The sequence below is a fragment of the Delphinapterus leucas genome, chromosome 11 (genome assembly GCF_059928025.1).
Source record: "Delphinapterus leucas isolate spDelLeu-1000000601 "Yukka" chromosome 11, BTC_Dleu_Yukka2, whole genome shotgun sequence".
Lineage (NCBI taxonomy): Eukaryota > Metazoa > Chordata > Mammalia > Artiodactyla > Monodontidae > Delphinapterus > Delphinapterus leucas.
The window spans coordinates 97859358-97929494 of record NC_143139.1 but is presented as its reverse complement, the minus strand read 5'-3'; the positions used below and the strand labels follow the sequence as shown (position 1 = coordinate 97929494).

The 70137-nt window shown below is 56.9% G+C and overlaps 1 protein-coding gene and 1 long non-coding RNA gene across 5 annotated transcripts; both read right to left on the bottom strand.

Moving 5' to 3' along the window:
* Nucleotides 1-8877: 8877 nt before the first annotated feature.
* LOC111186238 (uncharacterized) lies at nt 8878-16565 on the bottom strand. The gene is made up of 3 exons (XR_016395075.1): nt 15344-16565; nt 12943-13041; nt 8878-12847 (listed from the first exon to the last, which is right to left on the bottom strand). It is a non-coding gene; the product is annotated as an uncharacterized LOC111186238 (long non-coding RNA).
* Nucleotides 16566-41312: 24747 nt separating this feature from the next.
* On the bottom strand, nt 41313-67004 carry PRR5 (proline rich 5). 4 transcript variants are annotated; one of them, XM_022596577.2, is made up of 8 exons: nt 66709-67002; nt 56847-56927; nt 54302-54350; nt 52740-52797; nt 47972-48063; nt 47410-47550; nt 43811-43946; nt 41313-42268 (listed from the first exon to the last, which is right to left on the bottom strand). In XM_022596577.2, the coding sequence occupies exons 1-8, from the start codon at nt 66843-66845 to the stop codon at nt 41793-41795; spliced, it is 1170 nt and encodes a 389-aa protein (XP_022452285.2). In that variant the 5' UTR covers nt 66846-67002; the 3' UTR covers nt 41313-41792. The 4 variants fall into 4 exon arrangements, with proteins under 4 accessions (XP_022452285.2, XP_089777557.1, XP_089777558.1 ...); XM_089921431.1 differs by lacking the exon at nt 47410-47550 and having other exon boundaries at nt 66709-67004; XM_089921432.1 differs by lacking the exon at nt 54302-54350 and having other exon boundaries at nt 66709-66765.
* Nucleotides 67005-70137: the final 3133 nt, after the last annotated feature.

Sequence of the window (70137 nt, the reverse complement as noted above, 5' to 3'; positions counted from 1 at the left end):
GAATACGTGTTTAATTCACATATTCATCCAACAAATATATAGTGAGTTCCTACTATGGGTTGTTTTTTTGTTTTGTTAATTTTTTTTTAATAAATAAAGGAAATAATATGTTAAAAAAAAAAAAAGGAAGACTCCCTTTCATAGTTTCTGTGAAACTGTTTACACACTAGCTTTTTTTCCATTCCTGAAATACATAACAGAACGGGCAGTACTACAAATGAAAAGTAGAAACAAATGTCAAAGGAGAGACAGCTCCAAATGACAACCACAGACCCGACAGCCCGACAGCCTTGTCTCAGAGAACTTTTTACGCCCTGAACATACACTTCTTGGGGCACACTGGGAACCACCCCCAGGGACCCCACTTCCTGACTGATGCACCGCCCCCTGCAGCTCCCGCACCTGCACCTGCAGGGGGCCACTCCTCCCTGGCAGCCCATTGCTCCGAGGCAGTCATCTTCTTCCTGTTAGGGTAAAAGCAGCCTCCACGCACCTGCCCTGTGTATCCGAGCTCTGGCCTCAGGAGTCTTGGAGGAGCCACAAGACTCTCACCTCCAAGTCACTGAGTGCACCCACCCCACTGGCAATGGCATCTACAAACCAAGCTTATCTCTCATGCCAAAGGAGTCCCTTTCATGGTGGGCCTTTTGCAGACTAGTGCTGTGAGAAGCAACACACACGCTTCACCTCATTTAGGCCCCACAACAACCCCGTGCACCAGATACTGTTACTAACCCCATTGGACAGATGAGGAAACAGAGGCCCAGAGAAGGTAAGTAACTCACCTGAGGCCACACAGCTAGCACACAGTGGAGCCAGGATTCAAACCCAGACAGTAGGGTCAGAGCCCATGGCTGGAGCCACTGTGCCCGAGCCCTGCCCATCCCGATCACCCTCCCTGCCCAGGTTCCAGCTCCTCCAATTCCCTGGCCTGTGGGGCGCTCAGGATCCCAGAGAGGCCTCCTGGGGTGGTGTACCTGGCAGCCCTCACCTCCCCTGGCTGGAGCCAGCTCTTACTCACCTTTCTGTCTCAGGTATGTCACTGTGTACCTCAGCACAGGGGGGTGAGTTCACCTTGATTTTTGTCTTTGAGGCTGAGGGGAGAGAAAAGAAAGCAACGGTTTTCACCTGGGTATGATGGGAGATCGTGACAAGCACAAGGCTCTGGTCCTCACCACACCTTTGTGAAAACACAGAACCAAGATGCCATACAGGGAGAGAGAGATACAGCCTGGACCCTAAGGAAATAGGTGACCAAAAGAGAGGCAGAAATAATAAAAATGATAGTGCGTCGTCTGAGCGTTCCACCAGAAGGATGCATGTGCTATGGGGGAGATCTGGAGTTGGGAAGGGCTCCACATGGGGCAACTTCAGAGCTGGGTTTTGAGGGATGAGTAGGAGTTGGCAGAGGACAAAAGAGGGAAGGGCATTCCAGACAGAAGGAAACATACAAAGGAAGGCCCAGGAGCCTGAGAAGATCCGGCCATGAGAGCAGAACCAGGAGACCTGATCAATCAAAAAAGATGCTTCGGGAACTCCTGGGGGTCCTGTGGTTAGGACTTGGCACTTTCACTGCTGTGGCCCGGGTTCAGTCCCTGGATGGGGAACTAAGATCTTGCAAGCCGTGTGGTGTGGCCAAAGAAAAAAAGATGCTTCGTGAAAACCCAGTATGTTGCCTCAGACAGGCTGTTAACAGTCTCTTATGTGCTCATTTGATACAGAGATTCACATAAGGAAACTTTCAAACACGGGTACTAATATAAAAGAATGACCCTCCCAGCCACATCCCACCACACCCCTCCCCAGCTGGCAGAGTCAGGATCTGAAGCCAGAGCTGCCCACAGTGATCCATTCTGCGGAGGCCTGGGCTCCCACCAAACACGTCTGTTTCTCTTTCCTCATCTGTTGGGAGTCAGACATACCTGACTGGGATCCTGCTCCGCCACTTCTTTTTTTTTTGCGGTTCGCGGGCCTCTCACTGCTGTGGCCTCTCCCGTTGCGGAGCAGAGGCTCCGGACGCGCAGGCTCAGCGGCCATGGCTCACGGGCCCAGCCGCTCCGCGGCATGTGGGATCTTCCCGGACCGGGGCACGAACCCGCGTCCCCTGCATCGGCAGGCGGACTCTCAACCACTGCGCCACCAGGGAAGCCCTCTGCCACTTTTTAATTGAGCAGAATATGGTTTGCTGTTCTTTTTTTTTTTTTTTTAATAGATTTGAACACAATGAAATATCATTTTCTAGTAGTGCTGAGCCTACAATTTCTTTTTTTTTTAATTTTTAAAATTTATTTTTGGCTACGCTGGGTCTTATTGCTGCGTGCGGGCTTTCTCTAGTCGCGGCGAGCAGGGGCTACTCTTCATTGCGGTGCACGGGCTTCTCATTGTGGTGGCTTCTCTAGTTGTGGAGCACGGGCTCTAGGCGCACGGGCTTCAGTAGTTACGGCACATGGGCTCAGTAGTTACGGCACGTGGGCTCAGTAGTTGTGGCGCACGGGCTCTAGAGCACAGGCTCAGTAGTTGTGGCACACAGGCTTAGTTGCTCCGCGGCATGTGGGATCTTCCCAGACCAGGGCTCGAACCTGTGTCCCCTGAAGTGGCAGGCGGATTCTTAACCAATGCGCCACCAGGGAAGCCCTGTTTCGTTGTTCTTAGGGTGTGTTCTTTAAATGTCAGTTAGGTTAATTTGATTGATTGTGTTTCTAGAGTGTTGGTTTTCTGTCTGCTTGTTCCATCAGCTATACAGAGAAGGGTACTGAGGTTTCCCACTAGGATCGTGTATCTGTTTTTCCTTTGGTTCTACCAGATTTTGCTGCATGTATTCTAAAGCTGTTACTGGTCCATAAATTCTGAGGGTTATTTCATCTTCTTTATTATTACAAAATGTCCCTCTTTATCCCACAGAAATCAGGATACATATCAAAATGGTTGTTGTTCGGGCTTCCCTGGTGGCGCAGTGGTTGGGGGTCCACCTGCCGATGCAGGGGACACGGGTTCATGCCCCAGTCCGGGAGGATCCCACGTGCCGCGGGGCGGCTGGGCCCGTGAGCCATGGCTGCTGGGCCTGCGCGTCCAGAGCCTGGACAAAGCCAGGACTCAGACCCTCGCGTCTGAGTCTAGAACCTTCATTCTTGTATATTATCTATTTAAGTTCCACTGTACTTTTGTTAGCCCAAATCAGGGATCGGAGATGGACACTGGGAAAGTCCAGGCGACCAGCTTGAGGTCCCGCAGCTGGGAGGTGGCAGAGTTGGAGGCAAGGCCGGCCATGACCCAGATCTATGCTCCTTCTGTAGCGATTCATCGGCTGGACGTGATATCAGTCCTGTTTTCCATTTTACTCCGAAATTTACAGAGCGCCCCAAATCTGATCCACATGAATACAATTAAAACTGTATCACCAGTAGTGACAGGCCTTTGCATGTCCCAATCTCCATGGAAAACTGGGTTTCCTGGTGACTTCTCCTATGTTATCTTCTAGAATTTGTATAGTTCTGAATTTTACATTTAGGTTTATGGTTTGTTTTTTGTGTTTGTTTGGACGCGCGGCTTTCGGGATCTTAGTTCCCCGACCAGGGATTGAACCCGAGCCTTCAGCAGAAAGTGGCTTCACCATCTTGGCTTTAGTAGGTATAGAAGACAATGGATTACCATCTTTATTGCTGTAATGTGTGAAGCGTTATATGCTAGTAGTATCTAGTTTAATTGTTTCAGGTGGAAAGAATTCTTGGAGTTTCCATTTTGAATGTGTTTGGACTAAACAAACAATAAACTACTGACGTCTGCAGAAAAAAAAAAAAAAGTCCTAACCACTGGACCGCCAGGGAAGTCCCTCCTGGTGATTTCACTGAGGCTGCCCGTCCAGGACACCAAACTACGGTCCATTTGGCAAAGGGGCCCTGGGGACCGTCACTGCCTTCACGAGGCCATGCTACCACAGGAATGTGACCTGGACCCTCCCTACCCCTGCCCCAACGTGACTTTCTGTGTGTCCCCTCTGAGAGGGAGGAGGTGGCCTGGGGCCCAAGCAGCGTCCAGGCGGTCTCCCTCTGCACCCCTGGGAGGAAGGGACATGGCAGACGGGTCCTCTTCTCCCAGGACGCTCCAAAGCTGCAGTCTCTCCTTCTCCTCCGTTTCCTTGGGAACCACACAGACTGCACAAGTCCTGGCCCTGTCCTAGGAGCTGGGTGACTCTCAGCCTGTCTCTGAGCCTCCCCAGCTTCAGTGTTCCCACATGGAAAGTGGAGATGCTGGCAACCTTCCTCTAGGAAGCTGCAAGTCATAAACAGTGAACGATGGGAAAGGCTTTAAGCTGTAAGTCAAAGGCACTAATAACTAAAATCACTGGAATGCTAAGGGCTGGGCGACGTCCCAGGCCAGACACAGGTGGCCCATTTCATGGATGGGGAATTGGGCCCAGTGTGCTGCAATGACCTACCCAAGGTCACACAGCCAGAGAGCCTGGGTCTATTGATTCTGAAGACCAGGTTAGTTGCTATAACTAACCTGGGGAGGGGGCTCTACTGAGACCTTCCCAAAGGCGGCACACCCATGAGCTACTGAAAGACCTTTTTGCCTATAGCTTAGTCCACGTTTTGTTTTTGAAAGCAGACTTCCAGAGCAGGAAGGGGCCTGGAGGATCAGGGGCAGACTGAGGTCGCAGAAGGGGAGGGATGTGCCCACAGACTCAGGGCTCGCAGCTGAGCACGCTCTCCTCTGCCCAAGCACTTAAGGAGCCGACATCCAGCTCACTGCAGAATGGGGGCCCTGGCATAAAATCACTGCTTTCAATAGAGCAGAAACCCTCAATTTGGGTTTCTCCTCCCCTCCCCAGCCCCTGCTTGCTGGCTGAGAGACAGGCTTGTTCAATGGACTGACAGAGTCAGTGCAGAGAATGGCAATCACCCCAGGAACTCTGGATTAAAAACAGGGTGTGCGTCCTGGCTGTGTGGGGATGCCCAGGGCAGGGGTGAATCCTAACACACCACATCCCTCCTGTGCATCTATCTCCACGTGTGTGGCCCAGGGCCAGACCCTGAACTGAAGTTCCGAAGTACGCAGTGGGCAGGGGTGCTCTCAGAGATGGAGCGCAAGTCACTGTCAGCACAGCTGGCTCTCAGCCAGTCGGCCGCCCCCAGAGGGCACTGGGGATTCTCGGCACATCTTCTTGTTTGTATCCCCCACCTTGCGAGATGCACTTACAGTAATTCACAGCATGAATTCCTTCTCTGGCTGTGCATGCAAAGAATACAAGTAAGGAGGGACTGTGGTTTTTAGAGACAGTAGGGACAGTGAGGGAGGACCAACAACCTGAAATCTCAGTGGTAACAGGGAGAGTGGGCCACGCTTGCCTCACTGGCCACCCCAGCTCTTCCCAGCCCTCTGAGACGGTCATTCGTCTCACATCCCCTCCCAGCAGCTCACATAGACAATCACAGGAAGACCGTGTGCTGAGGACCTACTGTGCGCTGGCCGCGCTCCTAAGCCCGCTGGCTTCATCACTGTGCCCCTGTTTGTATAGAGGACAAAACTGAAACTCAGATGCAAATTATTTTATCTGAAGTCACACAGCCAGGGCTCAAATCAAAATCTGACTCCGAAGCCCTTGTTGTACCTGGAGCAGACCACAGCCCTTCTTTCTGAGTCGGGGGCTTGGTGTGAGATGTGGGTGCTGAGGTCATCTGTGGCGACAAGGCCCAGGAAGTCTGCAATCCCACCTCTGCACAGCTGGCCCTCTCTGGGGGGTGAATGGAGAATAAGAAACTGCTTTGTATCATCAGCTAGACCAGTCCCCAAAACGCTAATGGGATTGGGAGTTCTGGCAAGTCAGGCTGGCTCACATGACCTAGAACCAGAGGCTGGGGAAGCCTGCTCCCTACCTGAGGCCATTCACAAGTGCCAGGAGCTTATGCTCTCTGGACAGACAGACACCCATGCAGGAGACCACAGATGAGTGTATCTCGAGCTGGCAGGGAAAGAGAACAGAAAGTCAGATGCCCACCTTTTCCTTCTTTGCAAAAGTGGGCCCTGGCCCAGCCGAAGACTTCAGCTCTGGGAGAGACACAGAAGCAGAAAAAGCCGTGCAGCACTGCTCGTTAATGAACAGCCCAGAGTATTCCTGAATCGGTCACCATCAGATGTTTCCTCCAAACAGGGAAGAAGCAGGGGAGGTGCGGGGAGGGGGACACACACCCACTTCTCCAAAGTGTTTGAAAATTCCACAGTCCTTCTATTTCTTTCTTCTCCCCCGACCCTCTCACCTCCGCATGAAGAAATAAAAAGCACAGGTAAAGGAAACTCCAGAGGTAAACATAAAAGACAGTGTACATGTATTATTGTTTGCAACTCTATTTCTCCCCTGATATAAAAGGCCACTGCATAGAGCAAGAATTGTATATTGGTGCCAGTGGTCATAAAATAAAGATGTAATTTGTATGACAATAATGGCACAAAGGAGGGGAGAAGGAATGGAGCACAATTTCTTTTGTATCCTACTGAAGTTATTATTCATCAGAACTAGACTGTTATAAATTAAGATGTCAATTCTAATCACTGGGGCAGCACTAAGAATACTAAAAAATATATAGCAAAAGAAACAGGAGAATTAAAATGGCACACTAGAAAGGTAGTAATGGAGGAACTAGAGGAACAAAAAAGACAAGACACAGAGATAAGTAGTAAAATGGCAGATGTAAACCTACCTTACCAGCAAACACATTAGATGTAAACGGGTTAAATACTCTAATCAAAAGGCAAAATGGGGCAAAAACCTGATCCAATTTTATGTTGCCTACAAGCAACACACTTGTCATTAAAAGCCACAGATAGATTGTAAGTAAAAGGATGAAAAAGATACAACATGCCAATAGTAACTAAAAAGAGCTGGAGTGGCTATACTAATATCAGACAAAATAAACTTGAGGTCAAAAATTGTCGTGACAATTTTTAAACGTTAGAAAATGGTATTCTAGTGACAATGAATACCATTTTATAAAGGCAAAAAGGGTCAATCAATCAAGAAAACATAAGAATTATAAAAATTTATGCAACTCACAACAGAGCCCCAAAATATCAATATATGAAACAAAAACTGACAGAAATGAAGGGAGAAATAATTTAACAATAATAGTTGGAGACTTCACTCCCCCACTTCCAATAGTGAATAGAACAATTGGTCAGAATATCAACAAAGAAACAGAGGATTTGAACCACACTGTAAACCAATAAGACCTAATGGACATCTACAGACCACTCCACCCAACAACAGAGTATACATTCTTCTCAAGGCCCATGCAACATTCCCTAGGATAGGCCATATGTTGGATCATACAGATCTCAATACATTTAAAAGGAATTAAATCATACAAAGTAAGTTCTCCAACTACAATGAAATGAAGTGAGAAATCAACAACAAATACGTGAAAATTTAACAACAGACTGCTAAAAGCCAATGGGTCAAAGAAAAAAAATCACAAGGGAAATTAGAAAACACCTTAAGATTAATTAAAATAGAAAGACAACATACTAGCACTGATGGGATGCATCTGAAGCAGGGCTCAGAGAAATTAATAGCTCTAAACACCTATATTGAAAAGAAAAACGATCTCAAATCAATAACCAAAACTTCCACCTTAAGAAACTAGAAACAGAAGATCAAATTAAACCCAAAACAAGCAGAAGGAAGGAAATATTAAAGATGACAGTGGAAATTAATAGGGAATAGAAAAACAATAGAGAAAAATCAATCAAACCAAAAGTTGATTCCTTGAAAAGATCACTGAGGATAAGGCTTCAGCGAGAGTAAGAAAAAAAGGGAGGAGATTCAAATTACGACAATCAGGAATGAAAGGGGGCACATTACCAGTGATGTTACAGAAATGAAGGATTACAAAGCAGTACTAAGAACAACTGCACACCAACCAATTAGATAACCTAGATGAAATGGACAAAGTCCTAGAAAAACACAAACTACCAAAACTGACTCAAGAAGAAATATAAGATCTGAATAGATTGACAAGTAAACAGATTGAATTAGTAGTCAAAAAAACTTCCTGCAAAGAAAAGCTCATGATCAGATGGCTTCACTGGTGACTTTTACCAAATGTCAAAAGAAGGATTAACTGTAACCCTGCACAAACCCTTCCAAAAAATAGGAGAGGAGGGAACATTTTCCAATTCACTCTATGAGGCTAGTATTACCAAAACCAGACAAGGACACCAGAAGACAAGATGACTACAGATCAGTATTTCTTATGAATAGAAACAAAATCCTCAACGAAATATTAGCAAAGCAAATCCAGCAGCATAGAAAAAGATGACATACCATGAACAGGTGTGATTACATACCATGAACATGTGTGATTACATACCATGAACATGTGTGATTACATACCATGAACATATGTGATTTATCCCAAGAATACACGGTTGGTTCAACATATGCAAATCTATCAGCGTAACACCATATTAATAGAATAAGGGACAAAAGTCACGTGATCAGCTCAATAGAGCAAAAAAAGCATTTGACAAAATCTAACACCCTTTCATGAAAGAAAAAAGCCACACTCAACAAAGTAGGAACAGAAGGGATTTTCCTCAACCTGATCAAGGGTGTCTATGAAAAACCCACAGCTAGCATCATACTTAATGTTAGAAGACTGAAGGCTTCCCCCTAAGATCAGGAACAAAACAAGGATGTCCACTCTCATCACTTCTATTCGACATGGTACCAGTCAGTACAGCCAGTGCAACCAGGCAAGAAAAGGAAATAAAAGGCATCCAGGTTGGAAAAGAATAACTACCTCTATTTGCAGATGGCATGCTCTTAGATATAGAAAATACTAAAAAAAAAAATTCACAGAAACCTATTAGAACTAATAAATGAATTCAGCTAGGTTGCAGGATATAAGATCAGTATACAAAAATCAATTGTATTTCTATACACTAGCAATGAACAATCAAAAAATAAATTTAAGAAAACAATTTGATTTACAATACATCACAAAGAATAAAATACTTAATAAATTTAACAAAAAAGTGCAAAACTGGTGCACTGAAAACTATAAAACATTATTGAAAGAAATTTAAAACATTCAAAAAATTGGCAAGCTATCCATGCTCTTGAATTGGAAGGCAATACTGTTAAAATGGCAATACTTCCCAAATTGGCCTACAGAGACAGCACAATCCCTATTGAAATCCCAGCTGCTTTTTGGTTTTTTTTTTTGCAGACATGGACAAGCTGATTCTAAAATACGAAAATTCAAGGGACCCAGAAGAGCTGAAACAATCTTGATAAAGAAGAACAAAGTTGGAAGAATCACACTTCCCAATTGCAAAACTCACCGTAAAGCTGTAGCAATAAAGATCGTGTGACACCAGCATACAAATCAGTGGAATAGAATTGAAAGTCCAGAAATAAACCCTTAGGTGTATGGTCAGTTAGTTCTTTACAAGGGTCCCAGGGCAATTCAATGGGGGAAAGAATAGTCTTTTCAACAGATGATTCCCGTCTGTGTGGAGCCATCAGGGAAGGCTTCCTGGAGGAGGGGATCAGAAGGAGGAACAGAGCAGGAAAAGCACTGGGCAGCAGGAACTGCCTCGCGTTGTCTGCACACCCTATTAAGATCCCGTGGCCCTGGAGGGTGCGGAGGGCGGGGTTATACCTACGGTTACACAGGAAGAGACTGGGGTGAGAAGTTAAGCCACAAGACTGCCTTCCCAGAGCTGGAAAGAGCTAGAGCTGGGATGTGAGCTGCCTCCGCTCCTCTGCCCTAAGGGGGCCCCTCCCTCTTTCCACTTCCCCACAGCTGCCCAGATGAGGCTGCACAAAATGCACATGTCCGTTTCCATTGTCCCACTTCAGGGATGGCAGGCAGGCAAAGACTTCTTGAATCTCTGACTTCCCCTTAATATTTTGCCTTAATTAGCTTGTTCTAAGGTGATGGCTTTCTGTTGTGTGCTTTTGAACTTCAGCGAATTAACACTTGTGAATAGGATTTGCTTATGAATTTTAATGACTTTCATTCATTCATAGTCCAAACAAATTACATATTTGGTGCTTTATTTAATATGTTTATTGCAATTTTATGATAGTCATTTGCAATGAAACAACATAAAATATTAATTTAAAGAGGCAATCGCGGGGACTTCCCTGGTGACACAGTGGTTAAGAATCCACCTGCCAATGCAGGGGACACGGGTTCGAGTCCTGGTCCGGGAAGATTCCACATGCTGCGGAGCAACTAAGCCCGTGCGCCACAACTGCTGAGCCTGTGCTCTAGGGCCCATGTGCTGCAACTACTGAAGCCCATGTGCCTAGAGCCCATGCTCCACAACAAGAGAAGCCTGTGCACCGCAACGAAGAACAGCCCCCGCTCGCCGCAACTAGAGAAAGCCCCCGCATAGCATCAAAGACCCAGTGCAACCCAAAAAAATCCAACATGGGTCTTAAAGATCATCAGATTTTTATGTAGAAACAGATCACATGCAAGTTTCTAACAAGAAACTACTAACAAATGAAATTGAGCATACGCCTCTCCGGGATCCACCACCCTCCAGGCCCTGTACATCGTGTAGCTCAGACCCAAGTGCCCAACGGTGGTTGTACGGTTAAAACAACCCCTTCATCTTCCATCATTTCAGGTGCCCTCAGCACCTGGCCTGGTGCCAGAGGCAGAAAATAGGAGGAGGACAAGGGGCTCGTCGCTGAGCAGGGAAAGCAGCTGGCGGGACTCCCCACAGCAGCCTGCTCAGATCTGGGTTGCGATAGAGGGGGGCCCTTTATGCAGTCTAGAGCATCAGGGAAGGCTTCCTGGAGGAGGTGAGATGAGTCTTAAAAGAGACAAAGTTGGCATGGACAGTTGGCCCAGAATCGTTTCCAAGGAGTGAAGATTAAAGATCACATCATCCAACTTGCTGATTTTAGAAATAAGGAAACAAGCTGAGAGGGGGAGTGAGTTCAAGGTCATGTGGCCTAATAAGGGTAAGATCAGGCAGGAAGGGTAGGACACACCGTGGTAACAAGAGTCTCTAAATACTGGCAGCTGAACCCCACAGAAGTTCACCCCTCACTTGTGCCCTCCCGCAGCGTGGGTGTCAGTGGGAGGCACTCTGTGGTCACTCAGGGACGCAGCCAGCGAGGCACCATCTCCACCCGGCTTCCGTCACCACGAGAGGCGAACTATGAACTGGCCCCTGAAGCTCCCTCCAGGAGGTGACCCGCCCCGTGGCCACTCCTGTCTCCTTGGCCAGAGCAAAGCACGTGGCCACACTTCTCGTGGAAGGTGGTGGGAGGTGTCCCAGCGTGGCCTGTGGGTCGGGGGCCAGAACCGCCCAGTGAGCAGTGGTGACGAAAGCTGGGCCGAGGACCCCAGGCCCCCGGTCCCCTCCCTGCCCACGGCTGGGTCCTCTGCACACAGACACACACAGCAGCGGGCACTCCGGCCTCAGTGTCAAGCTCACACTTCAGTTTTCCTGCGGGGTTAAGCTCGGATGCAGAGGCCAAGGTCTGGAGAGAACTTCCCGGCACACGGAAGCATCCCACCCTCCCAGAAAACAAGGGCAGACCACGTGGAGGCTCACTTACTATCGCAGACTGATGTCAAACCGCTGGGTGGGCAGAGGGCGCCGCGGCAGGGCCGTCTTTGTGGGAGGGGGCAGCCTGCCCGCGTGCAGGTTCCGAAGCTCCTCGTCGTATCTGTGGACACAGAGGAAGCACAGCTGTCACCCTGCAGGCGAGAAGCCTCGGGCCACAAGGGGCTGGCTCCAGGTGCTGTTGGGGGCAGATGCCCCACAAAGGTCTGCAGGACACCTGAGCGTTCCGATCTTCTGGGCCCACGTGCCTTACGGCTGTCTTGCACATGCACACACAGGAACACACACAAGCCAGCAAGGGTCATCCGACCTCTGTCAAATGTCCAGGCTCTCCTACCAGCCCCTGGCCAATACTTCACCCACGTGTCTACACAAGAGCTTCTCTCTGCAGGAAACACCTCTCCCTGGACTCTCGATGTAGCCAACAGTCCCTCTGAAACTCACTTCAGAAGTCACCTCCTCATGGAAGCCTTCCCTGACATCCCCTCTTCACCGGTCCCCTCCCTAGCTGGGTTCAGCCCTTCTTTCGGCTCCTACTGTCACCGACTCGTGGCCCCACTCCCTGCGAGTGTCCTGTGGGCAGACACTCCCTACACGGCTCTAATATCCCCAGCGCCTGTGACTTGGCACCCAGAGGGAGCGCGACATCTCCACTCCCCCTGCGGGGCTGCCGGCCTCACCTGCGTGCAGCTTGGCGAGGACCCTGCACCCTCTCTGGGGGCTCCATTGAGCCCCCAGAGAGGGTGATGCAAAGGGCAGAGGGTGCTCAGGCAGGGCTCAGAGACTGAGCTCCACCCGGAGCTAACGGTGGGTCGGGGACCGACCACACACCTTCCTGGGCTCCCTCCGCCCACCTGACGCCCTGTCCAAGTGGGGGACCACTGCTGTATAAAACAAAGCAGCAGACACGTTAACTAGGCTTCTAGCCGGAAGCACCAGGTGGGCTGTCCTCCAGAACACCTGCAGTGGGCCTGGGAACATTTCATGCTGTCCACGGTGCCATCCACACACCCGAGAAATCGCCCCCGTTCTCTGCTCCAAAGCAAGAACGGCAAACGCCAAGGCAGCGAACAGCAGTTGCCACCGTGGCTGACTTTTTTCGTTAAGCAGTTTTGCAGTGGTGGGTGAGGAGCACATCTCATCCGTGTACACAGCCATCCTCAGCCTCGCTGCTCTGAGTCAGCAGTTAGCATCTTTTACTGTGAATCTTTGTTGAGGCCGCAGATTTCGGAACCAGATCTGGCCGGGCACACGTCTGAAAATTAAGCCTTCAGCGTTACCGGGATGGGACGGAGGCCCAAGGAAGCTCGAGGGCGTAGCCCACGCCTCCCAGGACAGGATCTCACTCACTGCAGAACCTCCGGGGGGACGGTCAGCTGGTCGTATTTGAGGTGTTCACGGAGCTCACTCAGATAGTTGAAATAGGTGACCTTCTCCCCAAACTTGTGACTAGAAACAACAGAAGCAAGAGAATAAAGAAAATGATTAGATGACGGGGCCCGGGGGGAGGGGCTGGCAGCAGGAGCCCTGGAAGAACAGCGCTGGCGTTTCTCATATTAAGGAAACATAAATGCTGACACAACCTAAACCCAGAACATAATGGAAGCAGTGCACGTCTGCAGATGTTCCGCTTTCATAAGAGCTCGGATGCATCAAACACGCTTGAGAATCTCATCTGCATAAAGATAAATATTTGTCTCCAGTCTGAATGGCCGTGAATTCGTACAGATGTAGGAGAGCACAGAGCCAGGAAGCCCTGTGCCCACGGCTCCCGGAGGGCGCGCACAGGGCATCGCGGGGCCCGGTTTCTGGGGTCGGCAGTGGCTTCACTTTTGAACATCTCTCTGCGAGTCACATCTTCCTGACTGTGGGGACCAAGCAAGACACCCTCTGATTTCTCTCCAGGACGGTCACCCTGGGCAAGTCCTGGCCGAATTCACTCACATCCCCTTGAAAGCAGGGGTTCTCCTACACAAGTAGTGAGGCTATTTACATACACTTGTCCACTGCCTGACACCTGGTAGACATCACGACCCGGCACGATGACTAGTAAGGAGCCTCAGGTTACCCAGCTGAAAAGTGGGGAGAAGAACAGGAGGCTCAGCTGGGTGAGAAGTTCGACGCCAGGCCCAGCCTGCGCCTCGTAAACGGCCGCCCCCTGACTGCTCCGCCGTTTACAGCTTCACTGACATGTCACTGACACGCACGCAGCTGGATATATGTCATGTGCACCATTCGATGAGTTTGGACATGTGCGTACACTGCGATACCATCACCACAACCAGGTAACAGGCGCAACCACAGCCTCTAAAGGTTTCCTTGTGCCCCTTCATGTGCAATGCTGTATGTGCATGCGTGTGTGTGTGTGTGTATGTGATAAGAACACGACACGAGATGCACCCTCTCCAGGACACCTCAAGTGTGTGACGCATCGTCAGCCCAGGCTCTCTGCTGTCCTGCAGATTCTCTAGAACCTCCTCACCTTGCATAACCAAAACAGCTGTCTTATCTCAGACCCGCTGGAGCCCAGAGCCCACGGGAGGCCGAACCACGGGCACCGGCTCCCCCTAGTGCAGGAGGGGGAGTCAGACCAGGTGCCCAGGCCCCTAGCCCCCAGCCCTGACAGAGGGGGCCTGGCATGAGCCGGCTGCGGGGACAGAGGTGTCGGCTTTAGAGCTGCAGGGAAGCCCCTCGTGCAAACTCCCGCCCACACAGGAGCCCCCTTCAGCTTTCTCTCTGCGTTTCTGCCTGTTCCCCCTCCGACCCCAAACCGACCAGGCATCTGTTGGACACCAGGTTCTGCAGATGCAGGCGGGGCCGCCTTCCTGCCTCTCACACCCAGAGAAGAGCCTCTTCGCAGCCCATCTAGGCGCTCGGGTGGACGAGCACCCCCAGAACTGCTCGAGGAGAAGACCCCAGCAGCCCCCGCCGCCTGCCAGCATTCGGCCGCCTGCACGGCCGGGACGACACAGTGGGACCTTTTGCTTTGCTCAAAAGGATGTTAGCGTCTCCTTAGCTGGTTTGGTTTCTAAACAACCTCAGAGTACCCTCCACCCAAAGCACTGACTATGTGACCTGCAGGCCCTCGCACGTATTTACCCATTTATTTAATCCTCACAACAAGCCCATGAGACAGGTACTAACATGCCCATTTTACAGAGGAGTCAGCTGAGGCTGGCAGAGGAGAACCAGTAAGGGGCAGAGCCTGGCTCCGGAGTTCACCCTCTGACCCGCACTGTCCTGTCCTCAGAAAGCCACGTACCCCCAGCGATCATCAGCTTCGATGTAAGAATGATGCGAAGCTGACCTCACGCAGTACGTGGTTTGTGTTCAGCAATGTGGAAGCAACTTCAATGCCCAGACTCACCCGGGCACAGGTCCTTGGGACCAAGCCCTCAGGGACAATTCACTGAGCCCATCCTTCCCCAGACGGAACCCAGATGGAGATCTCTGACTTCACACAGAGAGTCCTTGAGCCGTTGAGAATGCCTCCTCGTTCCTGAAAGGATGGCCGCTCTTGCATTTCTCAACTTTTTCAAGAAAGGAGAAACAGGAAGATGTGGTTGCCCGGCTCCCTGATCCACACTGGACACTTGTGGTAAAAGCAGGCACCTCTCTCCTGCCCCCGGGTTCTGCCCACAACGTGCCGAGTTCTTCTTGGGATCTCGACATGTCTGCGTGCGTGCTCAGTGTAGGAAGTCATGAACCAAATCACTGGTTGAGCTTCAAGGACAAGGACTGATTTCTTTACCCATCTCAGAAGTAGGAGCGCACATCTGGCCACAGGACAGCCACCCGCTTGGATGGGGCGAGGGAGGATGATGTCCATGGTGTCGCTTTTTCCCTGAAAAGCCATGAAAAAGACTAAGCATTAGGGCTCATCCTATCATGGCCGAGAAGCCCATAGAGCACCTCTGAGTCAAGTACAAACAGGAGCTCCTTCCTCCAGGCAGACGCCTTCCAGCGCTAGGTGAGAAGAGACCCGCTTGATAGTAGCCCTTCATGTCAATGCCCTTGGGCAGTGAACAACCTACACAACTGTTCACGGCGGCCATGCTTACCACTTCCATCTGGTGGTGAAGGTTTCTGAGGCAGGTGCCTGGAAAGAGCACAATGTATCAGTTGTTGTCAGAGGTACTTTTTTTTGGATTGAGGTGAAATTCTTAGCATTAACCGTCTTAAAGCGAACAATTCAGTGACATTTAGTACATTCACAACATTGTGAGATCATGGCCTCCATCCGGTTCCAAAACCTTCTCACTGCTCCGAAGAAAGCCCATACCCATTAGGCAATCATTCCTCCTTCCCTGCCCCGCCACTGCCAGGAACCCCACCTGCTTTCTGTCTGTCGGGGGTACTTCTGTCTTTACCAGAAAACAAATCCTCAACTCATCCCTGGCCCAGCAGCGGTACCCTCGGTGAGAGTTGACCCACAGGTCATGGATTATTTGATGTCGCAAAAGGAATAATCTGGCAATGGAACGTGCCCAATCTCAGAGGACCGCAGGAGACGAATTCTCCGGGATCGGGCATCCTCTGTCCTGTGTGCTCCGTAAACACACAGTGGGCTGAGAGCAGTGTCAGCTGCTCAGGAGGACGGGGTGGGGAGCGCCTCCTGGGAGGGCAGCTCACCGGCCGGGGTAACGGGCTGCCTGGGATTCTGGCTCGCCTCGCGAATTCCGCGGCCAAGCCCATCACGCGGCAGCAGTGGTAGCTAAAGACCCTCTAGGCATCCGCTACCAGCAAGGCTCTTGCTGTCGCCATTCTATCTTCAGCATCTCTTGGAAGATTCTTTAACGAACTAGGTTGGATGGCTGGGTCAGGGGTATTCTCATGAAACAAGCAGCCCAAAGGCTTCCAGATGCTCCTATGATCCAACTGTGTCTTTGTTCGCTTTGAGCCGCGGGCCCCAGGCCACGGCCGCTGGGCACCACGCTGTGGGTGGACAAACGGGGCTTCCACGGTCGAGGGGGAAGCGGGTCTGGAAGCAGCCCTGGCAGAGCCCCCGGCGCTGTGGCCCCCGAGCCGGCCCAGCAGCAGGCGAGTCTGCCCCCGGCCAGCCTTTCCTCCTCTCTGTCCCCCACAAGGGGACGCAAACATTTCCAGGGATGCCCAGACATGGGCCAGGGTTAGGCTGCTTGAGTGAAATGCAATCGGCACGTTGTCAGGGACCACAGTCCGAGGCCCGGAGCACCCACACGAGCCCCACGGGCGCAAGAATGTCCCAAACGTGGGACGCAAGTCACACGGGCGCCTGGCCTCTGCAGGTAGCCTGAGAGAGGACTCGACCCCCAGCAAGAGCTGCTGGGCAGGAGGGCACTTCGCTTGGTTTCAAGCAGCCTTGGTGGCGCTGGACCAGGAGCTGCCCTCCTTCCCGGGCCAAGCTTGTCACCAGACCTGAGGCTGCCTGCTCACCCGGCTGACTCTGGGCTGCAGTCGGGACTTTGGCAGCTCTCAGGACACCCGAGGGACCCGGCCAGGAAGGAGGCCCCGGGAGCAGCGTGGCCGCACAGAGCGCGCAGCCCCAGCAGAGAGGGGCAGGATGGGGGAGGGTTGAGGGCAGCTGAGGCCACGGCAGGTGAGTGGGGGGCGCTGCCTTCTGAGTGGCAGGAAATGAGGCGAGTGCAGAGGGCGGCCTGCGTGGCTTTAAGAGGGAGGCCGGCAGGGAGGGAGGGGGGAGACCTCAAAGGGCCCTGAGGGAGCTCCCTGGCGGCCTAGTCGTTAAGGTGCCAGGCTTTCACTGCCGTGGCCAGGGATTCAACCCCTCGCTGGGGAACTGAGATCCCGCAAGCCTCATGGCAAGACCAAATAAATAAATTAATCAAAAAATAAAAGGGTCCTGAGTCCAGAGTTCAAGTCTGTGGACCTAAAGCCACCCGAGGCGGGGGGAAGACATCAGTCCTGCGGGTGGGATTGGTGACCTGGCACTGACGTGACATCCACCTGAGGACCTGTCAGTCTGTCCGTTAGCCGTTGACCTGGCACATCCGCTCCGCGCTGAGAGTGACGGAGAGGCACCTGCACAGGGAGGGGGACACACACGGGAGTGGGGTGGGGAGGGCGGCCTACGGAGGGGGGTGTGCAAGGGGGGGCGTGGAGGTGGCACAGGGCAGACTGAGCCCAGCAGCCGCCTGTGGTTGAGCTCGCGAAGCGGGGGCGCATCCGGCAGCCACAGAGCATGATGACTCGGCTTCCGGGGCGGTCCTCCCCTGCGGGGCAGACAGCCTGGCCCCGGCACCGACACCCAAGGCTGCTGTCTCTTGCCACAGCTGGGGGCGATCCCAAAAACAGCAGCCTCTGGACCAGCCCACCTGAGCCAAGAGGCACGGGAGGCCGCGCTGAGGTGGTGGCAGCGCCTGCCGGACGGGCACCGACTACCTGACGCTCTGGGTACCTTAGCCAAGGTCACCTTCACCACCACGGGCATCCCCAGAGCACACGCTTGCTGCCCGTGCCTGTGGCTCGGACGGCGTCCAGCAATCATTTACTGATTGACGGGCGGACTGGTTATAGGAAGAGTGTCAGAACCTGCAGAAAATAGAAGGGTGCCCCTCCAGAAACGTACGCGATTCTGAACTCACTTTGACTCACAGGGGACAAGTATTTACAACTGTTCTCAGACACTCACTTAAAATGAGGAGAGAGACAGCAGAGCATCCTCATCACCGGCCGGCTCTGAAGGGCGAGTCAAGGTCACACACACGCGCACACACTCACACGTGCCCTCGGAGTCCCGCCTGCTGCCCGGCCAGGACAGCTGTTTGTTATTTATGCCACGTCGGCTTCTCCCGGGAGCCTGCAAGCCACTGGCACGTTCAGAATTTGCCAGTCGTTTCGGTTTCCAAAGACGGCGGCCTTTTCACAGGTTCTTTGAGAATTCTGGTCATGGTTTCTGTTTGTTTAGAAACATCCTGTTGAACCCACACATTTATCTGCTTCCCTTGCCAGATGGGCATTTTCGGGCACAAAAACCTTCGACGGCTAGGCCTGGGAAGTACAAAGTGTTTTCCAAACAGTGTTTCTACCAACTTGGAGGCCAGGGTTCCACGGCTCACCTGCGCCTGTGCTCGTCTGCGAGAGGGAAGGAAAAGGACGACTTTGCTTCTGAAGATATGAATTGTTTGTGCAGCTACTAAAGGAACATGGAATTGAATGACCCTGGGGCGAAAGGGAAGTCAGCATCCACGTCGAAATGTCAAAAACAAAATAATGAGGAGCACTTTTAGCACTGGAATCAGACCAAGTGGAGAGTCTCGGGGACGTGCTAAGTGGTTTGGTGAACGGAAGCCCAGCTCTGGAGCGAAAAGACCAGGTATGGCCCCTGCCTGGCCCCACGGTCCGGGGGAGAGGACAGGGACGGCATGCGGGGAGTGTCTGCCCAGCTCTGCGAGCCCCTCTCTGAGAACCAGCCAGGGCTCTATCAGCCACATCCACATCTGCAGGGACTTCACAGGTGGGGGCTGCCGTCCGCACCAGGCCGGCCCTCACTTCAGACACCAGCTATGTGTCGGGGGTCCCCAGGCCACCCCACTTCTGACCAGCTGCCTACAGACTCGGAGCTTCTCACTAACCCCCTCTCAACCGATAATTCATTGGCTCACAGAACTCGGGAAAGCGTTATACTTACAATTAGTTTTCTTATAAAGAATACAAATCAGGACCCGGCAAGAAGGGAGATGCACAGGGAGTCGGGTGGGGGGTCGGGGGTCCTGGCCATGGAACCTGTGTGCCCTCTCCCCATGCAGTCGGGACATCGACCACACACCATCACCACCAAACAGCTCCACTGAGCCGCCATGTCCAGCGCAACTGTTGGAGTTTCATTACATAGCCATGACTGGACGAATCACGGTCCAATCAATATGCATCCACCCATGCATCCACACGCCCAGCCAGCCAGCCAGACAGCCAGCCATCTATCCACATGTCCATCCATCCATCCGTCCATCCATCCATCCATCCATCCATCCAACCATCCATCCACACGTCCATCCATCCATCCACACGTCCATCCATCTATCCACACGTCCATCCATCCGTCCGTCCATCCATCCATCCATCCATCCATCCAACCATCCATCCACACGTCCATCCATCCATCCACACGTCCATCCATCCATCCACACGTCCATCCATCCATCTATCCACATGTCCATCCATCCATCCGTCTGTCCATCCATCCATCCACACGTCCATCCATCCATCTATCCACATGCCCATCCATCCATCCATCCGTCTGTCCATCCATCCATCCATCCATCCATCCATCCATCCACACGTCCATCCATCTATCCACATGTCCATCCATCCATCCGTCCATCCATCCATCCATCCATCCATCCGTCCATCCATCCAACCATCCATCCACACGTCCATCCATCCATCCACACGTCCATCCATCCATCCACACGTCCATCCATCCATCTATCCACATGTCCATCCATCCATCCATCCGTCTGTCCATCCATCCATCCATCCACACGTCCATCCATCCATCTATCCACACGTCCATCCGTCCATCCATCCATGGGTACTGCTGATTAAATCATCGAGCTGCTTTACTGAGCTTGGTCTCCAGTGCCCCCGAGGCCACAAAGCCCAAACCCTCTAGTCACATGGGGGGGTCTCTCCCGCACAGAAGCCCCACCTGGAGTCGTCTCGTGAGCATAACTATCTAGGGGTCCTGCACGAGTCACCCCCTAACATAAACTATCACGAATCACTAAGATACTCCTATCACTTGGGAAATTCCAAGGATTGAGAGGCTACCTCCTGGGAACCGGGACAAAGGCCAGACACATTCTTTACTGCAGTGTCCCATGACCCTGCACCCCAGCCCACTGTCCGCTGTGCCAGAGGGGCCTCCACACCCCAGGCTGGAGATGCAGGGAGAGAAGCAGCAGCTACCAGGGCCTCGGCTGTGGCACACCACTGACACGACACACCACTCCCAGCTTCGGGGCCCAAACGAGAGACGGTGGTGGTACTGTGACGCGGAGGGCAAGTGACCCTGGGGAGCCCGCAAGGAGGGTAGGGGCACGATCAGGGGTCACTGGAAGGCCCGCCCCGGTGCCAGCTGGAGGACGGCCAACGGCAGGGTGTTCCGAGTGGAGACTGCCCGGTGGAAGGAAGTGGGGGGAGGCAGACAGAGACCTGCTGGCCAGCGATGGGAGGCGGGGAGCCAGAAGGCCCCCACGGAGAGCGTGGGTGGCCGGGCCACTCACTGGGGAGGGAACACAGCAGGAGGCGGGGGGGGGCCCTGGTGGGGCTGTGGACACGGGCTGGGGCTCCACTGAGGACCCCTCAGGGAAGTGATGGTGGCCTGGCGGTGGACGAGGGACCGGGAGGCCGGTGGGTCTGGGGAGCAGCTGCCCAGTGCGGTGGGTCGCAGGGAAGAGTGAGGTTCACTGACCAAAACCCCCCACCCTCCGTCCTCTCAGTGTCCTGCTGGCCGCGGTCGAGTGCCCCTGCCCTCAGGCGGGCACCTGAGAAGAGGCGGGCAGCTGAACGCCCACACCCCGTGGCAGTGAGAGACGTCGGGAACAGAGCAGCCCAGCGCTCCAGGGACACGGAGAACCCAGGGAGGCGTGGACAGCTTCAAAGAGATGGGGGGACGGGCATGGGGACATGATGCCTCCACCAGTGAGGGGCAGCATGGCCACCCCCGGGCCAAGGGCGATCAGCAGGAAATTCCCAACAAGAAGTCGCACGTCAGTCTCTCAGAAAACCCGGGGAACCCGGTGTCCAAGAATGAGATCCCTCTGGGTAACGCCAGGACATAGTAGGTCTCCAGCAGAGGTCAGTGCCCTCCCCATACACTCGGGCCCCACTTTCCTCCCACCCACAGTTTCTCAGTTTTCCAGTGGCGGAGGGAGAGGCACCTCAGACCTACTGCTGATGAGGGGGCCCTGTGCTGGCCAGGCGAGGGGACGTGCTCCTGCCCAGAGAATGGATGGGGTGTGGAAACAAGGGCAAAACAGGCAGGTAAGGGTCAGAATGATGAATTCCCCCCCCACCCCCACCCCCGAGGAGTCTGGACTCAGTTCAGCCAGCAATGGGGTAGGAGGGGCTCTGGCCAGGCTGTGAGCCCCTCCTGCCCTGCCATCTGCAAACGAAAGTAGGGAGGGTCCCTGGGCAGAGCACAGCATGTGCAAAGGCACTGAGGCAGGGACGTATAGGATGCAAGGCCAGCGCCCACGTCGGGCCTGGTTCCTTTCCCCTATGAGCATCCTGTTTACAAAAAACACTGATTTCATTCGATAAACACTTATTGAACACGTACTGTTTGCAAGGTCTATCCACTTGCACGAGGCTGAGCTATGAAGGTCAGCTACTCTTGAAGGCATTACCTCCCCCCCAAACTGAAAGGGCAACTCACAACACTTTCCTTCCACATCAACAGATTTCTAAATGTCCTGCCAAACTAATATCACAGCATTATTCAGATTCGACAAACTTTTATGCAGCTTAGAACAAGTGCCACGGTGGGTACATTGGGTTCCTTATGCTGTTCTCTCTACCTCTGATGCATTTGAAATTTTCCATTAAAAAAAATGAAAAAGGAGGGAGGGAGAGAGGAAGAGTCAAGGCTGGGCGCTCTGCCCGTCGGGACAGAACCCCTGCCCCGCGCACCAGCCAGGCAGCCCTGGGCCAGCCTCTCTGCTCATCTACAACGTGGGGATAAGAGAACTGACTTCACGGGGAGCAGGAAGGACTAAATCCACAGCTTGAATTAAGCCATGCAGAGGTGGCACACAGCAAATGCTCAATAAATTTGACCCGTTACCACGTGTCTGGCAGGATGGTGGGTGCTTCCAGGTGTGCTGTTTCATTTGCGGGTGAGGAAATCGAGGCCCAGAGAAGCCAAGTGAGCCACCAGTTGGCTTCAAGGGCAGCACCTCCAGCCCGGCCTCCACGGCCCCCTCTGCCCCTGGGACCCCATGTTCCGGGTGGGGAGGCCTTCACGCTCCCGCAGCTCCTGCGTTGAGGCCTCCTCCGCAGCCGTGAGGAGCCCCAGGACCCCCAGCCCTTCCGCTCACTGAACAGTCGCTGGGCATCTGGATTAACATCAGTCAGGATGAGTAGATACCCTTGCCACTCGCTGGCAACACAGGCCAGTGTATCGAAACGGGCTTCAAGATGATGATACATGGGAGGAAATGAAAACTATCAATAAAATGCAAATTCTACAAGGCATCGGTTTAACTCACGACCCCTTCTTCTCCCCTCGCTGTTTACGACACGACATTGTTCACTGTCTCCGAGACAGGAGAAGCCCTGTTTATGCATAAAGGAATGATTCCCTGAGCTGAGACCCGTGACACGCCCACCACCATCCATCACCGGCTCCAGAGAGTGAAGGACGATTAAAACACATAATAAAGGGGCTTCCCTGGTGGCGCAGCGGTGGAGAGTCCGCCTGCCGATGCAGGGGACACGGGTTCGTGCCCCGGTCCGGGAAGATCCCACATGCCACGGAGCGGCTGGGTCCGTGAGCCATGGCCGCTGAGCCTGCGCGTCCGGAGCCTGTGCTCCGCAACGGGAGAGGCCACAACAGTGAGAGGCCCGCGTACCGCAAAAAAAAAAAAAAAAAAAAAAAAAAATTGCGTAGTAAAGGCATCAGCGATCTCACTGGGACTAATGTGAGAGTTTGTTTAGGTTTTTATTTTAAGGTTGCTAACTGTTTTTTGCATGAGTGAAAGGGGATTTGAAGACTCGTTTTGTCTGTGTCCTGCAGGAAATCCCAGCTGGGGTCTGCATGGTTGTGAGGGAAGCTCTGGCTGTGAAGGTGGTGACTTGTCAGTCACCCAGCAGGACCAAGGCCGGCATGTCCCTCTGTTCTCTCTTCTTTGCCACTCGCCTCTAAGATTATACCTCCCACCGCCTCTGATCCTGGGGCGGAACTTTCCCTTTGCCCACCCTGCTTTCCAACATCTAATGTGCCTCTCAGCTCACAGCCCCAGACCCAGACTGGAGCTTCAGAAGGTGACCACCACTCTTTAAAATATTTTTTATTTTATTTTTTGGCTGTGCCGCATGGCTTGCAGGATTTCAGTTCCCTGACCAGGGGTTGAACCCAGGCCCTCGGCAGCGAGAGCACACAGTCCTAACCACTGGACCGCCAGGGAATTCCCTAAAATATTTAAATCAACACTATCTTTTTAATTAATTAATTTATTTTTGGCTGCGTTGGATCTTCGTTGCTGCGTGCAGGCTTTGTCTAGTTGCGGCGAGCAGGGGCTACTCTTCGTTGCGGTGTGCGGGCTTCTCATTGCGGTGGCTTCTCTTGTTGCGGAGCACGGGCTCTAGGCGTGTGGGCTCAGTAGTTGTGGCACGCGGGCTCAGTAGTTGTGGCTCGCGGGCTCTAGAGCGCAGGCTCAGTAGTTGTGGTGCACGGGCTTAGTTGCTCCGCAGCATGTGGGATCTTCCTGGACCAGGGCTTGACTGCATGTCCCCTGCATTGGCAGGTGGATTCTTAACCACTGTGCCACCAGGGAAGCCCAGAAGAGATACTTTTAAAATTTCTTCTACTGGACCCAAACTTGAGAGGATGTGAGCCTGGAGTTACCCAAGGTCACCACATGGAACTGGAGGAAAATGAAGCCCATGGCGGAAGACAATGCAAGGGGTGGAGAAAATGTCCCTAAAACACTGTGCACCTGGATCCAGCTGTACTTGAGTGCAAAGATCCAATAAACCCTCTTTTCTGCTTAAGCCAGTTTGGGTTATACATGACCTGTCACTTGTAACAGAACGAGTACTGATTTTTTTTCTTTGAAAGATCAGTGGTATTGAAACACAATGAAATCTTCCTCAGTATTCTCTACTTTAAGAGAATGAAACAATCAAGGCCACACTGTTTTTCTTTTTGGTTGTGGCACAAGGAAATGAACTTCATTTCTGAAAACTCTTTGGGGGAGATCTGGCTTAGAACAGAGCTATGACGGCACCAATGGACATCAGCCCTGCCCTGCACTCAGTCCCGACCTCTCTGGTACCCATCATTCACCCCTCTGGTACCCATCATTCACCCCTCTGGTACCCATCACTCACCCCTCTGGTACCCATCATTCACCCCTCTGGTACCCATCATTCACCCCTCTGGTACCCATCATTCACACCTCTGGTACCCATCATTCAACCCTCTGGTACCCATCATTCACACCTCTGGTACCCGTCATTTGCACCTCTCCACCAGGTACGAGTGGATACATGGTTCTGTGATCCTTTAGTTAACATGACTGGGGGGCTCCCTCACCACCCCCACAAGGTGGGGCTTGGACTCGATCAAACGGGATCCCTGAGCACCAGGCCCGGCATATACGGGCCTCTGTAAATGCCGAAATCAAATGAGAATCAACCAGACATTACAAATGGACCCTTCTTCCTCGGCAGTGGGCTTCAGAGCAGCAGCTCCATCACCCCCGACCTGCCTTCCTCTCCACCTGAGTCCACACACGCCTCAACTCCTTCCTGAACCTCTTGTTGCTAAGCCCTTTCCCTCTGAGCCAGGCTCCGTGGCCCAAGGATGGGGGACGTGGGCACCGAGGAGCTACCAGCATCGCGAGGCCGCGCTGGCTAAAGCCACGGACCAGGGCAGGCACAACACGGCCGGCACGCAAAAGAGGCTTCAAATCACCCGACAGTTCTATGTATAATTCATAGCAAAATGGTTTGTTGCTATGAAAATATATTTGCACATTACACAAATAGACCCTCACAGCAATTATCTTAATGCTGTAGCTACAAATTATCACCTACTTACCTCGGGCAAATTAGCACCAAATTTAATTTGAGTGGCGTGGACGATGTGCGGGGCGCACAGAGCAAGAGCCCTCGGCCGTATCTGTAGGACCTGGCTCTCGGCTTTAGGCTCAGGACGGGGCGTCTGATACAGGCCTCTGCGGGGAACAGAGGCGGGCTCAGGGCCATCCAGGCCTAACCCTGTATTTACAGGGAGGTCACGGAGACCCAGAGAGAAGGGGGCTGGCACAGGGTCCCACCTGGGTAGGGGGGGGCAAAGTCAAGCCATGAGGGGCAGGGGCTGAGAAGGGGGCTGCCTGAGTTGGGATTCGAGTCTCCAGGTTGCACCCCATGAAGAGTCATTTTCACCCTTTTGTCTCAGCTATGTCACAAATTTATTTATACAGACCCCACTACCCACTCTTTATCACAAACACCATTGGGTCCCCGACACTGGTGAGAAGACAGATGTAGATCATTTGTGCAGGTAGCGGGGCCAGAAGCCACTGGAACCTGGGCGTGACACCCAAAGGTGGCAGCAACAAGGTCCAAATGAGCTGTGACCTGCTACAGGACTTTGTCAGAGGCCTGCCCACAAGTCCCAGGGACAGTGGGCACTCTGAAAAGACAAGGGGGGGTCTGCAGAGAGACCTGTGGTTCTTGTAGACACCAGCCTCGAGACTTGGGGCCGTTCCCCTCCCCAGCATCCCTGTGGCCCTGCCCACGGAACCCAGGTGCTCGCTCAGGTGTGCACCCCTCACCTGCAGAGCCCTCCAGCTGCAAGGAGCTGACCCACCCCACCTCCCAGCCTGCCTGATTACCTAAGAGGAAGCCCATCTCCCCTCTCAAAGGTTTGTTGAGGAAGCCAAGTTGAGCCAGTCAGCACACGGCAACTTTCCTGGCCACAGATATAGGTTCATTCAGGCCCGTGAGGTATCAGGAAAAGCTTTCCAGGTGCTTCTGGGAAAGAAGATCACTTGCTGTCCTGAGAGGGCCACTGGAGCAGTTTCTCTCCACACAGCTGTGTATAAAGATGAGGCCTGGAATGGCTGGAGCCAATCTGCTGCCACCCCGAAGATCCAGCAGCCCACGAAAAAGGGCAGGAAATTGCTCAGCCTTGATCAAGCCATACCTGATCTCCATAGCATCCCCAGACCATTTCAGCTACATGGGCCAACATGGCCGCTTGGACTTTTGGGCTGGTTCAGAGCTGGGTTTTCTGTCTGTTACAGTCAAAAGCGTTAGGATGCTCCCAGACCCCACACCTACCACAGGCTGGGAGAGGGGCTTCCTCCAAACTCTGGCAGCCCTCATCAGCCTTCACCAGGTGTCCACGTGTCCTTCTTGACCCATCACCGTGTGTTCCCTCACAGCCGGGGCCATTTCTGACTCACGCTTGAGCCCCAGCACTCATCCAACCCAGGACATGAAAGGAACTTGGGGTGTCTGTTGAACAAGAGAGCAGGCAAAGTGTACACAGCAGAGCCTAGCATTCAAAGCCTTCCTGGCCCATCTCACCAACACCTCCCCCTGCCCCAGGTCACTCCCACTGCCCACCTTGCTCGCTCCACTGTCTGCCATCCCAGGCTGCTCTGTCCCGGAAGAGGACACAGCTGGGGGCTCTGCCATAATCTCCATCATCCATACTCAGACCTGTCGGGTGGGGGCACCCTGGGTCCTCTCCTCTCCTCCCTAAGGGATATTAAATCCCAGGCTCTCCACCCCCAAACCCAGATCTCAGGCCCAGACCTCTCCCCCAGCTCTCAACTCGAATATCCCAACTACTTACTCCACACCTCCCATGACACCCTCTGAGGGCCAACAGCGTCCTGTAGTTCTTGGAATAAAATTCAAACCCCTACAACCACCTGAAAGACTCTTGTGGCCTGGCCCCGCCGCCCTCAGGAACTCATCTCATACCACTCCACGCCACCCACATTGTCTCTGCTCCAGCCACAAAAGCCTCAGGGTTGCTCCTCAAACATGCCAAGCTGTTCCTGCCTCAGGGCCTTTGCACATGCGGTCCCCTCTAGCTGGAACACACAGCTCCTGCAGGGAGTAAATGGTCCCTGTGGTTTCTATTACTACCATTGGCTCAAGTCCAATTCAATAATTGAGTCTGAATCCAAATGTACCTCCTCACTGGCCTCCTTGGAAAGCGAAGTGGTATCCACGGGGCCCCCATAAACCAACACTCCACCTTCAGATGCTTCTGTATAGAAAGATCTGGTTACAGTTTAGCCGGGTCAAATAAAGAATTGCCCCCGATGAAGCCAGAGAGAAAAACACCCCAAGTCCCCGGGGAAGGTCAGGCCACTTGTACTTTGCAGAGCCAGGGATCTGGTTTTGATCCCCTGTGTACCCAATCCACAGACCCCTCTGTACCTCTGCAGCGTTGGCCCCCAGCGCCTGCGCCAGCGCTGTGAGCACACAGCACAGATGAAGAGTCAGAGGAATGGGCTCCAGCCCATGTACTCCCCTCCTCAGGGTGCCTCTTCAGTGAGGCTGGTCCGCTCTTCTCAGACCCCACTCCCCCATCTGTGAAATGGGCACAAGCCCTGCCCCACCAGTGCCACAATGAGGATCAAATAAAGGGCAGGTGTGACATCACGCTGAAAGGTCGGGCACCCTGGAGGCAAATGCATGGTAACGGTCACCAGGGCTGTGGAAGCCACGTACAGACCACTCCTAAAGAGGCCAGGCAATGGTCAGAAGATAGATTAACCTTATTTGGATCCTGACAGAAAATAAAAGAAATGTTTATATTTGAGGCAATGGGGATTCTGAATACTAACTGGGTATTGGATATTAAGGAATTATTGTTCATTGTTTTAAGTGTGATAATAATATTGCGGTCATGTTATAAAAGTGGAGGCACCTTGCAGTATCTATGGAGCATGAGTATTAAAATAACACGGGAGCAGGGGGTAAGTGGGGGGGGTGAGCAGGGTGGGGGGAGTGGGGAGGGGAGAGCAGGTGGCGCTGCTGCAGCGTGGTAGTGGCTGATGTTAGGATGTCTGCTTCCTTTTGAACATCAAATTCTCCATCACGGGAAAAACTTAAACAAATCCATCAGCCCTCCTACCTAATATGCAAGGTGTTACAACAGCACAGACCTGGGAGCTTTAGGGACACGGGTGGGAGCAGAGACCCTCACAGCTGCAGGGGCCTCAGAGGTCCCCAGAACTTGATGGAGATCGTGGCCCAGAGAGGAGGTGCTTCCCAGAAGTCCCACACATGCCCTGCTGGTCCACATCCCAACAGGCCATTTTTCTGTGGATGACGAACGCCCCAGCCCAGACAGCCTCCTGGCCACCGGTTTCCTTTGTTTTAATTTTATGAACAGGTCGGGGGGGGAAGGGGCAGCTCCCCAGAAGCTTCTGGACTCCTGACCTGCCAAATCAGTGGCTTCAATGGAACAGGCACAGGCTCCGACTGAAACAAACTTCTCATGCCCTCCTCTGTCCAGGGTCACTGAAGAAAGAACCGTTTGCCCCCCTCCCCCACCCCGCCCCGGGGCAGGAAGAGGTTCCGCACAAGCTCGGTCCCCACACGTCTTCTCTGGTTGGGCGCAGGGTCGGGGGGGAGGCGAGACAACGAGTACTGCTAAGTGTAAACACCTATACAGGTGCCCTGCCCTGTTTTAGGCACTTTGCACACATTAACCCATTTGTTTCTTTCTCCCGGGAACCCTAGGAGGAGGTGATAACACTGTCCATATTTTACAGATGGGGAAGCCAAGGCTCAGAGTGGCCAGCTCCTCTCACGGTCACATGGCTGGGACGGGGGTCGGGGCGTCAGGCTCCAGCACCAGCTGTTAACCAGTGCACTCTCTACCGGTACTGGGCACCCATGTTATTCCGTCTGAGCTTCAGGACGCCCTGCTGCTTGATGCCCATTTGAGAGGTGAGAAAACGAGGACCCAACTCAGCCTGGTCTCCTGCCTTTCAGGGACACAGAAACCGGGACAGTGGCCAGATCCAGCTGCCAGCAGCTCTGGGAGCCTCCAGGCAGATGGCTGGGACGGGACCCTGCAGCGGAGCCCCACACGGACATCTCTGAGGTCATTCCCCTCCCTCAGTGCCGGGCCCAGAAGGGGACCCTCAGATGTACCCTGGGCGGCCCGGGAAGCTTCTGGATACATGTGGCACATCTTCCTTGAGCATCAATTTTAATCAAAGGATTGAGGGAAAAGTAATTTATCTGAAAAGAAACTGAAAGCATCATTTTCATATCCCAAAGCTATTCTCACTTAGATTTGAAGGGCAGTCACTGGCAGGCTTGGAATGTCTCCACCCAGGAGACAGACCTCAGGGCCCTGGGAGGCAGCTGGCCCAGTGGGGAGGGCGTGAATGCTGCAGCCACAACACAGGGGGCCTGGCTCTCCATTCACTGGCCATGTGACCTCAGAAAGTCATCTAAACATCCCTGCCTCAGTTTCCTCATCTGTAAAAGGGGACAGTAACAGCCCCTGCCTCATGAGGCTGGTGTGAGTGAGGAATGATCCAATCAAGTGGACAGTTAGGGCCTGAGAGCCATTAGCAAAGGTGCCCGTGATGCTTTTGGGGAAGGATGGCCAAGGGCGGCCACTTTACAGGTCAGGAGGCTGAGTCCCCAAAAGGGAAAGTGACCTGCTCCAAAACTAGGTCTCTGACTCCCTCTGTGGTTCATTCTCCCCCTCCTGCTGCCTCTGTGCCTTGGTTTCGCCATCAGTAAAAGAGGATAAAATCAGGGAATGGGTATGCACGCCAGGCACTTCCAAGGTGGCTGAGCTCTTGCTGGAAGCCACCATCCATGGCGTGCCCACAACCGACTCAGCTGGAACTGGCTTGTTAGGGAGATGCCAAGATCCATGGGATGTTTAGTCAAGTTTCCAGACCTTAAAACATCTCGCTGCAGCGCCCATCAACAGATGAGTGGATAAAGATGTAGCATATATACACAATGGAATATTACTCAGCCATAAAAAGAAAAGCATCAGATATTGCCATTTGCAAAAATACAGATGGACCTGGAAGGTATTATGCTTTGTGAAGTAAGTCAGAGAAAGACAAATACTTTTTCACTTATATGCGCAATCTAAAAATTAAACAAATGAATACAACAAACAAACAAAACATCTCACTGAGGTTGCACTTCAGCAACTCAATGACATCAACCAAGTAAATTCCTACCGGCTCTACCTGACCACCTGTCAGGTTCTCCACATGTATTTCTACCCCCACCTCACATGTGACTTATCCCCAGCCAACTACAGTCCCCCAGCCTCTGTGTAACCTCAGTGTGCCACACCCTTCCCTGCCTATCTCTCACCCATCTTCCAACTCAACGGTCACTTCCTCCAGGAAGCCCTCCCGGACTTCCCACAAGCCCCTGGCTTCCCTCTGTCACACAGAGGCTAGACTTTGAGTCCTCCATGGACAGGGGACTGGGGAGGTGGCTGTCCACAAGGACTAGCCCGGCTCAGGCCAGTGCACTGTGTCCGTCTTCACCCCTCGGCCCCTGCCGTGCTGTTGGTTTGAGAAATGGTTTAACATCACTGCATTAAAGGAGAAACTCGCAAACAAGACCCTAAAACCACCAACAGAGAGAGACCAAAGGATATTTACTGTTGAGTCTTAGATTTTGAGCTCTCACCAGGACAAATGTCAACACTGCATTTCACCGGCAATAAGCACCGCGTGCTCTGGAATCCACACAGCCTCCGTCACAAAACCTCAAAGTCTGTGGCCTCCAGACAGCCAAGGCCAGGTCCCCACCCCGCCGACAAGGACTGAGGAACTCCTCCCCTCCCACCCTGCTTCCTTCTCCTGGAGCCTTAGCCTCCACTCTTCACACACCTGCCAGGACCTGGGGAACCCCCAAGCCAGTGCTGTTGACAGTGGCACCGGGCCAAGGTTTGGGAAAAGTGAAAGCGTCCAGGGCCTCTCCCCTAACTGTCGATTTTGGAGGCTGATTTAAGTTTTGGGCATATTAAGTCTTGGGGGTCCATCCCCTGTGATGAGCGGGCCCCCACCCCCAGCCGGAGCCTCTGAGTCTGAATCAGCGCAACAACTGCGCAGCCTCAGTTTTCTCATCTGTGAAGCGGAGCGATGCTTCCTGCCTCCCAAGTTGGAGCTGAGGGAAATGATGTGCACCCGGCAGGATCGGAGACCCTGAATTTGGGGAGGAAAATGGGGGAACGGTGAAAGTTTGGGCTGAGACGGCCCAGCCGCGGGAGAAGCGAGGGTGCAGGGACGGTGCGGGGGAACAGGACTGGAGGAGTGGGAGAGGAGCGCGCGCTCCTGCAAAACGGGGGTGGGGTAAGGTAGGGGCTGGGGTGTGGGAGGGGCCGGGAACCCGCGGCGGCGAGGGCGGGCTCCGGGGTCCCCGCCCGTCTCCGCGCCGCGTCAGGTGGCCCGGCCCCCCTCCCCGCCTCGGCTTGCCCGCCTGAGCAATGGGCCCAGCCCCAGAACCCGCGCTGCGTCCCCACCTGGGCCCAGGCGGGTTCCTTCCCGCGGACAATGGTCCTTACCTGACTACAGCTCCGCCGGTGCCTCACCTGGGCTCGGCTCAGCCCGCGACTCACCTGGCCCCGCCCCGGACATGGCTTCCGTGCAGGCCCCGCCCCTCGCGCTACCCAGCCAGCGGTGTTTCCCCGGAGCACAGGACCTGAGTGGCCCAGAATCATTGCGGGCTATGCCTGCATTTCTGCGCATGGGCAAAGTCACTGTTCCAGCCCTGAGGCGGGGGTCATGTACTCAGGAAAGACCAGGCTGGGGCCCAGATACCCCTAGAGGTGCCACTGACGTTCCGCGGCCCCAGGCAAGAGGGTGACTGGTCCTCCGATAGGATAGCATTCCCACCCGGAGAGCCGGTCAGGAGGTGACTTCTAAGCGTGGATTTCTATCAGGCCCGGTGTCTGGCGCCCCCTTCTGGCTGCAGCTCTGTCTCCGCTGCCTCCTCCTCGTCTCCCTGGTTTCTGAAGATCGGCGCCCGGGACTGGGGCTGCACCTGTTTTCATTTACTCCCCAGCCTCCTGCTTTCAATATAGCCTATACCAGATGATCCCCAACTGTTGTCCCCCGACTCCAGCCTCCTGCCTCTGACTGCCCACCTGACATCCCCACACGTCCACGTGGGCTCCTCTCCTGGGCTTCCCATTCGGTTCTCCACCAGCCCCTTCCCAACCCGTCGGGGCATCCTTGGCTCCCCTCATTCCCTCACACCCCATGCGTGGTCCCTGGATGAGTCCCGATAGCTTTTCCTTCAAAACATGTCACAGTGCCACCACTTCTGTCCACCCACACTGGCCCACGTGGTCCAGGCCTCCAGCATCTCCACGTGACTCACTGCAGTAGCCTCCTAATGCATCTCGTGGCTTCTGCCCTTTGCCCCTTTCCATCTGTGTTAGCACAGCAGCCAGGGGCATCCTTCCATGCGATCCTGCCGTGCCCCTGCTCATGTCCCTCCCCCTTCCTGCTCTTGGGGGAGGGGGCCGGCGCTAGCGGCTGCACAATCCCAGACTGCCTTGCGTGAGGGGGCCGGCGCTAGCGGCTGCACAATCCCAGACTGCCTTGCGTGGAAGGTGGCACGGCTGCTGGCAGCTCTGGGGTCACGTGTGGTGGGCTCTGTGGTCCCCAGTGGCCTGTGTACAGCAGCCAAGACAATCAGGTGTGTTGACCCCTCCCCATTTCTAGAGGGGGGATCTGATTGCAGAGGCCAGCTGGCATAATATCACACGCTGTGACAGTGACTGGTTCCGGTTCCGGAAGTCACTGGGCCCGAGCCAGTGACGCAGGCCTTCGCTGGGCCACAGTGAGCAGTTCAGGACACTCCAGTTGGTGGGAGGAGCTGGCCTTTGCCTGGAAGTTTGGGGAAGAACAAATCCTGCTCTGTCCTTTTCTCTCCCCCAACTTAGATGAGAAGCTTAGTGCACTGGGAATAGCAAGAAGCCATCCTGTGACCACAGTGGGACCTAGGCTTAGGATAAAACAGAGATGGCAAGGAACTGGGTCCTTGGTGACCTTGCAGAGCCCCTGGATCAAACCCACCCGGGGGGCCCACACTTCCTCCAGACTTTCTCATTAAATGCACCAATAAATTCTCTTACTGTTTGAACTAGTTTGAATTTTCTATTTCTTACAACCAAAATGCCCTCTGATAAAATATCTTTATACCTTTTAGCCAAATTGCAAAGAGTTTCTCTCCTGACAGCATTAGCAGAAAAAAAAACCCAGGGAAGCCCAGGATGGCTGAGCCCAAGACACATGATCATTCCAGGGATAGGAAGGGAGTTAGACAGACCAAAACCTTATCCTCCCCAAAGTCAAGACAGTCAGCTTCAAGCCAGTCGTGCTAATGGTAGCCATGAACCATGAGGCTGTTTGCTCGCTGCAGTATCTCCACTGTCTAGCCCTGGGTCCGGCACATGGTAGCCACTATCGCCAATCAGTATGAATGAATGAATGACCACTGTTTCTCTCTACCGTCACTCAAGCAGCTGCCTGTTTCTGTGCAAAGAATTTGTAACCATCCTAGCACGTGGGCCTGTTCACCTCACACGGCACACTTGCATGTTATTTGTACCTTCCTTGCTCCCAGTGGACTTTGGTGGTGAGAAAGCAGAAGCATCTATGGTACTGCCTGACCTCTGAGTCTCATGCATACCTGAGCCCCTCGATGGATCAGGAAGGGGGCCTATTTCTGGGTCGAAACTCTTCTTCCCTCTCAAAACTTGACAAGGAAATCAAGAGGATGCCTAAGGCCAGGGACTCACACTTGATGGGTTTCGTCTAGTGCTTTGCACTGGTTTCTCTTTTCCTTTTGTGGAATGTAAACACCTTTTATTATCAGTGTCAGATGGGTCTCATGAAAGCCGGACAATTTGCAGGTTTTCTGGTTCAAAAAGCGACTTTGGACAGAAGTAAGAGAAAACACCCCCTGGATGGTCTACGGCTGGCAGAGTAATTCCGTGGTATTAAGACATGTCAGGGGGAATGCCACCCTCCTCGCATTTGTGTTTTGTGAAAATCTCATACAAATTCCACTACCATAGCTTAGTGATATTTAAATATATACAATAAAGCAATCATACGGAATGATTGTCAGGAAAAGAATGCAGGTGTATCCTGCCTTTCATAATAAAAGGAAAAAGAAGTAGAAAGAAACTGTGAGACCCAGGCCAGCTCCCTTTTTGGTTCTTCTGTTTTTCCCCAAGCACATCTAATCAATAACCCACCGGCTAGTCATTTCCTTTTGTAGCTATAACAATAACTCCTTGCATTTCAAATGCTTTGCGATAGAAAAGAAAGAATAATAATGCAAAATGAAGGAATTACATCTGAATGGTATTATTCCCAGCTTTATTAAATTTGCTCTCGGTACAAATGTTTATGAAGTCGGAGAGCTGCTTTTCCCCCAAGCAGCAAATTCCACATCAGTAAGCAGTGGGGGATGGGAACTTGAAGGAAGGAGGAAAGAAAGACCCCTGGTCTTGGACTTCTCATTTGTTTTTTCACAAATTAACTCTCCCTGCCAGCTGCTTGAGCCAAGACGTGGTCTGCTTTGAACCTTATTAAAACCATGAAACCAAAATAGGTTGAGCCAAAAGGCATCTGGGAGATCGTGTTCCAACCCTCCCCCTTAAGGGCGCAGACCAGCGAGGTAAGGGGTTTTCTCTGCTGCTGGGTAGCCAAGCCAGGAACCCCAGCCAGGTTTCCCGACTCCCTGCCCTCCTATCATGTGCCCTGGTCCAAGTTTTAGAGCAAATGCCTTTGGTTGTTAGCGTCGACTGCAAACTGCAAACCACTTCTCTGCAAACTGAGTACAACCCATATGCTCACTCCACGATGTCTTCTGTAATTGCTTGGACCTAATTGTTGAAACTCTTTTGATTTGAAACTGAGCACGTGACATTCTTGATGCTTTTTTGACATCAGGCTGGAACGCTGGTTGTGTCCCCTGACACCGTGCACCTTTCAAATGCCCTTGCTGTATTGGGATTCCCTGTCCTACCAGTCTCTCCACCCGAGGTGGCCAGACCACGGGTTTACCCAGAGTCCTTTGCAGCCAGGACCCAGACATTGACTAGGCTCCACCATTGCAAACTACACCATAAGAGAGGAGGTGGCCCTGCAATTTATTATGGGAAAGGGCAGCCTCGGATGTTCAGCTGGGGGTGGGGGTTGACGCTGCAGTGGGTACAAGTTTAAATACCTGGGACGTGATTGCTGTTGGTGCTGGTGACCGTTGTGGGTTTGGTCCAGTACAACTGGAGCATCCTTGTGGGGTGGGAGCATCTCTATGTGGTAAGCGCATCCCTGTGTGGTAGAAGCATCTCTGAGTGGTGGGAGCATCTCTGTGCCATAGCAGCCTCTCCGGGCAATGGGAGTATCTCTGTGGGGTGTGAGTATCCCTGTGCAGTGGTGCAGTAGTGGCAGTTTTCCCACCAGGCCTGTCATATGCGACGGTTTGAGGCATTTGGAAGGTAAGCCTCGAGCTTGGCTCTCCCACCTCCTGACAGCTCTAGGAACTCCCAACCTCCTTCAATAAACTCCTTCTCTGGGTAATCAGCAGAATCTACTGCCATTGCTTGCAGATAAGAGCCCTGCCTTATCCTCTGCACCCTCCTATTTCGTGCTACCCTGTCCCTCCTCCCCTGCCAAACACAGGCTGACATAAATCCCCACAGTGAAAAGAGAAATGCCAACATGAGAAATTCTTCTCGTGATGATGTCGATGATGCTTTACATTTTTATAGCTTTTTACAGTCTGTTAAAGCAGTTCTGAGTTTTCTGCAAACATGTCTGTCAATGAGGAGAAGGGTTCTTGGGTGAAACCATCAGTTTATTAAGTCATTATCACCTTCAGGTCAAAATCCATTAAGTGCTTGTCGGGCCCCATACATTGTCATCTGCACAGAGTTTCTTTCTTTCTTTTTTTTTTTTTTTTTTGCGGTACGCGGGCCTCTCACTGTTGTGGCCTCTCCCGTTGTGGAGCCCAGGCTCCGGACGCGCAGGCTCAGCGGCCACGCCTCACGGGTGCAGCCACTCCGCGGCATGTGGGATCCTCCCGGACCGGGGCACGAACCCGCGTCCCCTGCATCGGCAGGCGGACTTTCAACCACTGTGCCATCAGGGAAGCCCTGCAGAGTTTCTTAATCAAGGATGCTTGGTATCTCGGGGTTTGTGATCTTACAGCTCCTGCTCTGCGTGTGTCCATAGTGTACAGACTAGCAGAGAAATATCCTCGGTCACAGAATATTACATCTGGAAAGATCCTCACTATGGATGAGGAATCTGAGAATGTGTGACTGGCCCAATATTACACAGCAAGGTAGTGACCAATTCAGGACCAGAACCCCGGGTCCTGGCTCTGCCCACGAGGGGTATGCAGCACACATAAATAAATAAAATGCCATATGCCAGTATCAGCCTTCTCCCCATCCACAGATGACCTTCCTCTAGAGTGTTTGGGAAAGAGGAGTGTATCAGTTAGTCATGCCAGGTTATGCTGCAGCAACAAATATCCCCAGTCTCATGGGCTTACATCAAATTAGGTCTACTTCTCATGCACGCTACCCATCCACAGCCCCCTGAGACCCGGCCTGCCGGAGCAGCCCCATCTGGAGAGTGCCAATCACCACACAGAGAAAAGGAGAGCTCTGGAGGGTCTCTGCCAGGCAATGAAAAGATCCAGAGCCAAAGGGGCCCTCTGCTCAGAAGTCGCTGGCCAGAGGTGGTCACAGCACCCCACCCAGCCCCAAGGGGACCAGGAAGTGTGGGCCTTCTGTGTGCTCGGGAAGCAGGGAGCAGGAGACCATCGTGATTTTAGGGACTTATCTTGAGTCTGTGCCCGTTGCAGCCCTGGCACATGCTCCTCTGTCCAGCAGCCTCCCCACTTCTCCCAGCCTCCCCAAGAGTACTGCCCACTTCACTGCTGGACATGCCTGAGCTTTGGGAACACGATTCCCTGCTGGAAGGCTGCTCCCCTCCACTCGGGCCCTTGCAGAGGGGCCCACACGGGCCGCCCACACTCCCCAAGGCAAGCGCTGCGGAACTGCAAGGAGAAAGGGAATTCTTCATCCCCCCTCCCCCCTTCTTCCTTTCATTCTTGTGTGTGTGCACGCGTGCGTGTTTTAATGTGGTAAAACACACGTAACATAACATTTACTGTCGTAACCACATCTAAGTCTACAGTGAGCGTTGTTAAGCACACTGACGTTGCAAAACCGAAACTCGGGACTCCCCTGACAGACCAGTGGTTGAGGCTCCGCGCTTCCAATGCGGGGGATGCGGGTCCGATCCCTGGTCAGGGAACTAGGGTCCCACATGCCGTGTGGTGTGCCCCCCGGACCCCCCGCCAAAAAAAGTTTTAAAAAAAGGAAACTGAAACTCTGTCCCCATAAACATTGACTCCACATCCCCTCCCCCTGCCCCTGGTCCCCACCATCTACTTTCTGTCTTGATGAACTTGACTCCTCTAGGTGCCTCATATAAGTGGAATCCTACAATATTTGTCCTTGTGACTAGCTTGTTTCACTTAGAAAGGCTCATCCCCGGTGTAGCACGTCAGAATGTCCTTCCTTTTGAAGGCTGAGTCATATTTCATTGAATGGAGGGACCACGTTTTGCTTATCCGCCGTACACTGATGGACACCCTCCCCTCCCGCAGCTGTACATAGTTTTCACTGCTGTCCCATCACATCAAGGACTGTGTTCCCAAGAATATAGGTCCTGGGGACACACACACACACACACACACACACACACACACACACACACCCCCCAACAGCCAATTTCCCTTCCTCCCTCCCCCCCAACCCGGCAGGAGTTCCGACTCTACCAGCAATGTTCCTGGAACCAGCTATCCCTTGAGACTGTGGGCCTCTAGGGTGGTGGGCAGGGAGCCTGTATCCTGTGTGCCCTTTACTCCCTGAAGGTCTGAGTCCAGCTCCTCTGGTGGGGAGAGGAGGCCAGCAGACACTGGAGGGCTTACAAGGCCCCAGCGGAGGGGAGTGTGGAGGTGGGCGGCAGGGTCTGGAGTGCAGCTCTCAGACTCCCCGCTGCCTGGGGACAAAACTTGGCAAAAGCGACGGCTCTGTGCTGGCTAACTGACCTCGGAGTGGCGGGCAGCCTCTCTGCGACAGATCGGCTTGTCACCAGCAGAGGTGGGGACTGTGCTGACGTCACACCCAGCGGTTGCTGGTTCCACTTATCGCCACCCCGACCCCGGTCAGCAGGTGACCTGCAGGAGGTCTGTCTACCGAAGAGTTAATAAGGCACCACCAGTCACACATTTTAAAGAGGCCTTCAAGGTTGTACGTCAGCACAGCTGGTTTCCTCGTCATCCTATCATTTTATTGTGAAACACTATTCTAAGACAGTGTCCCTGGGCTTCCCGGGACGCCCGAAGGAGGTACACAGGGCAGGTCAAGACCCCCCCGAGCTGGAGAATGGCCCCCACTCAGTGCCGATGGAGAGTCCCCAAGTGTGTTTTTTAAATAACATCTTTTTCACTTCCCCCAGATCTCCTGGACGTGCAGCTCTCCGTGGCCCCTCGTACCCCCTTCACCGTGAGCACATCCTCTCCACAGCGAGCACCCCTGCTGCAGGTTGCTGGACACGACGGGACAGACGTCCTACTCTGACTACAAGGGATGTTCCGCCATCTGCTTTTTGGCTGTTCCGCCTGAAGTGCTGTTGACTTTCATTATTTAGCGGGACCTTCCATTCCAGATGCCTTCGGAACACCCGCCTCAGAGCCCGAGCGCAGCCGCATAGCTCACAGCACGCGGACCCCCAGCATCTGGCCGAAATGCAGATCCAGCATCAGCAGGTGTGGACTGGCCTGAGACTCTGCATCTGAGAGGCAAAGGCAAGGCGAGCGTGGTCATCAGGGTCCCCTGGAAGACCTATAACAAATAAACCAGAAAAAGACAAAAACAGTGAGCTGGTCTCTTGCACCCCAGCCCTGGAGATGCAGACGGACCATCCTCTGAAGAAGGCTCCCCTGCTCATGCTGAGGCCAGATCAACCTTCAATTAACTGAGCAACCAGCATGTGCTGGGCACTGACCTGGGGCTGAGGGCTCAGTGGGAACAGGGCAGGGGGGCCTCCTGGCCACATGGGGCTGCCTTCTAGTGGGGAGAAAAGCTAATAACAAATTCATTTCTTCCAGAGGGGTCTCCCATGAGCTAAAACCTCCGAGCCTCTCTTGGGCTCTGGTCCCTCCAAGGCAGAGGTAGTTTATCCACTGTCTCTTTCCACTCTGCTGTGAAAGAAAACCGCACCACATAAGCTTCCGACCGCACAGTCCCTGTTTCCACCCTTAATTACAGAGTGACAAGTGCCGTGAATGGGTGGGGAAACAGGAGGTGGGGAGAGGACTCGGGGGTGGGAGGTGGGTAGGTCGGTGGGGCGGACACAGGGCCATAGGCCGGCCTTGGCCACAGCTAGCTTGGGGCTTGGCCTGAGCTCCCTGGTGGCCAAAGTGAGACACGGTCGGTGATGTGACCTTCATTGTAAGGTTTGGTTCTTGGATGGGACACCTGGGTTTCATCTTAAACCAAGGCCCATACGTCTGTACGTGAAGGTTCTGTGGATTTGGGGGGAACAGCAATAGCTGGTTTTCTATCTGAATTTATGTGTTCCCTGGTCCTGATTTTTCATTTATAAGTTACCAATTTATAGCAAGATGTTTTGATGTAGAGTACCTCAAACATTTTTCGAACAAGTGGGTTCAACACATGGACACACTCAAAGCCCACCTTGATGGGATACCCCTTTATGGGGGGAGCGGGGGCAGCCCCAGCTGGAGGCCCCGCCTGGGTGTCTGGAGCTGCTGCGGGACCCAGGCTCAGCAGCCACCCCCTCCCCGGGTTCTGTCTCCGCACTGCTGGGAAGGCACGGCTGGCCGGTGTCTGGGGCTCCCCTTCCGCCTGGGGTGGAGGGATTGGTCAAAGAGCTCAGGGCCCCCCACAGACAAAGGTCATGCCTGGGCGTGGGGCCCTGTGCCAGCAGAGTCCCCAGGTATCAGAGCAGGCCCAGCAGCCCATGAGGTGGCAGTGCTCAGACCTCCACGATAGAGCCCCCGACACTTGGGAGGTGAGGGCAGGACAGGGCCCAGTGCCGGGGCGGTGGGGAGGGAATAGAGCCCAGGCAGACAGCCCCCTCCTTCAGCCTCTGCCCTTTGTCTGGTCCTTCCGTCTCGAGGGGAGCCTGCCCATAATACTCCCCACCCCACCCCAGGCTCAGCCGGTCCCAGGCCTATCCCGGGTTCCGTAAGGGAGCTGGGAGCCAAGCAGGGCGGTTCAGGGATCTCAGCCCCATCAGCGGAGCTGAGTGGCCACATTCTCGTTGGTCCTCAGACCGGGGATGGGCTTCCGGCCCCATCCCCCACACCTGGCTCCTCTGAGGCTGGCTCACTTCCGCTCTCCCGGCCACGGCCCCTGGGCACCTTCCCAGTGCTGAGGAGCCACGAGGCCCCGTGCAGTCAGTACGTCCCCAGATCAGGCCACGAAGCTTCGCTCCTACCCTGCCATCCCCTGCGCACCCCTCCCTGGGCTGGAGCAGGGGCTCCTGGCTCGCTTTTCCCACTCGACAGGAGAAACTTGTCCCCCCAGGTGGCTCCCCCCACAGACCCCCGTGGGCTGACACTTCTCACCAAGCGCCCACCTCCCTTCCCTGACCACCCGACTCCCAGCAACCCCCAATCACCGGCTCACGCACCCTGGGTCTGTCCTGTTATCTGCTCGTAGGGCACCCACATCCCACCTCCAACCAAAGGTTAACTCCGCGAGAGGGGAGTCCTGGGAACGGGGTCGGGGGTCTCCCCGCCTAGCCCGGAAGGCCCCCTCCAGAGGCCCAGAGCCGGCCCTGGGAACCTGAGCCCTCTGGGAGCGGGAAGGGGAGACCCCAGTGAGGCCGGGTGCAGCCCGAGGGTGAGGACCCTGGAAGAACGTCCTCAGGGCCTGGCATCACAGACACAGCTCGAGAGCCGGGCAGACAAGTTTTATTCCACCCGCTTCCCGCCCACGGCCACACCAGGCCGAGCGAGGACGGGCTGCGTGGAGGGTCTGGGACAGAGGTGCACACAGGAGGTCACGCTGTGGCCCGAGGCGAGTGGGGGGCAGGGAGGCAGTTCTGCGACTGACCCTGGGGGTCTCTCTGGGGTCCTGGCCGAGCTGAGGGGTTCACAGTCTGCATGGTGTGGACACTGGAGGGCTGAGCAGGCTGGGGCGCAGGGAACGGCCAGGTCTGCTCCACGCACAGGAGGCTGCCCTGCACCTGCTGAGCCCCTGACGCCCCAGAACAAAGGTGCCGGGGTCTCGGGCGGCGACGGTCTTTTCGACAAAGACTCAGGAATGCCAAAGTGGCTGAGGCCGACAGGGGACTGGACGGGACAGAGTAGAAAACTCTCACACTCACGCACCGCACAGGCGTACACGCGGGGTCAGTAAAAACACAAGGCCTGGGTCACACGACGCTCTGCCGGCCCCCTGCCCCCTCAGACTCAGACGTGCCACAGCCACCGCCCCGCCCAAAGTCAATGAAGATCCCTTCCGAACTTGAGTCGACTGACTCCAGGATCTGGTCCACCAGGTTCTCGGGGCTGGAGGAGGCTGGTGAGCTGCGGGCCGGGCCTGGGCCAGGCTCACGGGGCTGCGCTGGGGGGTACAGTCTGCTGGGGCAGGGCCCCGACGGGGGCGCTGGGGAGGGTCTGAAGGTCCCAGCAGGGTCCTGGCCGGGTGTGTCAGCAAAGCCCTGGGGCTCGGGGCAGGACGTCATCTCGGAGACCGAGTGCCTGCGGATGCCTGTGGCGCCGGCCACCGCACCCTCGGCCTCGTGCTCCGCCACGGGGTTCAGCAGTGGCGTGTTGTAGCTCTTGGACCGCACCACCGGGTTCTTGGCCAGGATGTCCCCCGATCGGGAGCGGCGCAGGAAGTGCTTCTCTGCATACAGACAGACAGACAGGGCATCAGGCAGGGGGCCAGGGTGGGGCTGGCCAGATGCTAGGGAACACCCACTGCAAGCACCTACTTTGCGCCCAGCTCTGCAGGAAGGGACCGCTACAGGGAAAAGCCCGACCGGTGTAGATCCTGCTGGGGCAGCCTGGAGGGGAGTTGGGGTTTCCTCCCCAGCTGATACTAGGTCCATCCCTACGTGACCTCCTTCTCTCCTCGGTCTGGCCTCTCAGCCTGGAATGGGGGCAGGGGGCCTCAAGTCAACCGCCTGGGTTCAAACATGCACCTTGCCAGTGACCTGTGCACGTGCCTCAGTTTCCTCACCTGCGGAAAGTCAACAAACCCAAGCACTTGCTAAGGCAGACACAGCCCCTGTCCTCAGAGCTGGAGTCCTACTGTGTGTGTGTGGGACTAGAAACTCCTCTGGGTGGGCCACAGGTCGGGCGGTGGCAAGTGCCCGGATGGGGCAGCACATGAGGTCAGGGCTGGGGTTTATTCTGAGTGTGGGGGGTGACCCCGGGGGTGGGAGAGGACGGATATAGGGGCAGGTCTCAGGCTCCCACTCAGGACCCTGCAGTTCCAGAGTTGACCACCAGGTGGCAGGGCTGAGAGGGATGAACCAGAGGCTGTCCCGGACACAGGCTCCCTCTTTGCCTGGCAGGGGTCTCGGTGTCCAGGGCCACACAGACCTCAAAGTTCCTCCAGCTGCTGGAGCCCCGCCGGAGCCGGGACATGCTAGCTGGGCAGGTTTTATAACTGCAGGTGGGTGGGCCCTCTGGACGAGGGGACACTCCTGATGAGCTCTCGTACCGCTGTCCCCTTGGTTCTCTTCATGCATTTCTTCCCAGGCCTGGATCCTCCCTGCCCTTCAGCTCCCAGTCTGGCCTTCCCTGAGCTCCCCGCCCATGGCCCTCATGTCACCTGGGCACTGGTCCCCTTGGGCACTCATCTGGGGATGGTTTACTCATTGGTCTGCCTCCCCTGGTGGACAAGAGCAAATGAGGGTGGGGCTTGGTCTCTGCTGAACCCTCAGGACCAAGAACAGGGGCTGGCGCACAGTAGGCGTTCAGTTTACAGTGCTGAACGAACCGATGGGGCCAGGCAGCCCCAGGACGCCCAGCCATGCCCACTTCACAACCCCTCCACACCCCCCGTGAGTCCCCAAATAAGCCAGGACTTCTTCGGCTCCGGGCCTTTGCACGTGCTGGGTCCTCTCCCTCGTCAACTCCTGACTTTCAGGACTGAGCTCGGATGTGACCTCCGTGGTGGGTGCGGGGGTCTCTGCCGGGCTCTCAGGGGAGTCACTGCAGCACCACTTGTGACGTCAGCCCTTGAAGGAGGGACCCCACGTGACCCACCCTTTGCCCGGTGCCCCGCACACAGCACGGCCGGTGGATGCTCAGGACAGGTTTGCCGTGGCTGCACATCTGGTTCTGCATGACTCCCCTGGGAGGCCTGGGCCCCCGACCGGGCAGAGGTGGATGGGGCCAGGGGTCACCCTGCTCCCACCCACACCCAGGCGACACCTACCCAGGATGCAGGAGTGTGTGAAGGCACCCTCGCTGGAGTAGAGGCCGTAGGTGCCCAGGTAGGGCGACACCACCTTCTGGATCAGCGTCTCCAGGCGCAGGTAGTCCTTGGTCACTCCCCGGGACTCGTGCACCCCCTGCAAGAGGGAGGGGTGCGGGGGTCCGCCGGTCGGCCTGTTCCCTGCCTCCCTAGCCCAGCCGTGCTTAGCTCAAAGGCCACCACGAACGGCGCCCTCCCCCTCCCCCGGGGTCCTGGCCCCCGTGGTGGTGGCCCCGCACCCTCCCTTCCCAGCCGTCTCTTGGGTTGGGGCCTCTGAGCCACCCTCCTGCTTTAACGTCCTCGTGGCTGCCCGCTGCACACAGGAGCCGGCGTGGCTGGGAGACCATGATGCCTGCGGGAAAGGGGTCTGTGGCCAAATTAGGTTGGGCACCCTGCACCTCCCTCTCGGGACAGTTGTGTGTCCCCTTCCGTGAGCTGGCTTCCCAGAGGCTCTGGGCAGTCCTGCGGGGCCAAGCTCATTCACCTGGACCCGCACCCTTACTCCCTCGCCCCAAGGAGCACTGTAGGCAGGACAGGCTGCCCCCCTGGGCCAGGCCCAGGTCCAGGTCTGTATCCAAGCTGAGCGGTCAAGGCCCGTCCATCTGATAGAGCCGCCCCTCCCCCTCCCACACTGCTTCCCCAGCCAGGCACCGTCCAGCCCCTCGCAACACCTCCCCTCATTCATAGCTTTGAAGGGTTTTCCACCCCTCCCATTTCACTGGAGCCAAAGCCTGGAAAATGAGGCTGCCCACGGGACAGCCGTGGCCTTGCCCACTCAGCTGTGAGCTGACCAGGAGGCAAGCTCTGGGTCCCCAGCGACACCGGCAGAGGGCCGGGCACACAGCAGGTTTTTAGTGAGTGCTTGCTGAACGAATGATGTCTCTGAACGCATGAATCATCCCCAAGGGGCTGCCAGCAGTTAAGAAGCAAGATACACCCAGGTTAACGCTGAACGACGATTCAAGACAGCGAGAACCCAACTCTGCACTGCCTACAAGAAACCCACTTAAACTATTAAAGACACACACAGACGAGAAGGGAGTGCAGGATTGTATGTGATGACACGGATCACAGCACGAGCAGCCATGTCAATTTCAGACAGGACAGACTTCAGACCAAAGCAATTTATCAGGGATAAGGAAGGTCATTACCTAACGGTAAAGAGATCACTTCTCCGAGGTGACATAACAATCCCTAATGTGTACGGACCTAACACAGAGCAGGAAACTACGGAGGCAAAAACTGACGGGGCTGCGAGGACAGAGAAATCCATCCTCCTAGCTGGAGGCTTCAACACCCCTCTCAGAAACAGATCCAGCAGGCAGAAAATCAGGAAGGACACAGATGAACCCAACACCACCATCAATCAACTGGATATAACTGACATCTATAGACAACTTGTCCAATGGCAGAATCCATATTCTTCTCAAGCTCACGTGGGACATCCTCCAAGACAGACCACATTCTGGGCCATAAAACACACCTCGACACATTTAAAAGAACAGAAATCGTACAATGTCTGCCCTCAGACCACAAAGAAATTAAACCAGGAATCCATAACACAATGATAACTGAAAACCCCCAAACACATGGAGATTAAACAACTCCCTTCTAAATGACACAGGGGTCAAAGAAGAATTTTTAAATAATTTGAATTAAATGAAAATGAAAACGCCAACGTCCAAATTATCAGGATGCATCGAAGCAGTGCTTAGAGGGAAATTTATAGCACTGAATGGATACATTAGAATATAAAGTCTACAAGCAGTCTTGTAAACTTCCACCTTAGGAAACTAGACAAAGAAGAGCAAATCAAGTCCAAAGTGAGCAGAAGAAAAAAAATAAGAATCAGCAGAAATCAACGGAATTGAAAACAGAAAAATGGATGGAGAAAATCAACAAGACCAAAAGCTTTGAAAAGATCAATAAAATCCACAAGCCTCTAGCCAGACCAGCTACGGACAAGAGAGAGAAGACCCAAACGACTAACATGAGAAACGAAAGCGGGGACATCACTACAGTCTCCACGGATCCAGCTGTGTTTGGACAAGGAGGGGGTGCCCCCAGAAGTCATCCAGATGAACCTGGAGGAGCCGCCCCCGCCCCCAGCAACAGCGCCATGGATGAGGGTGACATTACTGCTGAGCTGTGCTGGGCGTTTCACAAACTTTGTGTCCCTTCATTCCCAGAATTTGTTTCTGGTGTCTGGTCTCTGCTCCCCATTGCCCAGTGAGGAAATGCGGGCCCTGGGGCTGCATTATTTGTGTACCACGCTCAGATGCAGGGCTGATACTCAGCTTCTGGGACCCCGGTGAGAAGGAGCTTTGATTCTGCACGTGAAGCATGGGGCACATAGTAGGCCCTCAAAAGATATGCTGACCAGTAGCTGTGACCTCAGATCCATCTGGGACTTGAAAACAGTGGGGACAAGTTCACCGCAGGGCTGGGACAAGGCCATTCAAAGTGGAGGCCAAGGCGAGAGCAAAGGGTTGTGGTTGGGGGTAGGGGTCGCACCCAGGAGGGGTAGAAGGACACTCTGGGGGAAAATGGGGCCAAGCCCAGAAGCTGCATGAGGCACAGCGACCACCAGGGGGCAGCACCACCCCGGCCTGGCCGCTACCCAGGTGCTGTTCATGGGATCAAGATGAGACCTTATTCCTTGGCTTGAAATCCCAGCCTCATCACTTCCCGCCCCCAAGAGGAAGTGCACCATGGAGGACTTTGTGTCGATTTCTCTTCCTTATCCTTTGAGGAAATAGGCCGAGGGATGCAATGTCCCGCCAGTCGCTGCCCTGCGTGGCCGCCAGGACGACCACCGGCTCCCACCGAGTGTAGCCCCTCGACCCTGCTAACGTCCACATTCATCAGCCCCTTCTTTGCTCTGGAATCTTCAACCAGCTGCCCTGGGCCCCAGGACCAACCTCACAGACATAAATTTAGAAGGACTTCCACGTGCATGGGTGGGTTCAGGACAATGAACAGGGTTGGGAGCCTGTCAGCCTCAGGGAAGGCCAGGCTCCCAGCCATCACAGCTCCGGGCAAGCGAGGACTCTACTTCCCCACCTGTAAAATGGGGTGGTTGATGGTGCTCATCCTGGGGCTGTGACAGTGAGACAGGCTGGCAAACTGTAGGGTGCCGTGCCCGCCACAGGGCTTGGGGCGCAGCAGTTTGCAGAAAGGTCCTTCAGAAATGTCTGGAACCGCTGTGGGGAGTGGGAGGCGGTGGCTCCCAACCCCAGTGACTGACCGATGGGGGAGTAAAGGCCTGGCCCCGCAGCCCTCGAGGGATGCTCCGTCCACACTCCTGGGCTCCCTGTGGGCTCCCGGGCCGGCCTTCTTGTGAACGAACCCACACCTTCGTCCAGCTCCTTCTCAGCCCCCGCTGCTTCCTTCTCCCTCCCAGGTTTCTCCTGGGAGTCCCTCCCCACCCCCGCCCTCCCCCACCGCTGAGAAGTCACGTGGCCCCACACCCACATCTCCGGCGCTGTCTCCGGGGAGCCTGGGACGTGCCGCCTGTGCCCGTCACCGGGCTGAGCGCAGCCCCCACGGGCCCCGCACACCTGCAGCACCAGCAGCATTTGCACGACGGCGGGGGGCACGCGGGCGCGGGTGCGGGCCAGCGCGTCCTCCAGCTTCACACTGAGGGTGATGATGTTCCGGAAGTGCAGCAGAGCCAGCTGGCGCACCGACGGCTCCTTGCCCTGTGGACGTGGGGGCCGCCGCTATCACGCGAGACCCTTGCTCCCCTGCCCCCACCAGTTCTGGGGCCAGATACAGGGACGGACCACTGACCCTCAGGGCCCCTTCCACCCCGTCCTCCTCCCCAGATGACCCTTGTTCTGCGGAGAGAGGGCCCCACGTGGCTCCCTCAGGCAAGGGAAGGGTGACTGTCACACACAGAGCCCCTACTGCATGCCGGGCACGGCCTACTGTGTGCTGCTAAGGGCTTCCCAAGGCTCTGAGCATGGAGCTGGCCTTATGCCCGTCTTGGGGCTGGGGAGCAGGTTCTGGGAGGTCCGGGGGCGAGCGCAGGCGCAGATGGCCCACACGTGGCAACAAGGGCAGAGGTGCGCCCACCCCCAGGCTGGGATCAGCTGTCCCTGTGGCCCAGGAGCCGCTCACCTGCACCGGGTAGAAGACGGCCTGCAGCGTGGGCAGCACGTCGCTGAAGAAGAAATCCCAGGTCTCTGCCAGCGAGTCCAGCAGCTTCTGTCCTGTGGGCACAGGGACCGTCACCATTACCCCAAGGGGCGCCAGCAGACGCTTCCCGCCTTCCCAGGTCACGAGTCACCTCTCCTGGCAGCAGGAGGACGCGGGAGCTGAGGGCCGGGCCCTGGAGGGCCCCCCCACCTGCCAGGGTGATGGGCCCGGATGCCCAGCTTCACCCCCCTGAACCTCAGCTGCCCCACTAATAAAACGGGGCTGTAGCAGGGCGAACCCCTCAGAGCCGACAGGAGGAAAGGAGATGAAGCAGGGCCTGGGGCAGAGAGGTGCCGGTGGGTCTGTTTCCTCTGCACACAAGCCCTACAGGCACAGCCTGACAGGCGCTCCACTCACACCCTTGTCTCATCCGCCCTCCCGCTCCTTCCACCCACCCATCGGTCTGTTCTTCTGTCCACCCGACAGACATTCACGCAGCAGCTATGCTGTGCCAGGCCTGGCACTGGGGACCCAGCTGAGCCCAAAACTACCCCAGTCCCACCACGCGACAGGGCAGCAGGACAGTGGACAGCCACCCTGGCGAGGGAGGAGTGACCCCCACCGGGCAGATGAAGTGCCTGGGCCTCAGAGAGGTGCGGGTCTCTGCCTCAAGGGCCTGGGTCCCCACCACCCAGGCTGCCGGGGGTGGGATCTGGGGAGCCAGGGAAACCGCATCCAACAGCAGCAATTGGCCCAGGTACGAGGGGGTCACGCAGGGAGAGCTTCCTGGAGGAGGTGGTATCCAAGCTAATTCAGGAGGACCGTTTTGCCTGGTGGACTGAAACCCTTGGCACATGTACCATGGAAGTACACGTGTGGAAAGAAGCCATTTGGACAAGCTCTGTGGGCCTTTCTGCCGGCTCTGGGGAAGCAGCAGCGCCAGTCACAAGGTGGACAGACCCTGGGGGTGGGGACAGCTGAGGTGCCCCCCAGCCGGCTCTGCGCTCCCCTAGGAAACGCCAAGTGCTGAACCCTCAGCCCCTCTGCCTGGAAGGAGCGGAGAGCTGGGATGAAAGGCTGCTGGGTCAGGATAAGCAGGCCTCCGGGACATGTCGCCGAGGCCTCTGCTGCTTGGCGGGACCCCACCTGGAAGCCAGACTAGCGGTTGGCTGGAGAAACACGGCCGTCGTGGTGGGCATCCCCAGGAGTGGAGGGGCCGGGGCCACGGGCTGGCCAGCCTCCCAGAGCGCACCGCCCATGCCTGACTCCTCAAGGTTTCCATGGGAACCAGGAGGTTGGTCAAGGGCCTTTGCCTCTTGTGCTCCCTTTTCCTGGGCTCTGAGCCCCCCACCCCCCTCGCCCCCATAAAGCCCCCGGGGTCTGTGTGGGTGCCGGGCTCTGGGAGGGGAGCCTGGTGGGGGTGACCGTGGAGAGGGCGGGTCCACCTTTCCATGCAGCCCGTCTGCCGGCACTGGAGCACCCTGGCTGGAGGCCAGCTCCTGGTCCGACCGGGGGCCCACACCCCACAGCGGGCTCTATGGAACCCAGGACGGTGGGTGCCTGCCACCCGAGGAGCTCTGCCTGCATACAAAGGTCCCTTGAGGTCCCCGCCGTCACTGGCGAGAAGAAAGGCGGCTCAGTTCCCCGGGCGGCCGTGCGGCGGCTCTGGGCGCGGGCCAGGCGGCGTCTGCGGAGCGCAGGCTGCTCTCCAGCCCGCGGGGCGGAAAGGGGATGTCGTACAGTCCAGGCCCCGCCAGAGCCACACGCCGACCAAGGGGCCAGGAAGCTCGGCTCCGTGCCCTGGCTGGGCTCTCTGCTGCCCGGGAACTGCGGTCTGGGGACACCAGGGTCGTCAGGGGTGAGTCAAGCACACGGCGTCGAAGCCCCGCCCTGGGGCCCCAGGGGGTCCCTCAGCCCGAGCCTCAGTGTGGTCCTCTGTAAAATGGGCGTGATCAACGTGTCCACACTCAAAGGCCAAAAGCTGCCCTGTAGCAAGTGCTCAGCTGTTAGCCTGGCGCTGACTAGCGGGCCCGCGTGGTCTGAGGCCTCGCCGACGCTCAGGAGGACCCACGCCACCCAGCGGCCGTGCCCTTGAGCTGGATCTCCCAGGATGGGGCGTGGGTCAGCCTGTCTGTCTTCCTTTCTTCAGTCCGACTGTGCAGGCCCTGGAGGCGGGAATGCACCAGGCTGATCTCAGCTCAGATCTCAGTGGTGACCACAGGGCAGTTGGAAAGGCCACAGCAGGGGCTTGGAGGAGGGTGGCCAGGCTCGGAGGCGAGCGTGTGAGAGCCGTCGCAGCGCAGTTTGGTGGCCTGACCTTAACAGGCTGGGATTCCCGCAGGGCAGGCAGAGCCCAGGGCCCGGAGCCTGCAGAAACCCCGGGCTCCCCCTCGGAGTCCCAGAGCGTCCGGCTGCTGAGAAGCTACCCCCACTGCAGCTGAGCTCACCGAACCACCACCTTGAATGTGGCCCCAGGGAGGGAGGCCTCCACCTCAAGGCCCCTCCAGGCCTCCCACTTCCAGGAATCACTGTGCTCAGGTTCAAGGCCTTGCTGGAAGCTGGAGGGGGGCAGGTGGCCATGTCCTGGGCTGCCCCTCGTGGGGCTACCCACCACCTCCAGCAGAGGCACGGGCTGAGGACATGGCTGGCCGCAGGGAGTAGTCTTAAGGAAGAGCTCTCCCTGGGACCCGGTAGTAGGCAGAACGGGGAGGCTCCCAAGGCAGCCCCTCGGGGTGTGATGTCAGCCACTGTCCCCACTGCATTGGCTGAAGGGGGGCAGATGTCCTCTTGATGTTTCGAGGCCTGACTCAAAGGCTGCCGCTTCCACGCAGCCCTCCCTGACTGCCAAGGTGGAACTAGCCCTTCCTTCCCCAGGGCTTCCCTTCACTTTGACATTCATCACAGTGGACTCTCACTGTCTGGTCCATGTCTGTGTCCCCAGCTGGGCTGTGAGCCCCTGCCAGGCAGGGCCTAGGTCCATCTCCAGGTCCCCAAAGGCTACCTGGGGCCTGACCTGTAGTGAGCACATGGGTGGAGCCTGTCTAACCCCCTGTGCTAAGGTGGGGACAGAGGGAAATGACAGTTTGTGGCTGGATGGGAACTGGAGGCCGGGCCCCCTGGCCCCTAGCCTGGGGCTCTGTGCCTGTCCCTGAGGCCAAGGGCGGTTGGATGGGGTCGGTGCTCCCTCCTGGGTGGCCTGGCGGACACGGCCACTGCAGGCAGGGCTCCACCAAGCCACACAAAGCGCCTCTTCTGCTAAGGTCCCAGCTCCCCTGGGCTGGAGCTGGTGGGAAGGCAGGCACTGCCGGAATGTGCTGAGCCTGCTGGCTTGGTGCTGCCCCTCCAGGAAGCCCGCCCGGAACCCCAACGGCCTGTGCCTCCTGCCCCCACGTCTGTGGTCCTCACAGCCCTTCTCAGGCTCCTGCCTTGGCTGCTTCCCCCCGACACACGCAGAGGCGGTGCAGGAGGAACACAGGACACGTGGCTCGAGTTATGCTGAGCACCCCAGGCCTCGGTCTCTGCCTCTGTGAAATGGGCTAAGACCCGTGCTTTCCGGGGTCACTGAGAACTCGAAGAGGAACCTGGAGCAGCACAGAGAGGAGTGCAGGCTCGGGAGCCAGGCTGCCCGGTAGGGTTGTGGGGCTCAGGCGAGTTACTCAGCCCCTCTGTGCCTCAGTTTTCCCAAGTGTTCAGTGGCTACAACAATGGAAGCTTCTTCACAGGGTTGTGGGGTGATCTACGAGTCAGGCAATGGAAACTCTCGGGACAAGCCCAGCACAGGGTGAGGACGTGCGGCGACTGGTGCCTGGTACACAGAGGGAGGGTCGTGACCTGCACAGGGCCTGATACACAGCGGGCCCGTAGCAAGATGTGCCGGTGTGAGCTGCGTTCCCCCCATAATTTGATTTCTCTCTACACCAACTCAGTCCTGCCGGGAAGTGTACACACAGTACTTGTCACCCCCAGCCCATGGGCACAGGGAGCCCAAGGGTTCCAGGACCAGGCACATCCTGCCAGGGCTCTGGGCCTGGCAGAAGGAGACAGCGGCCGGCCAGGACCCTCTCTCTCCTTGCTGGGGCCCGAGCTGGGCAGCGAGGCCAGCTGTGACTTGTGGGCCTGCCCCTATAAGGGCAAAGGGGGTGTACTCTGGAGTCGGGATGCCCTGGGTTCGAATCCCACCTCCACCCCTTACGTGCACTGTGGCTATGGACAAGTTGAGGGCCATCGCTGCGTTGTTCCCCATCTGTGAAATGGGTACAGTGACCCAAAGGCCTCACAGGGTAGGTATGAGCATTAAAAAACCCTGGCAGGGAGCCCACATCTGCTGGTCCTCCAGGCGGCAGCTTCCCGCTCTACCTCTTCCCCCGGGTCTAGGCCAGTTCCCCTCCGGTCCTCAAAGATCCTGATGGGGGTCCTCCCAGGCTGCTGGGACGGGGTTCACGGGGGCCAGAAGCCCTCGTGGGCAGTGAGGTGAAGCAGGGGCCTTCTCCCAGACATCCCTCAGCCCTCCTGGGCCCCAGCAAGATGGGGGGCAGATGCTCTTCCCAGCAGGGTCCCCTCCCGGGGTCAGATCTCAGCCCTGCTGCCCTCGAGGCATTGCTTCTGCCCCTCTGGACTCTCTCGACCAGAAGGGCCACACCACCCACCCAGAGCCCCAGGTGGAGCCCACGTAAGGCCACAGTTCCCAGCGGCCACACCCGCGAGCAGCGTGGCCTGGCACCCGGTCCCGGCAGTGGGCCACCAGACTCACCTTCGTAGAAGCGGATCTTGTCTCGCAGGATCACCATGCCTTTTGTCAGCAGCTGGTTCTGCAAGGCACACGTGGAGATGCTGTCACCGCCCCAGGGGTACCCAGGGCCCCCAAGGCTCCATCAACAGGCAACCGAGGCCCAGAGGGGGAAGGACTCACCGACATCCCAGTCCAGTTGTTGCAGAGCTGGAACCTCAGCTCCCTGGGCGCACGCGGGCAACTGACCCAATCAGGCTGTCCCAGATAGGAGGTGGTGCGGGGACCCCACCCTCACCGCCCCCGAGAGACAGGCCAGGCCTGGGCCTCCTGCTTCAGGCTCAGCAGGCGGGCAGGCAGCTGCCCCCGCATCCCACAAGGAAGGAGGGACTTTCGGGCAAGAGGGGCCCCGGGACCAAAGGCCTGGCTTGAGCGCTGCCATCACCCACTGCCATGAGGCTCAAACGGCAGCCCCCCTGCACTCTCACCCTGGGCGTGGCTGAGTGACACCACGTGGTCCCAGCAGCGGTCAGAGCAGCCAGAGAGTAGAAACAACCCGGGGACCACAGACGGACGGACGGATAAGCAAGACGTGGTCTCGCCGCACTGTGGAATACTATTTGGCCGTAAAAAGGGATGAGGTTCTGATACAGGCACAACATGGATGAACCTCGAAAACCCTGTGCTCAGCGAGAGAAGCCAGACACAAAAAGCAACGCGCTGTGAGATCCCACTGACGTGAAATGTCCACACAGGTGAATCCAGAGAGACAGAAAATGGACTAGTGGTGACCTAGGGCTGGGGGAGAGGGAAAGGGGGGTCACCTATCTATAAACACGCGCTTTCCTTTTGGGGTGATGAAAAAGCCCTGGAATGGGCAGTGACGGTTGCCCAACTCCGTGAGTACACTACACAGCGCTGAACTGCACACTTCCCGTGGGTGTGCAGTATGGTTAGGTGAATTACACCTCAACAAGGCTGTTAAACTAAAACAAACCAACCCTAAACCCACAGGACGGGAGGAGCCGCAGGCTGGTCCTCACTTCCCCCTCTCCCGGGAGGGGGGGCCCCATGCTCCGAGACTGCGTGAGGATGCCCCTGCCTGCAGCACCTCCGCCTTCCTGCCTGTGCGACCTCGGGGGTCCTCTCCCCTCCCCGAGCCCCAGGGTTCCATGCGTTCATCCACTTTGCAAGCCTGTGGCCGCAGCGCCTGGGACAGCTCAGCCTCGGCGACGCTGGTGCCACGCTAATATCATCACCACGCGGCTCAGGGCCCTGGGGTTTGTAGATGACCCACCCGTGGGCTCTGGGGACCCACACCGATGCTCCAGGAGGAGGTGGACAACTAATCACAGAACTGACCTCGAGCCGCGCCACGTGCCAGGCAGAGTGGTGAGTCCTCACCTGCATCTCATCGTATAACCTACCCAACAACCCACACTGGCTAGATGGGGGAAACTGAGTCATGGCCAGGCGGAGACCTTGAACCCAGAGCTCCACGTACCCACCGGGAGCCAGCGGCCCCCACCCCCGCCCTTTCTGGCCAGCTCAGGAAGCAACCCCTCAGGAGAGCACAGAGCACCCACCTGTAGGTACTCCGTGAAGAAGGACCCCAGCTCCGTCTTCAGCAGCTGCCTGTGGGCGGGGGGGGCAGGAGTCAGAGACCCCACGGGGCCAGCGAGGGCTGGGGGCCGCCTGCAGCGGGAGACCCACCCCCTTAGCCCAGTGACGTGAGGACGTGACTACATATTTCTCCAAAGATACACAAATGGCCAATAAGCGCGTGGGAAGATGCCCCATCATGAGTAACCAGGGGGACACAAACCCAAACCCCGAGATGGCACTTCACCTCCACTAGTGCTGTTAGAATCAAAACCCCAGGCAGAAAAGAAAAAAGCCGGGCAGTAACAAGTGTCGGTGAGAATGTGGGGAAATTGAACCCTCACGCACGGCTAGTGGGAACGTAAAATGGTGCAGTCTCTGTGCACAACAGCTGGGCGGTTCCTCAAAAGATTAAAGATAGAGCCGATATATGACCCAGTCATTCCGCCCCTAGGTGCAGACCCGAGAGCAGTGGAAACGCAGATCCACACAAGGTCTCCTACACAGATGCTCCCAGCGGCGCTGTTCACAACGGCCAAAAGGTGGAAACAGCCCAAATGTCCATCGACAGATGAGACTGGATAAACACAGTGGTGTTTTTCACACAATGGGGTATTTCTCTGGCCATAAAAAGAAACGAAGCGCTGACACCTGCCCCAGCCTGGATGACCCCCGAGTATGGAGGACCATCACGCTGTTGAAAGAAGCTAGATGCAAAAGGCCAACACGTATGTAGTACGACTCCATTTATATGAAATGTCCAGGATATGCAAATCCACGGAGACAAAGTTGACTGGTGTCGGCCAGAGGCTGCTGGGGGAGGACGGGTAACCGGGAGTGACCGTTAAGGAGTACAGGCCTTTTTTGGGGCGAGCGATGAAAATGTTCTGGAATTAAAGAGTAATAGTTATACAAGCTTGTGAATGTACTAAAAACCACTGAACTGTACATTGTAAAAGGATAAACTGCATCTTAAAAAAACAAAATCTATGTCTATATCTATTTGGTGGTGGCCTGGGGCTGGGGGGAGAGGAGAATGGGGACTACCTGTCTATAAATATGGGGTATCCTTTTGGGGTGATGAAAAAGCCCTGGAATTAAAGACAGTTGCACAACTTCGTGAATACACGAAACCACACACACACACTCACACACACACACGCGCGCGCGCGTGTATAAAATGGCAGAACACAAGAATGACGGCCAGACATCAGAGCTTTGTACCCCTGCACCATCCCCGGCCCTTCTCATGGCTGGGCAAAGCCGAGGGATGCGGAGGCATATTAGGAAAATGGGGTTCCTGGGGCCCCACCCCTGAGTGGCCACATGAGCCCAAAAAAAGCAGGACCCCCTGCAACGGTCACACACATCAGGCCTGGGAGAGGCAACAAGCCCCTGCTGTGACCGCAGGCAGCCCCTTTCCCTCCCTGGGCCTCAGTTTACCTGCCTGTAAGGGCCACTTAGGGTTGGAGTGGGGGGACCCTGCCCCAATTACCCTTTTACTCCTGCCCCAAGCGGATGAGAAGGTTTGCTGCCTGTTTGTCCCAGATATTCTTTTGCTGTAGGGACAGGGTGGCACAGGCCAGGGCGTGAGGGAAAGAGCACAGAGGTAGGAAATGCCTCCTTGCGGCAGCTGTGACCCCGGGCAAGTCTCTCGACCTCTCTGAGCTTCAGCCTCCTCCACTAAAATGCAGGACTAATGCCTCGGCTTTGCAGATTCCCTCAAAGCTGGTCCATCCTGGGCCCCTTCACAAGCGCTCAATTCTCAGCTATTCACAGGAAATGAGGGGTACTCGGTGGGGCTGTGATTGCTTTTCTGGGAACAACACTCCCATCGTTAGGCAGGTGGGTCCTTCCTCTTTTTTTTTTTTTTTTAACTTTATTTATTTGATTTTGGCTGCGTTGGGTCTTCGTTGCTGCGCGCAGGCTTTCTCTAGTTGACAAGTGGGGGCTACTCTTTGATGCGGTGCACGGGCTTCTCATTGCGGTGGCTTCTCTTGTTGAGGAGCACGGGCTCTAGGTGCGCGGGCTTCAGTAGTCGTGGCTCACGGACTCAGTAGTTGTGGCTCGCGGGCTCTAGAGCGCAGGCTCAGTAGTTGTGGCGCACGGCCTTAGTTGCTCCGTGGCACGTGGGATCTTCCCCGGGCCAGGGCTCGAACCCATGTTCCCTGCGTTGGCAGGTGGATTCTTAACCACTGCGCCACCAGGGAAGTTCCAGTCCTTCCTCGTTTAACAGAACAAATACCCTTTGTGATGCTTAACACCAGCGGGGCATGTGGGCGTTATCTTGAGCCACTGTCCCAGTCCCTCCCTGTTTCCCCTGAAAAGGAGTCTTCAGGAGGGTGGGGGGTGAAGGCCACAGGACAGGGCCTGGGGTCAAGGTCCACGTGGTGGTCACCGCCCACCTGGGCTCTAAAGGCAGAACCTGAAGCTGGTAGACCCACAGGGTGGGGGGGGCAGGCCTCCCACCTGGCACAGCCCTCCCACCACTTACAGACCCAGGCCTGGATGGGACAAACGACCACTCACCGGACGCCCTCGTTGAGGCTGAAAAGCTCCTGGTCGGGCAGCCCCTTGCGCTGGAAGACGGCGATCACCCCGTTGTGGATGCTGCGTGGGGGACGGAAGAAGAGCGCTGCTGTCCAGAGGCCCTAAGACTCCTCCCCTCCTTCCCTCTCCCACTGAGCCCCTCCTGCTCTCCTCGAGGAACAGAAGGGGCCCGGTCAGAAGCAGGGCGCCAGTCCTTTCGCTTTGAAGGCAGGCCTGGAGCACAGGGACTGGCCGCCCCATCGGACCCCATCCGCCCCAGAGCCTCAATTCCCATCTTGAGCGCCAGATCCTGGGCTCCCAGCCGCAGCCTCCCTGGAGCCCCAGGCCTGCCACCGGTCACCTCTCCAGGCTGTCACTGGGTTACCTTCCACACACTCTGCCTCCCTTCCCATGTTCTTGAACCCTCTGCCTCCAGGCTGGAAACTAGGGGACACCCTCTGATGGTCTCTCGCACCCCCAAACATAACCAAGTCCAACTGGCTTTCTCACCCTGTGCTTCCAGGTGCCTGTGAGCCAGCGCCTGCCTCACTGAACTGGATACCTGTGTTACCTGCACCTGGCCCCACTGGGGAAGCTGCCCTCACCACAGGGCCTTTGCACATGTCCTTTCTTCTGCTTGGTCCCCACCCTCACCCCCCACTCCTGTCTACGTGGATCCTTCCTTCAGGTCACAAGAGGTCACAGCGTTTACAACACTTGTCAGTGTGCACCTACATGTTTATCCGTGACTCGTTTGATTGATTGGTTCCCACGGCTATCTATAAACCTCGGCGCGCAGGGCCCTGTGCCGTCTATGACTGTGTGCTCTCACCTGGCTCAAAGGAGCAGCCTGGTAGTTATCTGGTGAAATTCATCCTGACTCTCCCTGGCCCTCCAGATCCTACAGATCCTGAAGCCCCACCAATCTCTACCCGCTAGATCTCTGCTGCACCCTTCTCTCTCCTCCATGCTCGCCTGACCTCTGATCGCATAGGTACCTCCTCACTGCACTCAGTGCCCCCTGCCCTGGGCCCTGCAGGTACAGCCCAAGGCCTGAATGTGGCATTCAAGGCTCGTCTGGAATGGTCCCTCCCCGCATTCTTGGGCACCCAATGCTCACAGAGTACTGGAGCCACCAGGGGAGCCACACCTCAGGGTCTTTGTACCCACTGCCCTTCCTACCTGGGCGGGGGGGGGGGGGGGCTTATGCTATCTACTAGGCAAGTAGCTATTCATACTGGAGCCCTGGCTCAGAGGCCACTGCCTCCAGAAGCCCTCCTGACTGCCTCCCTTCCCCGTGCAGACTTAGGTCCTGGCACTCTGCTGGTTTACTTTCATGTTAGCCCTCACCACCAGCCATAAGCTCCCAAGGGGGAGAACCAGGTCTGGGTGGCTCCACCGCCCTCCACTCAGGACTGGATTGCTGCTCTAAACTCACCACTGCAGACGAGCTGTGTGATTCTTGGTGTACAGGGACGGCTGGACACGTGCTGCCGTTCACATCATGGAGCAGGTGGCGGCCACCAGGCTCCTGCTGCCCCTGTCTGCCCTCACCAGCCCCACCCTTCCCAGAGATGTGGACTGGCCGCCCACTTTGCAGATGACGGAACTGAGGCTCAGAGGGACCAAGCTCTGGGAGGCCAGAGCTCGCCCGACAGCTGCCCCCTCTCCCCACGGAGCCAGGTGTGGGCAGGGCTTCCAGTTCCGCACCCTGGAAGGGGCAGGGCAGGGTCAGGGCCCCGCACCCCAGGTGGGTGAAGGCAGCTCTGAGCAGTGCAGGGACACGCCCCAGGGGTCCACATCTGGTCCCGACCAGGCCAGGCCAGAGGCCTTGTCACCTGACCCGACGATGCCTGACTACCCAGGAACCTGGTGTTGAAATGTTGCTTATTCGCATGTCCAGGCACACATGCCCTCTAACTTCTGTTTCCTGCCTGTGAAATGGAGGCCGCGAATGTGCCCACCCCCAGGTTGCTGTCAGGATGAAAGCCCCGCCAGCGCCGAGCCTTGGTGTGTGGTCACAGCGGGGACTGTGCTCAGCTCTGTCAGAAGTGCCTGGTGAGGGCTTCCCTGGTGGTGCAGTGGTTGAGAGTCCGCCTGCCGATGCAGGGAACACAGGTTCGTGTCCCGGTCTGGGAAGATCCCACATGCCGCGGAGCGGCTGGGCCCGTGAGCCATGGCTGCTGAGCCTGCGCGCCCGGAGCCTGTGCTCCGCAACTGCAGAGGCCACAGCAGTGAGAGGCCCGGGTACCGCAAAAAAAAAAAAAAAAAGTGCCTGGTGGGCTCCGGCGAACAGTCACAGTTAAAGCTGTTCCCCATTTACAGTCTGACGGGAAGTCTAATGGCTGCCACCCTGAAATCCTAACAGATGGGGACTCGTGCCCAGCCTGGGGGCTGCTGGGGGCAGAGGTCAGACCCTCCCAAACCTGCAGGAGCCTGGGAGCTGGCAAATGGGGCGTCCTGAGCATGGCCCCATGGGCCCGGCCCCTCCTGAGGCTCAGAGGGGCCTTGCCAAGTGCTCCCTGGGGACCAGGCCTCCACCAGGCCGAGGGGACAGCGTGGGGGACCCTCATCAGCCTCCCAGGCCTGGCCCTGCTCTTCTCACCAGCCTTTCCAAGTCCCTCCTCCCTCCTCCTCCAGTAAGCCTTCCGGAGGGAGCGCAGCCCACTCTGGTCCCCGGCCCAGAGGCACCTTAACCCACAGTTTTGGATGGGAAGACGGGCTCTTTGGACAAGTCTTTCCCCGAGGCCCTCAGGGGTCGTCCATCGCCATCTGTGTCACTTGAACCGCCCCGCCCCTGGGTCTGAGCAGTGCTGGCCTCCTCCTGCCTCAGGGCCATCATCCTTGCTGTTCCCTCTCCCTGAGGCTCACTGTGGCGTCAGGTCCCTCCCCACTCACACCTGTGTGCAGAGAGCATTTGATCCCGGCTCCTTTGGGGGGAGGGGAGGTCTATTTGGTTTACCACTTAGGCCCGGCTCCCCCCAGCACGGGTCTCGCACCACCCTACGTGTATCTGAGCGGCGCCCGGGCCAGCCCTAGGGTCACCCTTGAGTTCTCCTATCCACACCCCCACCCAGCCTGGCCTCCACCCTGGTGGACCCTGCCCCTGCCCTTCCCACCTCCAGCCCCAAGGCTCGTTCAGGTGCGGGCCTGGGGTTGAATCCCAGCTCTGGGCTTCCCTGCTGCCCGCCTCTGGAGACCGGACCGTGAGTGCCTCAGCTTCCCCCTCCATACAATGGGACTCAATCCAGCCCCTGTGGGGTTACGTGTGCCATGGCATCAGCAGCAGTGACTGTGGGTGGGGGGCAGGATATGTGCCCCCGGAAGCATCCACCACGGCTCCACCATCTGCCCCGGGGTTTCTCCATCTCCTTCTAACCACACCATGAGGTGGGGACTGTGAGGCTCAGAGAAGCCAGCGGACGGCCCAGAGTCACATAGCTCGATGCCTGGCAGGGCCAGAAGGGAGCCCGGGGCCCACAGTCCTCCCGCCCCCCACAGCTGCTCAACCTGGGATTGGTGGACAGGCAAGGCCCCGCTCCTTCCCGTTTCTCTGCAGCCTTCTTTCCAAAGTCCAAGTTGGGTCAATAACAAAGCCCTGCTGTGAGCCGTGGGAGAGAGAGGAGGAGGGGTGGGGAGAGGAGAGGCCCTCATGTGACTTATCCCCCCAAACAGAAGTGAAACTCCGGCCCGGGGCCTCCCACACCGAGGCCCAGCCGGGGGCACTGGGAGCGGCCCCCTGGAAACGGCAGGCGCCCCGGGGCACTGCTGGGTGAGGGCCGAGCAGCAGCTGACCCATCACCTCCTCTCTCCGGGCCTGTCGCTCTGCCCCATGTAGGGAGACGGGAGGGCAGCGACAGTCTCAGCACCTGTTACCTGAGCAGGGGGTGAGGGGAGATGCCCAGGACCCTTAGTGGGGATCCACAGCATGCAGGACGGTGCCGAGGCCTGCTGCCACCAGGGCTGGCCGAGGGCCCTGTGGTCAGGCTTGGGGAGGAAGGGCTGATGGTGAGGCCTCTGGGGGGACCCGCCTGTAGCAGCCCTGGCTCGGCTGGGGCCGGTGTGGCGCTGCGAGCAGGTGGGACCCCAGCGGGGCGGGTCCCTGGCCCCGTCGCCAGTCTCAGTGCTGCCCACCTGCCCACACAGGAAGGTCCGGCAGACAGTGCGTGGGGGACCCCAAAGCCTGGCCTCTGGGGGGACAGACAACACACCTCCAGGAACCCTCGGAGAGGCGGAGAGGCCTAGAGGTGGAGCTCTGCCCTTTCTCAGGCCCTACCCTGCTCTGGAGCTGCCTCTGGAGCCTCAGAAGTCAGAGAGGGGGGCAGGCCTCCGCCAGGTGCCCTCCTCACCCTCTTACTTGGTATCCCCAGAAGGGCGGCCCGGACCCCGAGAGGGGCTGGCACTTCCTCGAGCCCCTCCCCCTGGTGTCGAGGCCTGGCTCTTTCTCAGGAGCTGGCCTGTGGGCGCAGGTGGGCGAGGGTGGGCGGAGGCGCTGGGCTCCACCGGTGTGCCTGCCTGGGCTCCCACCCCGGACAGCCCAGGCTCTAGTCCCCCCTCTGCCCTGTCCATCCAAGGGTGATCAACCCTTGGGTCGATAACAAAGCCCTGCTGTGAGCCACCGGAGAGAGAGGAGGTGGGGTGGGCAGAGGAGAGGCCCTCATGTGACTTATCCCCCCAGACAGAAGTGCAACTCGGGCCCGGGGCCTCCAACATCATCATTATCCCAGGGGCCCACGGCCAGCCCTGAGAGATGAAGCCCTGCTTCGCTCTGCTCCGGTCGCCCTGGGGGAAGCATCCATGGGCCTCCTCTTCACGCCCAGGCGAAGGCACAGGGGAGGCAGGCGACTCGGAACCCAATCCGAACCCCTGCCTGGCCTCAAGGTGACCCTCTGGCAGATGTGGGTACCTGAGGGCACCACTCTCAGGCCTGCGGGCCGTTCCCATGCTCACCCTGCTTTCAGTGCCCTGGCCCTGGCTTACATGCCCCCCAATTCCCACTCCTGCTCCTCCCTGGACTCCAGGCAAGAACTCAGAGCTTTTCTCCAGAGCCCCACCTGCCCAGCGAGGCAGACGCCTGACTGCGCTGACCCCCCCATCCCGACAGGCTGCAGGGGGACAGCTGGGTGCCCACGCCGCCCCCATGGCTGCCTGGCCGCCATGGGGCCACCCGTCCAGCTGGAGGGCAGGTTCTGGATGCTGGGCTGGGGGCCGGGAGGTGGAGAGCGGATGGCCCTGAGCCCCGACTGCTGGGAGAAGTGAGGGCCCAGGGCGCAGGGCGGGGAGGGAGGGAAGCCCAGCATACGAGTGTCCTCTGGCTGCTGTAACCAAAGCCCACACACAGCGGCTGCAAGGCAGCCAAAAGTTGGCTTTTTACAGCTCTGAAGCCGGAAGCTGTGTCAGTGTCACAGGGCTAGAATCAAGGTGCGGCTCCTTCAAGGCTCCGGGGGAGAGTCTGTTTCCTGGCCTTTTCCAGCTTGGTCAGGACTCCTCCCTCCATCCTTACAGGCGGCAGTGAGGTGTCCTCAACCTCTCGGTTCCCATCCTCACGTCTCCTTCTTGAACTCTGACCCCTGGGCCTCCCTCCCATTAGCACCCTTGTGGTGACACTGGGCCCACCTGGACCATCTCCCCACCTGAGGATCATTTACTTAATTACATCTGAAAAGTCCCTCTTGCCGTGTAAGGGAACGTATTCACAGATCCCCAGACATCTTTGAGGGCCGTGACTCTGCTGACCACTCCCAGACCGCCTCAGAGCGGCAGGGGGTTCAGGACCCAGGCCCGACTCAGAGCAAGTTGTTCGTGAGGGTTGGCCAGGAAGCCAAGCACCGGCCCCCCACTGGCCTCCACCCCCCAACTCCCAACCAACCGGTCACCCTGAGGGCTTCAGCCAACCTCCTCCGGCCCCTGAGACCCCATGAGGCGGTGGCAGAAGCTCTGGACTTAGACCTGGGCAGTGCCCACACCTCTGGACCTCAGTATCCCCATCTGCAAGATGGGGGTAGCAAGTCCCACCTTGAAGGCCGTTGCAGGGATGAAAGCAGCTCCTCCACGCCTGGGGTTGGGACAGGGCCCGGCAAAGGTCAGGGTCGGTGGGCACCGCCGTCCAGGGGATAGAGCAATCACAGGCCCGGAGGAGATCTAGGTGCAGGACGCCCTGTGGGCTTTGGGCAGCAGTGGCCCCGTCCAGGACCAGGGACGAGCAGACGAGGAGGGGAGGGAGGGCTGCACCTCGGGCTCTCACCACCAACCCCCGCCTCGCCCGGCCTCAGCAGACACCAACTCACACGTGTCCCTGGGCAGCGACTTCAAGTCAGGCCAGGGTTCAGGCTCAACGTGAACAGGGGCTCTTGGTCAAGTCCCTCTCCTTCTCTGGCCTCAGTTTCTCTATCTGGATGCTAAGGACCATCAGCCCAGCCTCGGAGGTGGTCCCGTGGGAACGAGAGGGCGCGCGCTCCACCTGCGCGGGGCCTCTGCTCTCACAGCCAGAAGGCGGGTGGGCGCCAGGCTCACCAAGCCTCAGGCATTCGGGCAGATCCAGGCCTGGCAAGGAGTAGGGCTCCATAATGGTCTACACCCTCTGGCCCAAATGCAGGTACAGGGGACTCCTGCCCGCCCCCCAGCGGGCCCCTCAGCTCAAGAACATGACCTTCGTGCAGCTGGAGGCCTTGCACACGCGTGGGGTGCACACCCGGTGAGGAGCTAACTGGGGCCAACACAGGGACAGACAGGGACACAACATGCCATGCCTGGGCCATTCGGGAGGGAGGGGATCAGGGGCTCCAGGTGGGAGTGACAGGTGAGCCTTCTAAGCCAGCCCTGTGTCCTCCCCTCTGCAGTGCCGGCACTGCGCCGGGCACAGGGGACAAACCCGCCCCGTAAAGCAGCAGCAGGGGCTTAGGAAACAGCTTCTGACGGTTCTGTTCTAGTTTCCGGTTTGTGAGCGTGGCCCAGCCAGCCGGCAGCCCGGCACCCAGCACTCAGACCTGCCCTGCCCACGTGCAGAAGGGAGCCCACGCTCCCCCGGTTCATCCTCCTCTCGCTCAACACCACCCGCTCGGACCAGTGCTGGAGAGTGAATGAATGAACGAATGAACGAGTGGCTAGGTGAGTGCACGGATTCCACTATCACAGGAGCAAGCTATGTATTTTGCCCCATGTCCAGATGAGGAAACAGATGCATAAGGAATTTAGGGGATGGACCCAGGGTCCACTGTAGTGGGTTGAATAGTGTCCCCTAGAAATTCATGTCCACCTGCTACCCCAGAGCTTATGTGGAAACAGGGTCTTTGCAGATGTAATTAGTTAAGAACCTTGAGACCAAGTCATCCTGGATTTGGGGTGGGCCCTACATTAGGTGGCCCAATGACTTTCTAAGAGAAAGGAGAGGGAGGTTTGGACACAGAGAAGGTGGCCAGATGAAGGGCGAATCGGAGAACGGGGTGATGCAGCCACAGGCCAAGGAGCCACTGGGAGCTGGAAGAGGCAGGAAGGCGCCTTCCCTGGAACCTCCAGAGGGAGCGAGGCCCTGGCGACGCCCTGATGTGGGGCTTCCGGCCTCCAGCGCTGTGGGAGGACGAACCTCTGTGGTTTGAAGCCACAAGTTTGCCGCAATTTGTTACGGTTGCCCTGGGAAACTAACGTGGTCACGTGGAAAAAGGGGGTTCATCTTGGACTCAAAATAAGGAGTCTACAACCTAGCAAGGCAGGACCTGTACTGTCCCGCCCCCCAAGGCTGTGTCCTGGGGGGCCCTGGCAGGGAGTACTGCGAGGATCGGGGCTGGGCAGCTAGGCAGCGACCAGAAGAGGCCCCGACCTCCCCATGGTACCTGCGGAACGCTGGCAGGGAAGGCACTGCCCCTCCCTGGCCCAGGGCCCCCTCTGCCCAGGGAGAGCAGTGGCTCCGCTCTGCGGCGTCCACACGGGCAGGCTTCCTGGTCCTCTCTGCGTCCCCCTCTGCACCTCTATATGGGGCGTGGTAGTCATAACTCCCTCCCTGGGCTACGAAGGGCACCAAGGGCCATGAAGGGGCCCGGCATACAGGAGTGCAGCATGGCAAGCGGGGCTGACGTGGGTCCAAGGGCTGGGCGGCTCGGAGCCTTAGAGACGCCGGTTGTGGGCCGGGCCGCTGCCCTGCAGTCTGCCCGGCCAAGGCACAGGATGGCACTGAAGTTTGAAAGTTCCTTTAAATGAGAAGCAGTGGGGGGGACCCAGGTGGCCTCTCCCTACAGGCACCTCCCTGAGCTCCAGAAGACTCCGAGCCTACCCCAGGGTGCCCCCACCTCTGCCTGGAGAACCCCTCAGCAGGAGAAAGCTGCTGGTGGTGAAAGCTCAGGGACCAGCAGACGCCTGAGGGGCCCCCCCAAACCCTGTCCCTACAGGCCCTCCCTGACACGAGTTTGTCCCCAGCACGAGTTTGAGCTTGAAATATAAGTTACGGAGGCCCTACCGCCAGGCACGTACTGAGGACTTCAGTACAGATCTTCACATTTAATCCCCACAATGGCCCATTTTACAGAAAAGGAAATTAAGGACCAGGGAGGCTAAACAGCTTGCTCAAGGCCACACAGCAGGGAAGAGGCAGAGCTGGGATTTGAACTAAGTCTGTTTGGCTCCTTGCGCTAAACCACGGCAGAGAAATGAGGAGGGAGACCGCTTCTCTCCGCAATTCTGCGAGAGGAGGAAACGCCTCCGAAGGCAGCGTGCAGTCACTGGGCTGGTGATATTACCCAGCGAGAGTCCTTCCTTCTCTGTCCCCACACCGGTCCTGTAAGAAGGAATGTGCACGCCCGCTGACCGACAGGGAAACTGAGGCAGGCTCGTCCCAGCACTCAAGCAATTCGCAACTTGGCAGGGGGCAGAAGACAAGCACGCGACTGGACGACGGCGTCCTGCCTAGTGCACAGAGGAGGGTCTCAGGCTGGCAGCCCTGTGCCCACCATGACGCTCATGAAACGACTGATGGACAGAATAAATGAGTGTCCACACTGACAGCTGGTTTTCCGATGGCCAAGACCACAGACGGTGGAGCATCTGGCAGGGTACTGCCGGGTGTGTGCGGTGACGGGGGCAGCATCCACAGCCCCCTGGATAGCCTGCCCTACTCTCTTCTCCTGCCCTCCCATTTTCCTTTTGGTGGAAATATCTATTGTTGAAAAGGGCTCATGAGCAAACACGGTGGGGAATCCCACTAAATAAATCGTCTCTTTTCCGGACATCCCAGCCTTGCTCTTCAAACCAAGTGGGAGGGGCTGGTGGGACTTCCCACGCCCCTGCTTGTCTGGGAAGGGCCCGCGGGGGGAAGGTCGTCTAAAGAATGCCGGGCAGCTGCTGCACCCCTGCTGACAGCTGGGAGGGCAGGGGGCCGCTCAAGGGAAAGCCACCCGCCACTGCCGACCAAAGGGACCTAAACGCAGAACAGGAAGCGCAGCGGCAACCCACCGATTGCGCCCGCGAGGCTTATCTGCGAAATGGGATAAATACTTCCTGCTCTATTTACCTCCCAGGTTGCCATGAGCACTGGAGCGAAGACGTGGGAAGACCCCGGGGGGAGGGCGGGGGAGGCTGGCTCGCAGGACCCAGGCCCACCCCACCACCCACCAGCTGGGCGCGTTGGGACCAGCCCCGGGTCCGCGGTCTCGTCCCTCCGTTCTAGAAACACGTTGCACTAAACTTCCCTTCCCGTCCGCACAACTCCGGCGGAGCGGTTCTCTACTAACTGTAAAGTGCCGCGCTGCCCCCCAGCACAGTTCCTCGCTGGGGGCAGGCCCTAGCCCGCAGACCTGCTCCAGGGCTCCCCCTCCCCTGGCTCTGGCACCCGGGGCCAGCGGCCCGCGGGCCGGCCGGGAGGGCGCGGCCTTACCTGTTCCAGGTGGCGTTGGCGCAGGCCCGGCGCTGCTGCGTGCCCCGCTCGTCCGCGGCGGCGGCGGCCGGCTCTCTCTTGCCCAGGTCACTGAGGCTGGGCGAACTCATGAACTTCAACCTGCGGAGAGTCCTCATGGTGACCCCGCCGACAGGCTCCGCGCCCACGCGCGCCCGGCACCCCGCCCTGCGCCACGCCGCGCCGCGGGCCCCGGCCGTTGCGGCGCCCTCTACGAGGAGACTTGGGCAAAAGCAGGAAGCCGAGCGGCCCTCCAGGGTCCCGCCCCGGCCCCACGCCTCCGCCCCGAGCCCCGCGCCGGCCGCCCAGCCAGGTTAATCATTGCTCGGAGCGGCCGCAGCGTGGAGCTCCCAGAGCACAGCTGGTAGCGCGGACTCGGCGCTAAACGGGCCCGGGGGCGGGGTTCAGGGCCGGAGGCGGAGCATGGTACGCCCCGGGGGCGGAGCAGGAGAGGGGCGGAGCCGAGGCGGGGCCTCAAGAAAGAGGGCGTGCGCAGAGGCGGGACCAAGCTGGGCGGGGCCACGAGCTGGGGGCGGGGCCGGGGCCTCCGCGGCCTCGGCCGCCGCATCCCACTCGCCCCGCCCCTCCCCCAGGCAACCCGAGTCCGCCCTCCTGGAGTCGCACTCTGGCCCCCTCTGTCCTTCCGAGGGCCACCTGTGCCCACAGGAAACCAACACGGACGACCGCATAATCCAACCCCAAGCACCCACCCAGCGCCGGCTCCTGCGGCCACACCCACACGGTGCTCAGCTTCGTGCCCGCTCCCAGACCCCTAGTGCAGTGGTTATCTTTCCCCTTCTTGCCATCCCTCCCCACAAAGGCTGTGCCCACACAGATCCCTCAGGACCCCGCCACGTGGACACAGACTCCTCCGTGGTTATCATGAAGACTGGGTCGAGGTCTTCAGCCCATTTTCCAGTTGAGGAAACTGAAGCTCAGAGGGTGAAAGAACTTGCCCAACGTCATGCAATCCACAAATGGCAAGGCTGGACCTAACTCAGGCCTCCTGAGCACACGGCAGGGCACCCCTCCGGCTCCGGGGTCCCCGTGGGGCTCCCTGCCCCCTCCATCAGACAGAGCAAGGCAGTGTTGCCGCCCTCCCCTACATCCTTCATTTCTTTCCTGAAGCAATGCCTGTGTCACCAGAGCACGGGCCTCATGTCTTCCTATAAATGCTTCCTGCGTGAATCAGAGGGGGAGAGGAGGGGCCCATCCTAGAACCTCAGCATGGGAAGTGTGCTCTGAGGCCCCCCAACCATGCTGTACAGAAGAGGGAACGGAGGCCCAGAGGCCACTGGTTTCCCGGGGTCCTCTATGCCAGGGTGTGTGCATGAGATGCTCCTCCCCAAGGGCAGAATCAAAGCACCTGCCCCCCGGGCCTTGTGGGGCTTGCTAATTCAGTCTGACACAGCATAGGTCGACGTTATCGTCCCCACTCGGAGACAGAGATCTGCTCCTCGGTGTGGAGGAGGTGGTGCAGGGGGCCTGGCTCAGCCCCCCAGGCCGGGGCTCTTTCTGCTGAATGCCCCAGGCAGGGTGGGTTGCCAAGGCCAGGCCGAGCAGCTAATGAGCCTCTTTTGTGGCTCCAGGAACCAGGAGAACCTCATATAAGGTGTATGAGACCCTGGTGAGGAGACGTCCAGTGAAATCAACCAGCATTTTCCGAGCACCTACTGCGTGCCAGACATTACCCTCATCCTAGGGGGGCAGAGTCATGCCTGGCAAACCCCGACCCTGAGCTCCAAATCGAGGGAACAGAGACCTTTGACACCCCCAGAACCCATAATCCCCAAGGCCGAGACCTGCGTGACCCGGTGTGAGTGACAGGCCAGGAAGGACTGAACTCTCAGTGAAGCCCCTGGTGGTTTCTCGCCCTTTTAGAAACTTCTGTGGACCCCGTCTACTCCTTCCACTTCCACTGTCACCTTCCCAGGCCAGGACAACAGACACTCCCTGACCTCTCTCCCCGGGGCCACACAGGTCACCGGACAAGGCCATCCTCTGGGTGGTGGCTGGAGTGGTCTTTGGCACACTCACACGCCCCTGTGCTTAGAGCTCCTGTGTGTTCCCACTGCCCCGAGAATCAGGTCCAGAGCCTGGAGTCCAGAGCCAGAGCTTGGAGGGCCTTCCCTGCCTCTCCTGGCTCCCCCTTCTGACTGCCTTCACCCTGGGTTAGGCTCAGGGGTTGCCCTCTGGTCATCTGGTGAGTTTTCCATGCGATGCCATAAGCCAGGAGGGCTGGGACTGTACTAACTGGTTCACCACTACATCCCTGAGCCCAGCATGCAGTAGACACGCAGTAAATATTTGGTTAAATGGATGGATAAGCATGTGTCTCACAGGCAGGAAGGGATTCAATGCTTTGTCAAAGGTGCCACACTGGACAGAGATAGAACCACTGTTACTGCCGCTGGTGTAAATGCAGCAGAGAACCCCCGGGATTGGCTCAGACCCCGGGTGGACGGGATAAAGGATGGTTTCCCGAACTGGAGGCAGACTCTCGGGGGAGGGGCTGGCTTCGTTTGCTTGGCACCCTCGGGTGCGAAACACTCAACCACCGGGAGGGCCTGGCTGGCCAGAGCGGCCAGCTGAGTGCGGAGGGAGGCTGGACTGCTCTGGATGGGGAATCAAGGGAAAAATGGAGGTGCGTAGTAAGGGCAGCCCACGGTGGGAGGGCAGGAGAAGACAAGAAGAGGAGGGGCTGGGAGAAGAGGCCAGCAAGAAATGCCAGAGGTGGGGATGGCTGAGGGATTTAAAAGCCATGCACACTCAGTGTTAAGGAATTAGCTTTAGCTGCCCCCTGAAGCCAGCCGCAGACTTCTGTAAGGTCCGTCTACACCCAACAGCCCAGTGCTGGGGGTGTAGTGGAGACCCAGGCAAAAGTGCCGCTGCCCTGTGTTTGGGCTGGCCACAGGCAGGGAGGGGCACGGGGCGGGGAGGGGGGCTGGACAGCCAGGGGAGCAGCCAGCCCCCAGGGCCAGAATCTGAGGCCAAGGCCAGAAGGAGACAAACCCTCCCACCCCTCAAAGCAGGGGGCAACTGGATGGCCGATGGCCAAGTCCAGCCCTTAAACGTGTTCCACACAGTCGGCAGTGCGGGGAAAGAAAACAAAAAACCCCAACTGCATGCAGCCAAGGTTTTACAATGGAGAGGCTGACATAGAAACCCTGATTTCTGGCTTCCTGGGAAGCATCAGATGACCGGGCCTCCGGGGCCTGAGGCCCCACGTGACAGCTCTGGCTGAGCTGCTGCCCCGCAGGCAGGCACCGGCCCTCCACTCACTTACAGAGCCTTCCAGTCCAGATAAGGGGTTGGGGATTGAGCAACCGTATGGGGGGAGGGGGGATGCTGTGCTGGGCCCATGTGTGTCTGGCACTCAGGGATGGGAAATGCCCTCCATTCAAGGGAATG

Coding starts and splice junctions, on each gene's coding strand:
- PRR5 (XM_022596577.2), bottom strand. CDS start 66,845: ATGAGGACTCTCCGCAGGTTGAAGTTCATGAGTTCGCCCAGCCTCAGT. Junction 48,064..52,739: donor CAAGATCCGCTTCTACGAAG/GTGAGTCTGGTG, acceptor CTGTGCCCACAG/GACAGAAGCTGCTGGACTCG. Junction 42,269..43,810: donor CACACACTCCTGCATCCTGG/GTAGGTGTCGCC, acceptor GTCTGTATGCAG/AGAAGCACTTCCTGCGCCGC.